This window comes from Crinia signifera, chromosome 2 (genome assembly GCF_055691185.1).
Source record: "Crinia signifera chromosome 2, ASM5569118v1, whole genome shotgun sequence".
Classification (NCBI taxonomy): domain Eukaryota; kingdom Metazoa; phylum Chordata; class Amphibia; order Anura; family Myobatrachidae; genus Crinia; species Crinia signifera.
In genome coordinates, this window is record NC_139218.1 from 170,817,106 (window position 1) to 170,885,005 (window position 67,900).

Below are 67,900 nucleotides of genomic sequence, written 5' to 3' on the forward strand. Positions count from 1 at the left end.
AGCGGCACAGAGATCCTATACAAATGGCCATTTCTGCCGATCATGTGGGTTGCGATCTGTCACATGACCGGAGCAGAAGCAGAGACGCCGAGAATAACAAAGTAACTATGGTGATGCGTACCGCGATGACGCACCACACCCGGAAGCAAGTCGGGTCTTGGCTGCGTCACGTGATTGACGCGATGACGCGATGGAGCCGCGACGCACCCGGAAGAGGGATGCGCAACGGCAGCGTCACAAGGTGGACTCATTACAAAGACACTATAAATATGGACTTCTTCACACACAGCAGACAGCCTTGAAAAAGGATCCAGATCCGGATCCGAAACGCGTCGGCGGCCTCCAGCAGGTGGATCTTTGGTGCGGGATCGTGGGACCGGCAGCAGTATTCTTCTGATCCAGGTTGTGCCCGGGCGACCCAGGTCTCAGTACATGCGCATTTTGAACTGTATATCTTACGGTTCACTTAACATCTGGTAACTAGATTCTAAGCACCTTATCCAGCATTGCACTTGGCACTTTATTATTGGATTTTATGTGTGTGACTTTTATTACCCTCATTGTGAATTGTTTACCCTGATTGTGAATTGTTTACCCTGATATATATGTTCCCCCTTTCTGTGATCATTAAATGGTATGCACTATGAAATGTATGTGCTCTCTTTACATGTCATTATGAGTGGAAGGAGCTGAAAGGGGATACCGTTTCCTAAAAAGGACATAGGAAAAAGAAGGGAAGTAACAGTTGTTGTTATTATATCTAGCGCTGGTGGTGGACATTCCCTACTCTTTTTGTATAAACCAAAAATGATTAGAATCATCGATGGTTGATGGCCATCCATACCCAGCACCCCACCCCAGGAAACATATATGCACAAACAGCCAGCCATCCAGCATGCCCACTGTGCAAACCCAGCACCCCACCCCAGGAAACATATATGCACAAACAGCCATCCATCCAGCATGCCCACTGTGCAAACCCAGCACCCCACCCCAGGAAACATATATGCACAAACAGACATCCATCCAGCATGCCCACTGTGCAAACCCAGCACCCCACCCCAGGAAACATATATGCACAAACAGCCATCCATCCAGCATGCCCACTTTGCAAACCCAGCACCCCACCCCAGGAAACATATATGCACAAACAGCCAGCCATCCAGCATGCCCACTGTGCAAACCCAGCACCCCACCCCAGGAAACATATATGCACAAACAGCCAGCCATCCAGCATGCCCACTGTGCAAACCCAGCACCCCACCCCAGGAAACATATATGCACAAACAGCCATCCATCCAGAATGCCCACTGTGCAAACCCAGCACCCCACCCCAGGAAACATATATGCACAAACAGCCATCCATCCAGCATGCCCACTGTGCAAACCCAGCACCCCACCCCAGGAAACATATATGCACAAAAAGCCATCCATCCAGCATGCCCACTGTGCAAACCCAGCACCCCACCCCAGGAAACATATATGCACAAACAGCCAGCCATCCATCACCCCATTAAAAGCAAGACTCTGCTCTGCACCCGCCGCCACCACCACCCCTGCCCCCCACCCCCGGACAAGCCGTTCAACTCACCACAATAAAATATGGAAACTCCCCTGCCGTGTGCTGTGCTTTGCTGTGCTCCACTGTGCCTCCACTGCGTTGTGTGCTCAGGAAATGGCGCCTGGGCGGGTCCTGGGAGTGGCTAGGTCGTCCGCAGTCGATGGTCGATCATCGGTGACCATCGTTCAACATCAGTCGCCCTGCACGATGGTAACGACCATAGCCAAATTGACCTGCATGCATGGACGATGGCTATGGTTGTTAACGACCAACGGGTACGCGCACCATCGGTTGTCGGCCATCGTTGATGGCATACACAGTAGACGATGTATAACGATTCACCTCAAAAACGACTCTGATCGACGTCCTTCATGGTCGTACAGGGAGGTGAATATAATGGAATCGTTTATCGTCGTTTGCCTGGTATCGTCTAGTGTGTACGGGCCTTTAGTCTCAAACACAAAAGTAATTGAACATCTTGGGAACATTGACCATAATATGGTTTCCCTGGAAATCAACTTCAGTAAATTACTTCAGAAAAGCGAACTTTGAATTATTTAGGGAAGCCCTAAAAGGAATAGTGTGGGAAAAGGTCATGGAGGGAAAAAATGCAGAGGAAATGTGGGATACTCTAAAAAAGGTGCTTGATTCATTAACTACCAAATACATTCCTAAAGTAATCAAGGGCAAATTCAATAAAAAAAAGCCACCATGGTTGGACAAAAAAGTAAGGTTAGCTATCAGCAATAAAATAAGAGCATTTAAATTCTATAAAAATAACTCAAATGAAGAAGCGTTCGCCAAATACAAAGAAGCTAACAAAACTAACAAAAGGGGTAATAAAGCGGCTAAAAAATTATATGAAGAGCGCATAGCCACCGAAAGCAAAACCAACCCCAAGAAGTTTTTTAAATACATAAATAGTAAGCGTATAATTAAGGAAAACATAGGCCCACTAACTGATATCAGTGGAAAAAGTGTTACAGAACATAAGGGAAAAGCAAAACTGTTAAATGAGTTCTTCTCATCAGTATTTACTAAAGGAGAGCAGACTGTGGAAAGTACATCTCCAACAAATAAGCCAGATCTCATTGCTGATATCACGCCCAAGGAAATAACACTGAAGCTCAGCAAAATCAAAACAAATAAATCACCGGGGCCAGATGGAATTCATCCGAGGGTACTAATGGAATTAAGGGAGGAACTAGCTACCCCTCTGCATTATATCTTTAGCAATTCACTTTCGTCAGGTAAAGTACCAAAAGATTGGAGAATAGCAGAGGTAGTGCCGATATTCAAAAAAAGGCAAAAAGGAGGATCCTGCTAATTACAGACCCGTGAGTTTAACATCAATTGTGGGTAAACTCTTTGAAGGATTTTTAAGGGATAGTATTCAGGAATATTTAGACCGTCACTGTATTCTCAGTACTAACCAGCATGGGTTTGTGAAAAATCTTTCATGCCAAACTAATCTACTAGGGTTCTATGAGGAGTTTAGTAAAAACCTTGATAATGGAAACGCTGTAGATGTGATTTTCCTAGATTTTGCTAAGGCCTTTGATACTGTCCCACACAAGAGGTTGATAAACAAAATGGAGGACCTAGGATTGGGTGAAAACATCTGCAGATGGGTAGGGAACTGGCTATGTAATAGAGAACAAAGAGTGGTGGTGAATAGTGCCGTATCAGATACAATACCAGTACTAAGTGGAGTGCCTCAGGGTTCGGTTCTAGGCCCATTTTATTTAACATTTTTATAAACGATATTGGGATGGGGTTACTCAGCAATGTATCCATCTTTGCAGATGATACAAAACTAAGCAAAGTTATTAAAACATCAGAAGATGTCACCACGCTTCGAAAGGATCTTGCAAAACTAGAGGAATGGGCTAAAAAGTGGAAGATGAATTTCAACGTGGATAAATGTAAAGTTATGCACCTTGGGAGACACAACCAGTGTGCTAGTTATAACCTTAGCGGAGAGGAATTGGGTACTTCAATACTAGAAAAGGATCTCGGAGTCCAAAAAGACAGCAAACTGGGGTGAAGTGCCCAATGTAATGTAGCAACAAAAAAGGCCAACAAAATTTTAGCATGCATTAAAAGGGGCATGGAAACTAGGGACTCGGGTAATCATGCCACTGTATAAAGCATTGGTAAGACCGCACCTCGAATACGGTGTACAATTCTGGGCCCCGCACTATAAAAAGGACATCATTGAATTAGAAAAAATCCAGAGACGAGCAACAAAGCTTATTAGGGAAATGGAGAATTTAAGCTACGAGGAGAGATTAAGCAATTTGGGACTATTTACATTAGAAAAGAGACGTTTAAGGGGGGACATGCTCAACATGTACAAATACATCAGGGGCCAATATAAGGAACTGTCAAACACCCTTTTCTCTACAAGAAAGGAGTCTAGGACGCGAGGGCATGAGTATAGATTAAAAGAACAAAGATTTTGTTCAGCTAGAAGAAAAAAATTCTTTACAGTCAGAGCAGTCAAACTTTGGAACTCTCTTCCTGGAGAGGTGGTGTCAGCAGACACATTAAATACGTTCAAAATAAGGTTGGACAAGTACTTATTGGTTAAAAACATCCATGGGTACATACTGTATGAGAAATATAATCTGTCAATCTTTTATAAACATCCTAGGTTGAACTAGATGGATGCAAGTCTTTTTTCAGCCTTGCCTACTATGTAACTATGTAATAGTGGGCAGCAGGTTCCATGACTGTCCAAGAAGCGGTGGCCGGGAGTGCCCGGCAAAATGCAGCTACTGTAGCTTGCTGCCACTTCTCGAATGGACCCTGCTGCCCGCCACCCACCACCAGCTGCCCGGACCCCGGCGAGCGGCTGTGGGGACCACATAGCTGCATTTGCCAGGCGGAGCCGGTGGGGTGGGAAATAGCTACTAAATATAAATATTAAAAAAAGACTAGCCGGTTGGTTATTAGCTGAGAGAATTCTCTCAGCCAATCACATGGAAGGCAGCTGAATTCAGTCAATAACCAGCCGTCCATCTTTTAAAAATACTTATTCAAGCTACCAGCAGCCTCCGCCGCTTGGACCCCACGCAGTATTGTCTGTTCGGCTCTCAGGTGGAGGCTACTGTACAAGCCTTTGTTGGACCCGTTGGTGGTAAGTATGTATGAGAGTTCTGTGCGTATGTGTGTATATATACACATTTGACAATAAAGTTTTACTTTGCTCCTTCATCCACTAGGTGTCACTGGAGTAACAGTGGGGATAGAAGGGCGACCACAGGGAGCATGGGCACTTTAAATATAATTAAGTGTGGCCAACTCCTCCCCTTCTACTCCCCCACCTAGGCAGTCGTAGAATGTGCCCTCATGGGAGCTGGTCACACTTCTGGCTTGCTCCAGGGCACAAGTTTTTAAAAGCTTGAAATTTTTTTTTTTATATATATACTACAACAGACAGGCAGTCTGCCGCCTGCCTGTCTGCATCGCGGGAGCTGTCGGTGGGGATCCGGCCGCAGTTGCGTGCGGCTCGTGCCTGTTCCCCGGCTACGGAGACCACCGTCTCCGGAGAGACAGCCACCACTGTATGCGGTGCGTGTCCCGTCCTCCCTCAGCCTCTATCGCCGCCGACCAGCAAGGCAGCGGTAATGTATTCCTGACCTCCTGCTTAGCACGGGGGTCAGTGTTAGTAAAACATGGCTGTAGTGCAGGTTATTTAAAACATATTGGGAGAACAGAGCAGCCTAAGGGGCGGAGCTACCGCGTGGTACACTCACAGCAGCCCCAGCTTCTCCCCAGCGTGACTAGCAAGCGCAGCGGCGGCCATCTTTTTAGTGCGCACCGCTGCTGACACGCTGAGGGACTCCACTTTCAGCTGAGACAGTCAGCAGACTCAAGCACATCCTTCCTCCCGGTGTCCAGACCTGCAACAGCTACCCCAAGCACTGCAAGCAGACAGTGGGGTTCGAGCTGGGTGAGACAGTTCTGGGCTGTATGTAAATTGGGCTATAGCGATTCCTGGTACATACCAGAGCGTAGTTGATGGCCTCTGGCAGCTTCTTCATCTGATACTGTCTCTCCTGTCCAGTCTTTTCTATCTGGCTTCTGACTGTACTATCCCCTGGTGTGTGTGTACAGTTAATTAACCTGTTGATTGCTGCATATATATTTATATATATATTGTGTATAGTTTAATCACTGTTAAAATGGTTGCAAGAAGTGTAATTCTAAGCTTACACAATCTGCTGAGGGTGTTCTGGTGTGCGGAAAATGCACCCCTGAGCCCACCCCTTCCACTTCCCAGCAGCCCTCCCCTGCATGAGCTTTACAGCTCACAGAGGTGATGTCACATCTGTCCTCTGAAATCTCAGATTCCCAGAGGGACAGAGAATCCTCTAGCTGTGGAGGGTTTTGTCAGCTCTGGAGTTTTTTGGGTACTTGTGGAGTATCACGGCTCCCACGTTGTCCATCGCATGCTAAAAAATCGCATCACATCGCATGCGATTTTGCACTGAAATGCATCCAAATGCATTGAAATGTGTAGCAAACATGTTAAATGCCCCCAAATGTCATTTTTTAGAGTGTACCACCCCCACTATCAACGCCAACCCGAAGCGTGGCGAGCATAGCGAGCTCGCGAGGGGCGGCGGTACGCGTCCTACGACCTTTTCATACCCCCACTATCCACGTCGGCGTGGAGTTGAGAATAGAAAGTGTGGCTACACATTTCAATGCATTTGGATGCATTTCAGTGCAAAATCGCATGCGATCGCCTCGCATGCCATTTGATCGCATGCGATGCGATTTGATCGCATGCGATGCGATTTTTGCTAAAAATAGCTAAAAACTGTAAAAATCGCATCTCATCGCATGCCATCTCATGCCACTACATATGGCATGCGATGGGAGCCGTGATACTCCACAAGTACCATTTTTTGTGTTCCCGGCTGTGACCGTGGTGGACCAGTGGAGGGCGCTGTGTAGCAGAATTCTGGGGGTTTAATATATGACATGCACAGGAGGACGAGAGCACAACGTACCAGAGTGTTGGTGGAGACCAGGAACAGGGGCGCGGAGTCTAACCTGCCAGCGGTGTTTACCAGGGAGTCCCGCAAGGGACTTTAGACTTAGCTGCGTCTGACAGGCAGGTCGCGGCCCCCTGCCCTGGTCCTCTGGACGCAGGCTGGGACTAGGATACGGAACCCTGGAATGGCCTTGAGAGACCAGGGTAAGGGATGAGCAGGACTGACGACTTGGGATGTCGACGGAGATGTTGACGTACTGTATACTCAGGTGTATTGACTGGATAGGACGGAAGTGTAATAGTCTCTATGGAGCACAATAACTGTGAGTCAACCCAGGTGTTGACGGGGACTGTCGACAGGATCAGAACAAGATGTTGTTTGTCACTGATAGTGGTAAATGACTTAGGAGCCAGCAAGGTGCTCAGCGAGACACCTGATACTCGACTGCAGGGATGGTATCGCAGGAGTCTTCTGGAGATGGTATGAACCAGGTAAGTATAGTAGCTTGAGAAAACGCTGGAAGCAAGGACACAGGGGAGCCTGGAATCCTGGAGTCTTGGAAACTTTCACTGAACGCAGGAGAACTCTGGAGCAGGTAAGGCAATTGTACAAGACAACGAGGTAATGCTCAGGCCTGAGCTATATCCCCCTTGCTTGTCTGTGATTGGCTGCCGGGCGTGGCACCAATCAATGCTGGGGAAAGGACAGACACACCTTGATTACTGCACAGGTGTGTGGGTCAGGGGTCAGACTGTTGGTCAGCGAGATTGGCCAGACTGGTCAGGTGAGCAGAAGTGTCATGGTGGCGCCCATGCCGCCCGGAGCCGGCATGTCAGCGTGTCGGCGACAAGGCACAACACCGGCTACCCGCGGGCATGCAATGGACATCACCCCAAGCAGCAGTGCCAGCCAAAGACCTCAACCGTAGTGCGGACCACCGGGAAGGTAAAGACCGTGGTCTTAAACGGGGATGCTTACTGGGGTTTGTGACAGTACCCCCCCCCCCCGCCATTAAGGGTGGGCACCGAACACCCTTTTGGCTTGGAAAGATGTTCCCGATGGAATTTTTCCATCAAACGAGGGACGTGAGCATCTTCAGCATTGATCCAACTTCTCTCCTCAGGACCATATCCCTTCCAGTCAATGAGGTACTGGAGGCATCCAAATCTGTGACGGGAGTCTACGATTTTGTTAACTTCAAATTCTACTCCTCAGTCAGTTCGGACTTTGGGTAACACTGGAGGAGATGCTTGGAATCGGTTCAGAATAAGAGGACGCAGGAGAGAGATATGGAAGGAGTTGGGAATACGTAAAGACTTGGGTAGTTTTAATTTGTACGCCACAGGGTTGATTCTTTGTTTGACAGAATATGGACCGATGAACCTGGGTGCAAACTTCATAGAAGGAACTCTCAAACGAAGATTTCGTGTGGAGAGCCATACTCTGTCTCCAGGGCGTAGTTCAGGAGCATTACGCCATTTACGGTCGGCAAAGAATTTGTATCGCACAGAGGCCTTCTTGAGGTTGGAATGAACCCCCTTTAAAATCTGGGAGAAATGTTTTAAAGCGGCAGTAGCTGCGGGGACTTCTGTTGCTGGTAATGCTTTGAAGCTGGGTGGTCTGGGATGTTGACCATAAACTACGTAAAAGGGAGAATGTCCTGTTGAAGAATGGTACCTGAAATTATGGGCAAACTCCACCCATGAGAGGAGTTTGGACCAATCATCCTGGGAAGATGAGACATACAGGCGTAAAAAGGTTTCTAGGTCCTGGTTAACCCTCTCTGTCTGGCCGTTGGACTGTGGATGATAAGCCGATGAGAACTTCAATTTAATTTGAAGGGCTGCAGACAATACTTTCCAGAAATGGGCCACAAACTGCACCCCCCAGTCAGAGACAATTTCTGTTGGTAAACCATGGCTTTTGAAAACATGTTGAATGAAGAGTTGTGCCAGACTGGGAGCAGATGGTAACCCAGAGAGGGGTATAAACCGAGCCATTTTTGAGAACAGGTCGACTACCACCAAAATTGTATTGTAGTCTAGGGATTTGGGTAACTCAGAGATGAAGTCCATTGAAATGTGTGTCCATGGACGCGTCGGAATGGACAAGGGGTGAAGCTTGCCAGCTGGGGCTTGACGTGGATACAGGACAGGATGCCACAAACTCTTTGACATCTTTTCTGATTTGTGGCCAGCAGTAAGATCGTTGAAAAATCTCGAGAGTACTCTGGACACCGGGATGTCCAGAAAATAATGACTTGTGGGCCCGCGACAGTAACTTCGGGCGGAGCTCAGGGGGCACCAGGGTTTTGCCAGGAGGAGGCACAGGGGTACTTCATGGAGAGGACACTGGGGACACTTGTGTAGGAGTGAACGCGATGGGGTCAATGATGGGATGACACTCTTGTGTCTACTGATCTTCCTCCATGGATCGTGACAAGGCATCAGCCTTCACATTTTGTGTACCTGGGCGGTACAGGATCTTGAAAGAGAATCTGGAAAAGAATAAAGACCAACGAGCCTATTGAGGATTCATACACTGGGCTGATTGAAGATACAACAGATTTTTATGATCAGTGAATATTGTCACTGGGAATTTAGCTACTTCCAGGAGATACCTCCATTCTTCGAGAGCTAATTTTATGGCAAGCAACTCCTGGTCACCTATGGAATAATTTCTTTCTGCAGGCAGAAATTTGCGGGAGAAGAATCCACAGGGGTGCTGTTTTCCATCACTGGACATCTGGGACAGTACAGCTTCTACCCCGATGTTGGAAGCGTCTACCTCTAAGACGAATGGTAGATCCATATCAGGTTGAAGTAAGATAGGAGCGGTGATGAAAGCCTGCTTGTCACACCAGGGGTCTGAGTCGACGAGACTGAGACCTCTGGTGGGGACCTGGACCGGTACCTGAACCGGGGAGGTTGGAGAGGACCCTTACGCATAGAATGCGTGACAGTGCACCCGAAGCCAATGAACAGTCAGTAGTAAAATACAACCGAGTTTTATTAGCAGATGGTTGTAACAGACAGGCAGTAAAGTATGCAGATGATATGGTACAGTCTATGCAGATAGCGATACTTTACAGCTGGATGATGATGGTATGGTATCGATGGTGGAACATCGGATCCGGAATATCGGATATGGAGTGGAGACTGTGGGTCCGGAATGACGGACGGAAACTGGAAGTAGGAGATCCGGAATATCGGACTTTACTGACGATGATGGAACATCGATGGTGAGCGATGATGGAACATCGGAAGGACCAGAGTCCCGGAGCAAGACTTGAGTGCTGGGCTGTAGAAGCAGGATCACAGGAGATGGAATAACCTGGAACTTCACAGGAGATGGAATGCCTGGAGTACACTGCAGCATAGGAGAAACAACACCAGCAGGAATACACTTGCACGGAGACAAGGACAGCTGAACACACACTGGAGACAACTGAAGCACTAGCAATGGTTCTGAGAGCTCCCAGCATACTTATACCCACTGGGTGGCCAGGATTGGCCAGGCAGGTATGACTGGGAGATCAGAACCATCAGGATTGCACAGTGCAAACATGTGACTGGGAAAAACATGGCAGCCCCTATGTCTGCTATGGCGGGAAAGAGTGTTTGTGCACGCCATGCTTGTGACTGGGAGCAATGGCGGCGGACAGGCGGATTGCCGTGCACTGGGTACTGTCACTGGGAGTCAGGAGAGCGGTGCGCCGCGCAGCCGCGGACTCAGCAGCGCTGAGAGGACTGGAGGATGGCAGCGGCGATGGCGCACGGCAGACAGGACACCGGCAGGGATGACATCCGAACCGCAAGCTGAGCCCGCGGAGGCACCTAGCCGGTAAGATAGTCTGTCTGAGAGCTCGGATCGTGACAGCACCCCCCCCCCCCTTTAAGGGTGGCTTGCGGGGAAACTTGGAGTGGAACGCCCGGATGATTCTGGGAGCATGGACATCGATGGCATTGGTCCATGATCGTTCTTCGGGGCCGTAGCCCTTCCAATCGATCAAATACTGCAGACGACCATATCGGATGCGAGAGTCCAAGATTTTACTGACCTCATATTCTGTTCCACGCTGGGTGCAAACCTTAGGAGCCTTGGGGAGCTTGGAATGAAAGCGATTCAGAACCAGCGGCTTGAGCAGCGAAATATGGAATGTAGCTGGCACTTTCAAATAAGGCGGCAACTTGAGCTTGTAAGCCACAGGATTGAGGACTCGCTCAACTGGAAATGGGCCAATATATCGGGGAGCGAACTTCATAGATGGCACTCTCAAACGAAGATTCTTGGTTGACAACCAGACACGATCTCCTGGACGGAGGGCTGGCACAGCTCTGCGTTTCCTGTCGGCAAATTTTTTGTACCTGCTTGAAGCTTTCAGGAGTGAAGAACGAATGAGCTTCCAGGATTTGATGAATTTCCGGATGGTCGTGTCGAATGGAGTGACATTTGATGAAGAGTGATATTGGTTGTTATGGCAGAATTCTGCCCACGGAAGAAGTTGAGCCCAGTCATCTTGGGAGGAAGAGACATATGTGCGGAGAAATGCTTCAAGATCCTGATTCACCCTCTCCGTTTGGCCATTTGTTTGAGGGTGATAGGCTGTGGAAAACTTTAGCTTGATTTGAAGCAGGGAGCACAGGCTTCGCCAGAATTTGGCTACGAATTGGACCCCTCTATCGGAGATACTGTCACTGGGAGTCAGGAGAGCGGTGCGCCGCGCAGCCGCGGACTCAGCAGCGCTGAGAGGACTGGAGGATGGCAGCGGCGATGGCGCACGGCAGACAGGACGCCGGCAGGGATGACATCCGAACCGCAAGCTGAGCCCGCGGAGGCACCTAGCCGGTAAGATAGTCTGTCTGAGAGCTCGGATAGTGACAGCACCCCCCTCTTTAAGGGTGGCCCCAGGACACCTTTTAGGCTTGCGGGGAAACTTGGAGTGGAACGCCCGGATGAGTCTGGGAGCATGGACATCGATGGCATTGGTCCATGATCATGACCGTAGCCCTTCCAATCGATCAAATACTGCAGACGACCATATCGGATGCGAGATTCCAAGATTTTACTGACCTCATATTCTGTTCCACGCTGGGTGCAAACCTTAGGAGCCTTGGGGAGCTTGGAATGAAAGCGATTCAGAACCAGCGGCTTGAGCAGCGAAATATGGAATGTAGCTGGCACTTTCAAATAAGGCGGCAACTTGAGCTTGTAAGCCACAGGATTGACGACTCGCTCAACTGGAAATGGGCCAATATATCGGGGAGAGAACTTCATAGATGGCACTCTCAAACGAAGATTCTTGGTTGACAACCAGAAACGATCTCCTGAACGGAGGGCTGGCACAGCTCTGCGTTTCCTGTCGGCAAATTTTTTGTACCTGCTTGAAGCTTTCAGGAGTGAAGAACGAATGAGCTTCCAGGATTTGATGAATTGCCGGATGGTCGTGTCGACCTCTGGAACAGAGGACACAGGTTGCAGAGTGAAGTCAGGAACTCGAGGATGAAACCCATAGTTGGCAAGGAATGGAGTGACATTTGATGAAGAGTGATATTGGTTGTTATGGCAGAATTCTGCCCTCGGAAGAAGTTGAGCCCAGTCATCTTGGGAGGAAGAGACATATGTGCGGAGAAATGCTTCAAGATCCTGATTCACCCTCTCCGTTTGGCCATTTGTTTGAGGGTGATAGGCTGTGGAAAACTTTAGCTTGATTTGAAGCAGGGAGCACAGGCTTCGCCAGAATTTGGCTACGAATTGGACCCCTCTATCGGAGATGATTTCAAGAGGCAGACCATGAAGCTTGAATATCTCTTTAATGAAGAGCTGGGACAGCTTGGAAGCTGACGGAAGACCGGTGAGGGGAACGAAGTGAGCCATCTTGGTGACCCGGTCAACAATCACCCAGATGGTAGTGAACTTGTCAGACTCTGGAAGATCAGTTACAAAGTCCATAATATCTATGGAGGCCGTAGCCCTTCCAGTCCAAGGACGATGTGGCACTGACAGTGGCATCAATTGCCCAGGAGGAGACTGACGACTGGTCTTGTGCTGGGCACATTTAGCACAAGAGGAGACAAAGTCCTGTACATCCTGTTTGAGGGACGGCCACCAGTAGGACCTGGTGATAAACTCGTAAGTTTTCTGAATGTCTGCATGGCCAGCGAATTTTGAAGAATGCGCCCAACAAAGCAGCTTCTTCCTTAGAGCTGGCTTTACATATCTTTTCCCTGTAGGGGGCATGAGATTTGAAACTCCCGTTGCGGAGAAGGCCACTGGATCAATAATAAAATGTTGATTTGTGGACTTTGACTCACTATCTTGCTCCCATGAGCGGGAAAGGGCATCAGCTTTTCGATTTTGTGTCCCTGGACAGAATGACAGCTTGAAACGGAACCTGGAAAAGAAAAGTGTCCATCTGGCTTGACGGGGATTTAAACATTGAGCAGACTTGAGATACAGAAGATTCTTGTGGTCTGTGATAATTGTGATCTCATGGACAGCGCCATCTAGAAGATATCTCCATTCTTCTAATGCCAATTTGATGGCGAGGAGCTCTTGATCGCCGATGGCATAGTTACGCTCTGCAGGCAGGAACTTACGAGAGTAAAACCCACAGGGATGAAGACGTCCATCGGGCGCTTTCTGCGAGAGAACTGCCCCAACACCCACGGAGGAGGCGTCGACCTCGAGAATAAAGGGCAAGGTGGTGTCAGGCTGTCTTAACACAGGAGCTGAAGTGAACCTCTGCTTCAACAGATGGAAGGCTTTGATGGCTTCTACCGGCCACTTCGCTGGATTAGACCCTTTTTTTGTTAGGGCAGTGACGGGTGCCACAATAGAAGAGAAGTTACGGATGAATTTTCTGTAATAATTGGCAAAACCCAGGAAATGTTGAATACCTTTCAGCGAAAAGGGAATTGGCCAATCTTGAATGGCCTGCAGTTTTCCTGGGTCCATTTGTAGACCAGAACCAGAGACAATGTACCCTAGGAAGGGTATAGACTTCACCTCGAAGACACACTTCTCCAGTTTGCAGTAGAGATGATTAGCTCGCAGCCGGGACAGGACCTCTTTGACCCAATAACGATGTTCTTCGATGTTATTGGCGTAGATTAAAATGTCATCGAGATATACGACTACATGTCGATACAGAATGTCCCGAAAAATCTCATTGACATAGTGCTGGAACACGGCTGGGGCATTGCTGAGCCCGAAGGGCATGACGAGGTACTCATAGTGGCCGTCTCTGGTATTAAATGCCGTCTTCCACTCGTCGCCCTCTCGTATGCGGATGAGATTATATGCGCCCCTCAGGTTGAGTTTCGTGAAGATGGTTGCACCGCTGACACGGTCAAACAGCTCGGTAATGAGGGGCAACGGATATCTGTTCTTTACTGTGATGTCATTGAGGCCGCGATAATCAATGCAGGGACGTAGGCATCCATCCTTCTTCTTTACGAAGAAGAATCCTGTGCCCATAGGAGAAGTTGAAGGACGGATGAATCCCTTTGCCAGATTTTCCTTGATGTAATCGGTCATGGCCTGAGTCTCTGGAAGAGAGAGGATAGGTTCTACCTCTCGGTGGTTCTTTGCCTGGAATAAGGTCGATAGGGCAATCCCACGGTCTGTGAGGAGGTAGAATATCAGCGCCAGACTTGCTGAATACATCTGAGTACTCTCTGTAGGGAAGAGGCGGAAGGTCTGCTGCATCGGCTAAAGAATGACGAGCTGGAAGTACCTTTTGGAGACAGGTACCGGAGCAGGAAGGATCCCAGGATAGGATCTCGGATGTCTTCCAATCAAGGTGAGGATTGTGAAGACGGAGCCAGGGTAAACCCAGAACCAGAGCATGAGTGGCTCGGGGTAATACCAGAAAGGACAAGAGTTCAGTGTGCAGGACTCCCACTCTCACTGTAAGTGGCAAAGTTCTGCGGGAGACTGTCGCATCAGGAATCCTACTGCCATCCACAGCAGTAAGGAAGACAGTCTTGGAAAGACTTTCAGTGGGCAACCCCCACTTGCGGACCAGTTCAGCAGTGACAAAGTTGCCAGCGGCACCGGAATCAAGAAGTGCGGAGACAGTCTTGAAATGCTGACCAACTTGTAAGGAAACTGGAAGTACACAATCAGTTGCTGATGGAGAGGACTTAATTACTCCTAGCCTACCCTCTCCTTGACGGGCTAGGAGGAGGAATTTTCCTGACGCTTTGGGCATGCAGAAATTTGATGTGCAGGATCGGCACAATACAGACAGAGCTGTGCCAATCGACGACGTCGACATTCTCCTGGAGACAAACAGAAGCGATTTATCTCCGTTGGTTTTTCTTTGGAATGAGCCACTGGAGCAGCAGGTAAAGAAGGCGGAGGAGTTGGCACTTTAACTGGAGCGCTCTTGTGACGTTCTACAGCCCTTTCTCGGAAGCGTAGGTCTACTTTGATGCATAACGATATAAGGTCATCTAGACCTGAGGGTAAGTCTCTGGTAGCGAGTTCATCCTTAATACGGTTGGATAGACCATGCCAGAAAGCTGCGTATAAGGCCCCATCACACCAAGAGAGTTCAGACGCCAGAATCTGGAATTGGACCAGATATTGCCCAACGGAGCGGGATCCCTGTCTAAGACGGAGGAGTTCAGTGGAGGCAGATGCTGATCGCCCAGGCTCATCGAAGATGCCCCGGAATGTTGACACAAAGTCCTTGTAGTTAGACAAGATGGCATCAGATTTTTCCCATAATGGGGACGCCCATTCTAACGCTGCTCCACACAGGAGGGAGATGATGTAGGCGATCTTGACCCTTTCAGTAGGGAAGTTACTGGGTTGCAGCTCAAAGTGAATCTCACACTGATTGAGAAAACCTCAGCAGGTCTTGGGGTTCCCATCATACTTAGTGGGGACAGACAGATGAAGGCGTGGTGCAGCAGCCATTACAGGAGGATGAACTGGACTTGGAAGTTCACTGACAGGCTCAGGGCCACTGAGAGTGGTCTGTAGTTTATCCAGCCGGGAAGACAGATCTTGGAGACAATGAATCACTTGGCTCTGCGCAGCCTCTTGCTGATCCAAGCGAACAGCCAGTTGCTGTACAGGGCTGGATGGTGATGCTTGGCTTGCGGCTGGATCCATTAGGCTAGTGCTTACTGTCACACCAGGGGTCTGAGTCGACGAGACTGAGACCTCTGGTGGGGACCTGGACCGGTACCTGAACCGGGGAGGTTGGAGAGGACCCTTACGCATAGAATGCGTGACAGTGCACCCGAAGCCAATGAACAGTCAGTAGTAAAATACAACCGAGTTTTATTAGCAGATGGTTGTAACAGACAGGCAGTAAAGTATACAGATGATATGGTACAGTCTATGCAGATAGCGATACTTTACAGTTGGATGATGATGGTATGGTATCGATGGTGGAACATCGGATCCGGAATATCGGATATGAAGTGGAGACTGTGGGTCCGGAATGGCGGACGGAAACTGGAAGTAGGAGATCCGGAATATCGGACTTTACTGACGATGATGGAACATCGATGGTGAGCGATGATGGAACATCGGAAGGACCAGAGTCCCAGAGCTAGGCTTGAGTGCTTGGCTGTAGAAGCAGGATCACAGGAGATGGAATAACCTGGAACTTCACAGGAGATGGAATGCCTGGAGTACACTGCAGCATAGGAGATACAACACCAGCAGGAATACACTTGCACGGAGACAAGGACAGCTGAACACACACTGGAGACAACTGAAGCACTAGCAATGGTTCTGAGAGCTCCCAGCATACTTATACCCACTGGGTGGCCAGGATTGGCCGGGCAGGTATGACTGGGAGATCAGAACCATCAGGATTGGACAGTGCAAACATGTGACTGGGAAAAACATGGCAGCCCCCATGTCTGCTATGGCGGGAAAGAGTGTTTGTGCACGCCATGCTTGTGACTGGGAGCAATGGCGGCGGACAGGCGGATTGCCGTGCACTGGGTACTGTCACTGGGAGTCAGGAGAGCGGTGCGCCGCACAGCCGCGGACTCAGCAGCGCTGAGAGGACTGGAGGATGGCAGCGGCGATGGCGCACGGCAGACAGGACGTCGGCAGGGATGACATCCGAACCGCAAGCTGAGCCCGCGGAGGCACCTAGCCGGTAAGATAGTCTGTCTGAGAGCTCGGATCGTGACAGCACCCCCCCTTTAAGGGTGGCCCCAGGACACCTTTTAGGCTTGCGGGGAAACTTGGAGTGGAACGCCCGGATGAGTCTGGGAGCATGGACATCGATGGCATTGGTCCATGATCGTTCTTCGGGACCGTAGCCCTTTCAATCGATCAAATACTGCAGACGACGATATCGGATGCGAGATTCCAAGATTTTACTGACCTCATATTCTGTTCCACGCTGGGTGCAAACCTTAGGAGCCTTGGGGAGCTTGGAATGAAAGCGATTCAGAACCAGCGGCTTGAGCAGCAAAATATGGAATGTAGCTGGCACTTTCAAATAAGGCGGCAACTTGAGCTTGTAAGCCACAGGATTGACGACTCGCTCAACTGGAAATGGGCCAATATATCGGGGAGCGAACTTCATAGATGGCACTCTCAAACGAAGATTCTTGGTTGACAACCAGACACGATCTCCTGGACGGAGGGCTGGCACAGCTCTGCGTTTCCTGTCGGCAAATTTTTTGTACCTGCTTGAAGCTTTCAGGACTGAAGAACGAATGAGCTTCCAGGATTTGATGAATTGCCGGATGGTCGTGTCGACCGCTGGAACAGAGGACACAGGTTTCAGAGTGAAGTCAGGATGAAACCCATAGTTGGCAAGGAATGGAGTGACATTTGATGAAGAGTGATATTGGTTGTTATGGCAGAATTCTGCCCACGGAAGAAGTTGAGCCCAGTCATCTTGGGAGGAAGAGACATATGTGCGGAGAAATGCTTCAAGATCCTGATTCACCCTCTCCGTTTGGCCATTTGTTTGAGGGTGATAGGCTGTGGAAAACTTTAGCTTGATTTGAAGCAGGGAGCACAGGCTTCGCCAGAATTTGGCTACGAATTGGACCCCTCTATCGGAGATGATTTCAAGAGGCAGACCATGAAGCTTGAATATCTCTTTAATGAAGAGCTGGGACAGCTTGGAAGCTGACGGAAGACCGGTGAGGGGAACGAAGTGAGCCATCTTGGTGACCCGGTCAACAATCACCCAGATGGTAGTGAACTTGTCAGACTCTGGAAGATCAGTTACAAAGTCCATAATATCTATGGAGGCCGTAGCCCTTCCAGTCCAAGGACGATGTGGCACTGACAGTGGCATCAATTGCCCAGGAGGAGACTGACGACTGGTCTTGTGCTGGGCACATTTAGCACAAGAGGAGACAAAGTCCTGTACATCCTGTTTGAGGGACGGCCACCAGTAGGACCTGGTGATAAACTCGTAAGTTTTCTGAATGCCTGCATGGCCAGCGAATTTTGAAGAATGCGCCCAACAAAGCAGCTTCTTCCTTAGAGCTGGCTTTACATATCTTTTCCCTGTAGGGGGCGTGAGATTTGAAACTCCCGTTGCGGAGAAGGCCACTGGATCAATAATAAAATGTTGATTTGTGGACTTTGACTCACTATCTTGCTCCCATGAGCGGGAAAGGGCATCAGCTTTTCGATTTTGTGTCCCTGGACAGAATGACAGCTTGAAACGGAACCTGGAAAAGAAAAGTGTCCATCTGGCTTGACGGGGATTTAAACATTGAGCAGACTTGAGATACAGAAGATTCTTGTGGTCTGTGATAATTGTGATCTCATGGACAGCGCCATCTAGAAGATATCTCCATTCTTTTAATGCCAATTTGATGGCGAGAAGCTCTTGATCGCCGATGGCATAGTTACGCTCTGCAGGCAGGAACTTACGAGAGTAAAACCCACAGGGATGAAGACGTCCATCGGGTGCTTTCTGCGAGAGAACTGCCCCAACACCCACGGAGGAGGCGTCGACCGCGAGAATAAAGGGCAAGGTGGTGTCAGGCTGTCTTAACACAGGAGCTGAAGTGAACCTCTGCTTCAACAGATGGAAGGCTTTGATGGCTTCTGCCGGCCACTTCGCTGGATTAGACCCTTTTTTTGTTAGGGCAATGATGGGTGCCACAATAGAAGAGAAGTTACGGATGAATTTTCTGTAATAATTGGCAAAACCCAGGAAACGTTGAATACCTTTCAGCGAAAAGGGAATTGGCCAATCTTGAATGGCCTGCAGTTTTCCTGGGTCCATTTGTAGACCAGAACCAGAGACAATGTACCCTAGGAAGGGTATAGACTTCACCTCGAAGACACACTTCTCCAGTTTGCAGTAGAGATGATTAGCTCACAGCCGGGACAGGACCTCTTTGACCCAATAACGATGTTCTTCGATGTTATTGGCGTAGATTAAAATGTCATCGAGATATACGACTACATGTCGATACAGAATGTCCCGAAAAATCTCATTGACATAGTGCTGGAACACGGCTGGGGCATTGCTGAGCCCGAAGGGCATGACGAGGTACTCATAGTGGCCGTCTCTGGTATTAAACGCTGTCTTCCACTCGTCGCCCTCTCGTATGCGGATGAGATTATATGCGCCCCTCAGGTCGAGTTTCGTGAAGATGGTTGCACCGCTGACACGGTCAAACAGCTCGGTAATGAGGGGCAACGGATATCTGTTCTTTACTGTGATGTCATTGAGGCCGCGATAATCAATGCAGGGACGTAGGCCTCCATCCTTCTTCTTTACGAAGAAGAATCCTGCGCCCGCAGGAGAAGTTGAAGGACGGATGAATCCCTTTGCCAGATTTTCCTTGATGTAATCGGTCATGGCCTGAGTCTCTGGAAGAGAGAGGATAGGTTCTACCTCTCGGTGGTTCTTTGCCTGGAATAAGGTCGATAGGGCAATCCCACGGTCTGTGAGGAGGTAGAATATCAGCGCCAGACTTGCTGAATACATCTGAGTACTCTCTGTAGGGAAGAGGCGGAAGGTCTGCTGCATCGGCTGAAGAATGACGAGCTGGAAGTACCTTTTGGAGACAGGTACCGGAGCAGGAAGGATCCCAGGATAGGATCTCGGATGTCTTCCAATCAAGGCGAGGATTGTGAAGACGGAGCCAGGGTAAACCCAGAACCAGAGCATGAGTGGCTCGGGGTAATACCAGAAAGGACAAGAGTTCAGTGTGCAGGACTCCCACTCTCACTGTAAGTGGCAAAGTTCTGCGGGAGACTGTCGCATCGGGAATCCTACTGCCATCCACAGCAGTAAGGAAGACAGTCTTGGAAAGACTTTCAGTGGGCAACCCCCACTTGCGGACCAGTTCAGCAGTGACGAAGTTGCCAGCGGCACCAGAATCAAGAAGTGCGGAGACAGTCTTGAAATGCTGACCAACTTGTAAGGAAACTGGAAGTACACAATCAGTTGCTGATGGAGAGGACTTAATTACTCCTAGCCTACCCTCTCCTTGACGGGCTAGGAGGAGGAGTTTTCCTGACACTTTGGGCATGCAGAAATTTGATGTGCAGGATCGGCACAATACAGACAGAGCTGTGCCAATCGACGACGTCGACGTTCTCCTGGAGACAAACGGAAGCGATTTATCTCCATTGGTTCTTCTTTGGAATGAGCCACTGGAGCAGCAGGTAAAGAAGGCGGAGGAGTTGGCACTTTTACTGGAGCGCTCTTGTGACGTTCTACAGCCCTTTCTCGGAAGCGTAGGTCTACTTTGATGCATAACGATATAAGGTCATCTAGACCGGAGGGTAAGTCTCTGGTAGTGAGTTCATCCTTAATACGGTCGGATAGACCATGCCAGAAAGCTGCGTAAAAGGCCCCATCACACCAAGAGAGTTCAGATGCCAGAATCTGGAATTGGACCAGATATTGCCCGATGGAGCGGGATCCCTGTCTAAGACAGAGGAGTTCAGTGGAGGCAGATGGTGATCGCCCAGGCTCATCGAAGATGCGCCGGAATGTTGACACAAAGTCCTTGTAGTTAGACAAGATGGCATCAGATTTTTCCCATAATGGGGACGCCCATTCTAACGCTGCTCCACACAGGAGGGAGATGATGTAGGCGATCTTGACCCTTTCAATAGGGAAGTTACTGGGTTGCAGCTCAAAGTGAATCTCACACTGATTGAGAAAACCTCGGCAGGTCTTGGGGTTCCCATCATACTTAGTGGGGACAGACAGATTAAGGCGAGGTGCAGCAGCCATTACAGGAGGATGAACTGGACTTGGAAGTTCACTGACAGGATCAGGGCCACTGAGAGTGGTCTGTAGTTTATCCAGCCGGGAAGACAGATCTTGGAGACAATGAATCACTTGGCTCTGCGCAGCCTCTTGCTGATCCAAGCGAACAGCCAGTTGCTGTACAGGGCTGGATGGTGATGCTTGGCTTGCGGCTGGATCCATTAGGCTAGTGCTTACTGTCACACCAGGGGTCTGAGTCGACGAGACTGAGACCTCTGGTGGGGACCTGGACCGGTACCTGAACCGGGGAGGTTGGAGAGGACCCTTACGCATAGAATGCGTGACAGTGCACCCGAAGCCAATGAACAGTCAGTAGTAAAATACAACCGAGTTTTATTAGCAGATGGTTGTAACAGACAGGCAGTAAAGTATGCAGATGATATGGTACAGTCTATGCAGATAGCGATACTTTACAGCTGGATGATGATGGTATGGTATCGATGGTGGAACATCGGATCCGGAATATCGGATATGGAGTGGAGACTGTGGGACCGGAATGACGGACGGAAACTGGAAGTAGGAGATCCGGAATATCGGACTTTACTGACGATGATGGAACATCGATGGTGAGCGATGATGGAACATCGGAAGGACCAGTCCCGGAGCTAGGCTTGAGTGCTGGGCTGTAGAATCAGGATCACAGGAGATGGAATAACCTGGAACTTCACAGGAGATGGAATGCCTGGAGTACACTGCAGCATAGGAGAAACAACACCAGCAGGAATACACTTGCACGGAGACAAGGACAGCTGAACACACACTGGAGACAACTGAAGCACTAGCAATGGTTCTGAGAGCTCCCAGCATACTTATACCCACTGGGTGGCCAGGATTGGCCGGGCAGGTATGACTGGGAGATCAGAACCATCAGGATTGGACAGTGCAAACATGTGACTGGGAAAAACATGGCAGCCCCCATGTCTGCTATGGCGGGAAAGAGTGTTTGTGCACGCCATGCTTGTGACTGGGAGCAATGGCGGCGGACAGGCGGATTGCCGTGCACTGGGTACTGTCACTGGGAGTCAGGAGAGCGGTGCGCCGTGCAGCCGCGGACTCAGCAGCACTGAGAGGACTGGAGGATGGCAGCGGCGATGGCGCACGGCAGACAGGACGCTGGCAGGGATGACATCCGAACCGCAAGCTGAGCCCGCAGAGGCACCTAGCCGGTAAGATAGTCTGTCTGAGAGCTCGGATCGTGACACTGCTTCAGAAACTGGAAGGCTGATGTAGCCTCTGCAGACCAAATGGATGGATTAGCTCCATTTCGGGTGAGAGCAGTGATTAGAGCAAACAGTGTGGAGAATAGTTGGCGAAGCCAATAAAGCGTTGGACTGCTTTTAGTGTAGTGGGTTGCTACCACCCATTTATGGCTTCTTATTTTTTCAGGATCCATGGCTAACTCGGAGCCAGAGATTATGTAACCCAGAAAGGGAACTGAGGGTACCTCGAATGTACACTTGGAAATTTTGCCGTAAAGTCTATTCTGCCTGAGGCGGGACAGGACCTCCTTAACTTGAGAAGGATGAGAATGCAAATCTTTGGAGAAGATTAAAATGTCGTCTAGATAGACCACGAGACAAACGTACAGCATATCTCTGAAGATCTCATTCACGAATTGTTGAAACACAGCTGGAGCATTGCATAGGCCGAATGGCATTACTAAATACTCGTAGTGGCCATCTCGTGTATTGAATGCTGTCTTCCACTTCTTATCAGGTTGTATGCCCCACGGAGATCCAATTTAGAAAAGACTTTGGCACCTTTTACCCGATCAAACAACTCAGTGATTAACGGGAGTTGATAGCTGTTTTTGACTGTGATGTTATTCAAGCCTCTGTAATCAATACATGGGCGCAGGCCTCCATCTTTTTTCTTCACAAAAAAGAAACCTGCGCCAGCTGGAGATTTTTAGGGTCGAATGAATCCCTTTTGCAGATTTTCCTGAATATAAGCAGACATGGCTTGAGTCTCGGGGACTTATAATGGATAAGTTCGACCTTTAGGGGGGATCTTCCCCGGGAGCAGATCAATAGGGCAATCCCATTTACGATGGGGCGGCAGGGTATCCGCAAATTGTTCACAGAACACATCCATAAACTCTTTGTAGACCTCCGGCAAGCCGGGCAAGGACGTAGCATTGGCTGAGCGCATGGGTAGAACAGGACTGATACAATGCTGATGACAACTGGGACTCCATTGCTCCAGTTGCAGAACTGTCCAGTTGATGCTGGGGTTATAGAGCTTAAGCCAGGGGAGACCTAGTATAATGTCATAGGATGCCTTGGGAATGACAAGGAATTCAATCAGCTCCTGATGTAATGTACCCACTCTCAGGTGAAAGGATTTAGTGCGGAAATTAACTTCACTGCCTGGAATCTTGCTGCCATCCACTGCTGTGACAGAAAGATGAGGATTAATGGAGGTCACTGGAATTTGCAGTTTGGTAACAAGACATTGGCCCTTATTCTGATTGACGCGGACTTTACCGCATACTTTCGGATCGCGTCTTTTCGGCGTCTGCGCATGCGTGGAGAACGCAACGCGCATGTGCCACGCCTTGACTCCGTACCAGTTCGGTCAAATCCCGTACAAAACTGTTCCCCGCAATCAGTCGGGAAATATGGGCGTATTATGGGCGTCATGCGGAATGTCACATGGGCGTAGTTTCAAAGTGGGCAAAACGGGGCGGAAACATGGGCGGACACGGGGGAGTACACTTATGTTGGGGGGCGTACATTCGGATAGCACTCCGAATGCACGCGATCAAAAAGGGAAGAAATGTGCGGTGTCCACAAGTGTACTATTGCTTTGCGGACACCACTCGTTCATGCGGTAGGCGAACGTACGCCTAATGACTACAAGCATTAACACCTGAACCCAATAGAATCGACTCCTTTACTCATTACTCACTAATAGGACGCTTGTCAGTGCTTTAATTGAAACCATTGCTGCTTCAATTGCTGTAAGGGTTAATGTGTGCAATGCATGTGTTAGGCATGCTTGTAAGGATATATTGGCATCTAATTGATTCCAATTCCAAATAAGCAGTTTTTTATGAGGATAGGTAATTGAATAAGTGGGTCATGTGATGTATTGCAGAAGATACTTAATAGTGGGTTGTTTGGCGTAAATACTCCGCTTACGGGCGGTAGCACCGCTTGGCTCCCGGTCGGATGCGGTATTTCCGAGCATACTCTGTAATACTCTGTAATACCGTGCAGAATCGGAGTGTTTCTCCCGCACACGCATGGTTTGTATGTCGTCCGTAAACACGCCCTGTTCTTAAAGAGTGAGTCCGTCCGAATGCGGAGGACACGTGGGCGTTTCTACGGACGATGGCCGCATGCGGCAAAACACCGTGGCGTGCGGACCGCTCCGTAAGAATGCGGGAATATCCGCACCGATCAGAATAAGGGCCATTGAGAGATGAAGTTCCCTGCTGACCCGGAATCCACCAGGGCCGAACTTGAGTTAGACCCACCTGAGGTCTCCAGGGATACTGGGAGGACAAAATCGGTACTGGGAGGAGACTTTGCTACATGACCTAACTCCTCCGTTACAGGTTAGGCCTTGAAGTTTCCCGACCGCTCGGGACATTCATTAATGAAATGACTGGAAGCAGCACAGTAAAGACACAGTCGATTGCGCTGCCGACGGGTGCGTTCCTCAGGAGTCAGTCGTGATCTACCGACTTGCATTGGTTCTTCACGAGCAGGAGACTCTGAACGTACTCTGGGAGTAACCTTGGGAATGAACTTCTTTTGTTTCTCTAGACCTCGCTCACGGAGGCGTAAATCAATCTTGACACACAGGGAGATCAGGTCTTCTGGACCATCTGGGAGATCACGGGTTGGCAATTCATCTTTTATGCGATCTGAGATGCCTAGCCAGAACGCAGCTGTCAGGGCTTAATTGTTCCACTGTAGCTCAGAGGCTAGAGTTTGAAAGTGGATCACGTACTGTCCCATGGAGCGGGACCCTTGCTTGATCCGTAATATATCTGTGAAAGCTGAAGCTGAGCGTCCTGGTGCATCAAATATGCGGCGAAAGGTTTGAATGAATTTGTCATAGTCTGCCAGTAGGGGGTCAGATTTCTCCCACAGAGGGGATACCCAATTGAGGGCGGAGCAAGTCACTAAAGATATGATGTAGGCTATCTTGATTCTGGCGGTGGGGAAATTATGAGGTAAAAGTTCAAACTGTATCTGGCACTGATTGACGAATCCACTACAATTCTTAGGATCACCATATTTGCTGGGCACCGGCAGTTGGAGACGGGAAGGGGAAGCCGGCGGTGAAGTGTTCCTTTAAGTAGTTGACACAGATGTCGACAAGGATTGCTGCAAGGTATCCAATCGATTGGACACATCTTGGAGAAACTTGATCACCTGCTGCTGGGTGGCTTCTTGGTTCTCCATCCTGGCGATGACATTCTGGATGACCGCTGGTCCCACACTGAGGTCTTGAGCCGAGTCCATCGGTCTTGTACAAACTGTCAGCTCTGGGGTTTTTTGTGTTCCCGGCTGTAACCGTGGTGGACCAGTGGGGGGCGCTGTGTAGCAGAATGCCTGGGGTTTAATATATAACATGCACAGGAGGACGAGAGCACAACGTACCAGAGTGTTGGCGGAGACCAGGAACAGGGGCGCGGAGTCTAACCTGTGAGCGGTGTTCACCAGGGAGTCCCGCAAGGACTTTGGACTTAGCTGCGTCTGACAGGCAGGTCAGTGACTTAGGAGCCAGCAAGGTGCTCAGCGAGACACCTGATACTCGACTGCAGGGATGGTATCGCAGGAGTCTTCTGGTGATGGTATGAACCAGGTAAGTATAGTAGCTTGAGAAAACGCTGGAAGCAAGGACACAGGGGATCATGGAATCATGGAGTCTTGGAAACTTTCACTGAACGCAGGAGAACTCTGGAGCAGGTAAAGCAATTGTACAAGACAACGAGGTAATACTCAGGCCTGAGCTATATCCCCCTTGCTTGTCTGTGATTGGCTGCTGGGCGTGGCACCAATCAATGCTGGGGAAAGGACAGACACACCTTGATTACTGCACAGGTGTGTGGGTCAGGGGTCAGACTGATGGTCAGCGAGATTGGCCAGACTGGTCAGGTGAGCAGAAGTGTCATGGCGGCGCCCATGCCGCCCGGAGCCGGCATGTCAGCGTGTCGGCGACAAGGCACAACACCGGCTACCCGCGGGCATGCAATAGACATCACGCCAAGCAGCAGCGCCAGCCAAAGACCTCAACCGCAGTGCGGACCACCGGGAAGGTAAAGACCGTGGTCTTAAATGGGGATGCTTACTGGGGTTTGTGACAGGTTTTACTAAGGCCTTGGCCCCAGAGCCCATACGGCCCTCTACCCATGACGCACAACCCCCAGTGTTAAAATGACCGCTTACACAGGTCTTAGACACTGACACAGGTGACGATATGCCTGACCTTGAAGAAGGGGAATACACTGCCTCTGAGGTGGATGTGCAACAGGATTTGCTGCCACAGCAACCGGAACTGGTTGCGCAAGGTTTAGATGACCTTATTGATATGGTCAAGCTGGCATTAGATGTTGAAGATGGGGCATCTGCCCCCAGTTGCCCCTCCCTGTTTGGTAAAAAAACAAAACAGGCAGCTTCCTTTCCTCCCGCAGAGGAATTGGATGAATACGTGATACAGGCCTGGAAAAACCCTAATAGGAAATTCCAGATTTCCAGGAGACTCTTGTCTTCATACCCCTTGTCTGCTGCAGGAAGAAAGCTGGTAGAACCCCCCCCCCCCCCCCCCCGTAGTTGACCCTTCGGTCACACGTCTTTCCAAAAAGACGGTTCTCCCAGTACCGGTGACCACTACTCTCAGGGATGCCTCTGATCGTAAGCTTGAACTTACTCTTAAATCTATTTACACAGCAGCAGCGGTTGTCCAGCGTCCAGCTCAGGTTGGATGCTGGGTAAATAAAGCTATCAGGGTTTCGACCTCCCAGATGGTTCAGCACCTAAAACAGGGAGGTGAGGGCAATGTTCTAGTGCAATTGGCAGAACACATTTCTGAGGCATCATCTTATATGGTAGAGGCCTCTAATGATGTTTGCATCATCGGTGCTCGCATCTCTGCTCTCTCCATATCAGCACGCGATCGCTCTGGCGCCGCCAGTGGCAAGCTGATGCAGAGTCCAAGCGGGCGGTAGAAGCCCTCCCTTTCACTGGCGAGGTTCTCTTTGGACCCGAGCTAGATAAGTGGATATCACAAGCCACCGGAGGAAAATCCACATTCCTTCCGTCCACGGCCCCCCCTCCTTCTATACGTAGAACTTTTCAGGGGACTTCTTTTCAGTCCTTTCGCCCACAGGCTAAGTTCCGGGGTCGTTCTAGAGGGGGCGCTGCCTCACAAAGAGGCTCCCGAGGTCATGGCAGAGGTGCTTCCTCATCCACCCAAGAGGCCAAGGCCTCCACTAAGCCCTCAGCATGACGGGCTTCAGGCCCACTTGGGGGACCCCAAGTGGGAGCCCATCTTCAAGACTACAGGCACGTTTGGCTGCAGTCTTGCCAAGATGCTTGGGTGCGAGATCTTGTAGCCTTCGGTTACAAGATACATTTTCACCGGTTTTTCAAAATTGGTTTACCAGTTTCGGCAGAAAAGAGCCGGCTACTAACCGGGGCCATCTCAAAGTTGGTCTCGGCGGGGGTGGTGATCCTGGTCCCAGAGGATCAAAGGACCTTGGGGTTTTACTCTTGCCTCTTTCTGGTCCCGAAGCCAGACAGTTCGGCGCGCCCTATTCTGAACTTGAAGGATCTCAATCCTTACCTCCAACCATTCAAGTTCAAGATGGAGTCCCTGCAATCTGTGATAGCTGGGTTGGAGGAGGGTTCTTGGTGTCACTCGACATCAAGGACGCCTACCTCCATATACCAATTTGGCCTCCACATCAGGCCTCCCTTCGGTTCGCAGTCCGCAGCCAACATTGGCAATTTCAGGCCCTTCCATTTGGCCTCTCCTCTGCCCCCCGGGTCTTCACCAAGGTCATGGCGGTGATGATGGAGATTCTGCGGAACCAAGGAGTGACGGTCATACCGTATATGGATAATCTTCTGCTGAAGGCTCTGTCCAGGGAGGCTCTGCTGGGCAACATAGCCCTGACTCAGAGTACGCTCATCCGTCATGGATGGATACTCAATTTTCAGAAGTCCCAGCTCCAGCCGTCTCAACGGTTACAGTTTCTGGGAATGGTCCTGGATACCACTCTTCTGAGGGTGTTTCTTCCAGAGGAAAAGATACTCTCTCTCCAGGCCTTAATCCACACGGTCCTTCTGACCAGTCAGTTGTCGGTCCTCACTTGTACCAGGCTTCTGGGGAAGATGGTCGCTTCCTTCGAGGTTCTCCAGTATGGTCGATTCCGATCGAGACCCTTCCAGCGTTGCCTACTACGTCAATGGTCAGGCTCTCACCTGCATCTTCACCACAGGATACGGTTGTCAGTGCGGGCACGGCACTCTCTCCTGTGGTGGCTGAACCCTACCAATCTCAGAGAGGGAAAGAGGTTCGCCATCTGGAACTGGGTGCTGATCACCACAGACGCGAGTCTCCGCGGTTGGGGAGCAGTCATCCTGGATCATCAGTTCCAGGGCCATTGGACACAGCAGGAGGCCCTTCTCTACATCAATATCTTGGAGCTCAGAGCAGTTTACAATGCTCTCCTGCAGGGCCGTCATCTCCTTCAGGGTCAGGCTATCAGAGTACAGTCAGACAACTCCACTACGGAGAGCTTACATCAACAAGCAGGGAGACACGCGCAGTCGTGGAGCCATGAAGGAGGTGAGTCGAATCCTGCTGTGGGCTCAAGATCACGCCCTGGCCATCTCCGCCATATTCATTCCTGGCGTAGAAAATTGGGAGGCCGACTTCTTAAGTCGGCAGGACGTACACCAGGGAGTGGTGCCTCAATCCCCAGGTTTTTCAACACCTGGTCCACAGGTGGGGGGTGTCCCCAGGCAGATATTATGGCATCTTGCCACATCTATCAGCTACCCCAGTTCTTTGCTTGCACAAGGGATCCTCAAGCGGTGGGAGTGGATGCTCTGGTGGCCCCATCGCCATTCCACTTTGTGTACATTTTCCCTCCGTTTCCGCTAATAGCTCGGGTGCTGCAGAGAATCAGGAGGGAGGAGGTCACTGTCCGCCTGATAGCTCCAGACTGGCTGCGCAGGTCGTGGTACACCAGCCTCATGTCTCTTCTGATAGACGAACCCTGGCCCCTGCATATTCAGGAAGATCTGCTCAGCCAAGGGCCTTTCGTCTTTCCAGACTTAAGTCGGCTTCATTTGACGGCGTGGCTGCTGAAAGGTCCATCCTGAGACAGGCGGGCATCCCGCAGGCGGTGATACCTACCATGATGAAGGCCAGGAAAGACGTCACCTCCTGGGCTGGTGTGAGCATCGGGGTGTGTCCACCACTCTTTTCAAAAAGGCCAGACTTCTTCTTTTTCTGCAGGCCGGCTTAGCTGCAGGATTGTGTCTGTCTACCTTGAAGGTACAGGTATCGGCGTTGTCGATCTTTTTTCAAAAGAAATTGGCGCTTTTACCTGAGGTACATACTTTTTTTCAGGGAGTGTTGCGGCTGCAACCTCCTTTTCGTCCACCAACGGCTCCTTGGGACTTGGATCTTGTTCTAGGTATCTTGCAGTCTGCGGTGTTTGAACCACTAGAAGAGGTGGACCTAAAATACCTTACATGGAAGACAGTGCTCCCCCTGGCATCGGCCAGGCGAGTCTCGGATCTGGGTGCTCTGTCATGCAAGCCTCCGTTTTTGGTCTTCCACGCTGACAGGGCAGAACTTCGCACAAGTGTCTCTTTTTTGCCAAAGGTGGTATCGGCCTTCCACATAAATCAGCCGATTGTGGTACCGGCCTTCCAAGACGTCTCTCCTGAGGACAGTACTCTTGACGTGGTCAGGGCTCTGAAGATCTATGTGTCTAGAACAGCATCGCTGAGGAAGTCGGATGCTCTTTTTTTTACGTATGATCCGGTCAGGCTGGGCTGGCCAGCCTCAAAACAGACTTTGCCTCGATGGATCCACCTGATTATTCGAGAGGCCTATGTGGCAAGTGCTCAACGCTCTCCTGCCTCCATTACAGCGCATTCTACGCGCTCGGTGGGCCCCTCTTGGGCGGCTGCCAGAGGGCTTTCCATTCAGCAGCTCTGTAGGGCTGCCACCTGGTCTGGTCTTCAGACTTTTGCTTGGTTCTACCGATTTTTTTTTTTTAAATTGAGTCTTTATTTAGTTTTTTAAACATTAAAAAGAAGACACAGAACAAACATAAATACAGTACATTAGATTTTGCTTCACAGGCAGTAATGCACAAAGTCATTTCACATGAATTGACAATTATGTCTACCCACGTCAACGCACTTATAAAAACAGAGAAAAGAAGAAGAAAGAAGAATGAGAAAACAGAAGTTAAGAAGAGACACGCATTTCCAAGACAATATACAATATGGAGACAAGTAATGCATATTTCCACTGCAACATTTCATATATATGCCCAGCCTATTAACTGTACTATTTCTGCTGACCTTATTGGGGGAGACCATAAAGTTGGTCTATCGGGCCTGTAGGGAAAGGAGACCTCCTGAGATTTCAGGGAGCCATAGGGGGATATATTGGGCACCATGTAGCAGTCTAAATAACGTTGCGCTTTGGAGGCTAGGTCTAGGGATAATAGTCCTTGCCTGTTCATTAATCCGATTTATATAATCTTGCATATATATTTCTACTTCGCTCATAGCGTAGTATAGCCCACAAACATACTAACATATTTGGTTAGCTACCACATAGAGAAGATGAATTGACTAATGATGAGAAAAAAGAAAGAAAAACAAAAGGAGAAATACACTCTTGTTTAAAAGAGTGGGCTCTGAATAGGGCCCAAATTTAGGGCCTTATTTTGGTTCATTCTTTCTGACAAAATCCTTCTTAGATGGGCAAAACCATGTGCATTGCAGGTGGGGCAGATGTAACATGTGCAGAGAGAATTAGATTTGGGTGGGGTTTTACTTCAAAGTGAGATCTATATTGCAGTGTAAAAATAAAGCAGTCAGTATTTTCCCTGCACAGAAACAAAATTACTCACCCAAATCTAATTCTCTCTGCACATGTTACATCTGCCCCCCCTGCAGTGCACATGGTTTTGTCCATCTAAGAAGGATTTTGTCAGAAAGAATGAACCAAAATAAGGCCCTTAGTGATCTAGTTGTCCTACTAGATAGACCTATAAGTGCAAATTACTATGTTCGTTAATCAGTGAAGATATATCGTTCTAGGTGACCTTTATTCGTTCTTTGGCCGACTATTTGTGAACCAATTCGAGTGGATAAATAAGGATTATGTGCGTACAAAGTAAATCTCAATTAAATACATACTTAACTCATGCGTGAGGACAAAAAAAAAAAAAGTGTACACAGACCCACTTCGTAGTCTATCCTTTAAATTGATAAAGTGGAGATTGGTACCAAGGATCCCATATTGAATAAAATATAGTGCTACAACCATTTGATGCATAAAAAAAATTCTCATGTTCATATGTGGTGTGTACAAGATTTATCCATTCAGACAGGGTCGGGCCCTCTTGAACCATCCAGTGTCGCGCTATGACCACCTTGGCCAAGGCCACAAGGTATGTTAATAACAGACGCGACTCTCTAGACATATTCTCCCTTTGACAAATCCCCATTATAAGACTAATATCTGTCGGTGCCTCCCTTATTACTCCTGTGTCCATGATCACCTGGCTTATCCTACCCCAGAAATGGTTTACAGGGTTGCAGGCTCTGATAAGGTGCCAAAAAGTGGCTCCATCCTCCCCACACTTTGGGCAGTCGTCTGTGCCCGAGTCTCTTATCTTTTTTAGTTTGACGGGGGTCATATAGGTCCGATGTAGTATGTTAAATTGGACTTGTTGGACTCGGGTAGAGTTTGTTGCCTTCTTTGGGAGTGCAAGTGCTAGCTGCCAGTTACTTTCTTTTATTTTAGGGATATCTACAGCCCATTTCTGCCTTAACTGACTGAGCCCGTCATCGGGGATGATAGCGGATAGGTACTTATATAATTTCGAGACCCCTTTTCGGGGTGTGATTTTACTTAACTGTACCTTAATCGGGGTCTCCGTTAACCACCCGTCCCTCCCACTACCATAGTTATTTATGGCACTTCTGAGCTGTAGGTATCTGTAAAACATTGATTGGGGCAATGCAAATTCAACCTGGAGTTGAGTAAAGGATTTGAATGTTTTCACGTGGAATAGTTGGCCCAATGAGCCTATTCCGTATTGGGGCCATAGTCTCCCACCTTGATGTCTGGTTATCTCCCTGGCTGTTGGGAGTAGGAGAAAAGATTAATCCGGATCCACCCCCTGATACTTTTCTATGTTGCAAACCGCTCTCCAGATTCTAACAGCCTGGGATACAATGGGAGGGTAGTTTCTAACACTTGAGCTGGACAACAGTATTTGTAGGGGCGTATTGCTAGAGTCTATGCACCTGATCAGCCTGGTTAGTTCCAGAGACTGCTCTTCCGGCTTAACCCAGGACCTGAGATGTAGTAGTTGGGCCGCAAAGTAATACCGCTTAAAATTCGGGAGGGCCATACCGCCGTTGTCACGGTTTCTCCAAAGGTTCGCTAATTTGACCCTAGGGCGCCTGCTACCCCATATGAACGAAGAAATAATACTATCCAGATTTCTAAAGTGCTCATCCTTGATGTAGATTGGGGAATGTTGAAGAAGATACAGGATTTTAGGGAGAACTACCATTTTAATCAGGTTTACCCGCCCCTGTACCGTTAGGGGGAGCTTGGCCCAGCACCTAAATTTGATCCTTACTTCCTGAATTGCCATAGTAATATTATCTTTCAGAAAGTCTTCTGTTACCCTTGAGACCCTTACCCCTAAATATTTAAAGCCTGCTACTTTTAACAGTGGTACATCGAGCCCTCTATAGCACCCGTTTTCGTCGCCTAACGCCATAAGGTGCGACTGGCTCCAGTTGACCGTGAGCCCCGACACTGATCCGAATTGACTCAGTGAGTTCATGACTATGGAGAGATCTGCATTTGGGTCCGCCAACCCGACCAGCAGGTCGTCAGCATAGAGAGATATCAGGTTATATCTCGTGTCCCTCCCCGGGTCATACTGGTGAAGCTTAGATCTCAAGAGACAAGCTAGGGGTTCAAACGCCACCGCAAATATCAGCGGGGACAGAGGACAACCCTGTCGGGTGCCTCTGAATAGAGGAAACGACTGCAAAGTATACCCGTTGATGGATACTCTTGCCCTGGGATTTTTGTAAAGCAGTCTCAACCATCTGACGAATCCTGGTCCAAACCCGAATGCTCTAAGAGTATGCCAGAGGTAGCCCCACTCGACGGAATCGAACGCCTTGTTCGCGTCGAATGAGGCTACCGCCGCCTTCAGGCCTCTCACTTTCATGTGTTGTATATAGGAAAAGACCCTTCTTACATTGACCACTGTAGATTTCCCGCGCATAAAACCTGATTTGTCGGGATGTACAATATCCTGTATCACGGTGCTTAATTTGTTAGCCAATACCTTAGCTATTATTTTTGCATCGGTAGGAATTAGCGAGATTGGTCTGTATGAGTCGACGCTAGAAGGGTCCTTGCCTTTCTTGGGGATAAACACTATGGACGATTCGACCATAGAGGAGGGCAGGTCATTCTGCAACAATACGGGGGACCAGGATCTTGTCAAATTTTTGATATGCCTCTCCAGGCAGGCCATCTAGACCGGGAGCTTTGCCTAGGGGTAGTGATTTAATAACGTTTTCCACTTCTACAGAAGTAATTGGAGTGTCTAATAAGCTCTGGGCATCTATATCCAGTAAAGAGAGGTCCAATTCTGCAAAAAATTCCCTCAGTTCCTCTTTGCTTGAGCTCTGGGCAGTTTGGTATACTTTGCTAACATGGGCGACAAACTCATCTACTATATCGGGGGTAGAGGTCAAGATTTCGCCTTGTTCTGTTCTAATATTCGCTATAACGTTAGATGGTCTGTCCAATTTTAAGAGAAGGGCCAAAAACTTGCCCACTTTATCTGACCCGGCATACCAGTGGTGGGATTGAACAAGCAATCTACGATAATTTATTTCCTGTACCATACCACCCTGTCTGGTTCGAGTTTGCTAACCTGGTAAGCCCTCTCTAATGCTAGGGTCTGCGCCTCGAGAACGCGCACTCTCTCACGGTGCGCCCCCTTGAGGCGTGAGATCCTCTTAATGAGCACGCCCCTCCAATAGGCCTTGAAGGCATCCCATACATAGGCGTTTGATGACGAGCCTTCATTGGACTCGAAGAATGATATTATTTCGCCCTCAATTTCTGCCTGATTGAGCTGGGAGAGCCAGTATGGCTGGAGCTTCCAGTACCTGAACCCCGCCGGCTCTGCCAGATCCAAGTGCATGATTAATGGGGAATGGTCTGATATCCCACGAGCCTTGTAATCAATGCAGGTGATCTTATTTGTTAGGGTTTCAGAAACAAAAATCAGATCTATCCTGGAGAAGGCCTTGTAAGTTGCTGAGTAACAGGAGTATTGACGGGTCTCTGGGTGTCTCATTCTCCATGGCTCTTTCCACCCCACACCATCGATAAACTCTGCAAATCTATTTCTCCCTTTACTCGCAACTCTACCAGGCCCACTCCATCTATCGAGATCAGGGGACATAATCTTATTATAGTCTCCCAAGCAAATCATGTGGTTTGCAGGAAAAGACGCGGTAAAATTGACTGCCGCCCTCAACACTTCATATGAAAATGGGGGAGGAATATATACAGCCATAAGATTTATTCCCACGTGGTTGATGCTAGAGTCTATAAAGATGTATCTACCCCCTGGATCTATCCTTACTGTACGTTTCTCTACTACTGATTTTTTAACCAGAATGGAAACTCCTCTAGAGGAGGATGAGTACGGTGCATGAAATACTGACCCCACCCATGGTCGCTTTAGGGTAGACAGTTTATCCCCACATAGATATGTTTCTTGCAAGCAGATGATATCAGCCTCTAGGGATTTACAATAATTTTAAACTAGCGATCTTTTCACCTTGTCATTTAGGCCTCTTACGTTCCATGTTACAACTTTAACCATCCCCACGTTTTCTTATCATTCTCTCCAGCGGTCTCTCTTTTAAGTACAACTTCCCCCCTTTTTCCTCTCTGCCTGCTCCACAAGTGCGTTCTGTCTTGGAATATACTTTACACATAACACAACATAGACCAACATACATTACATAGACCCCTCCCTCCCACCCCCACCCTGTACTACCTAAGTTCCCTGGCGTACCTGGATCCCTACTATCCCCTCTTCTCTAGTGCCCTGATCTTAGATTGCTGGGGACAGTTAGTTAATGGCCACCATGCGTGTAACCAGCTCTCCCCTATCTTTAGAACCGGATTTTAAATATACAATATTTCACCCACCCTCCCCCCCCCACCATGCATATATAGAAACAAAAACAAATAATCAAAGAATGGCTCTCGATATTGTGTCAAAGTACAGTACCTGAGTCAAACACAAACATTGATCCTATAGGAACCATTAGTTGGCTAGCGATTTCCTGCCAGGATAGGACCTGTCCAGCCAGCTTGCCACATCACCTGGAGAGAAAAAAAATTTGGTCGTCCCGTTAACTTCAATCCTCAGTTTAGAGGGATAAAGCATAGAGTATTTTAACTCAAGTTCTCTGAGCCTTGCTTTGACATCTCTATATTTTGCTCTCTCGCGCTGAATTTCTACTGGGAAGTCCATATTTGCCCATATACCCAAAGTCCACCTTATTTCTTGCTAAACGCAAGACACAGTCACGGTCTCTGAAGTTTAATATTTTAACAATTAACGTGTGCGGGGGGCCCCCGGGAGGAGCAGGACGGGCCGGTACCCGATGGGCTCTTTCAATAACAAATTGTGTGGAGAATGCTTCGCTCCCAAATTCTTGAACAAGCCAGTCCTCAATGAATTTCTCTGGGAGACTGCCCTCCACTCTTTCCTCGAAGCCAATGAATCTTATATTATTACGGCGTAGCCTCCCCTCGAAGTCTGAGATTTTAATTCTCATGTCTGCCATCTGCCCTGACAAAGCTTTGACTTGCTCTTGTAGGGGGGACACAACATCCTCCAAGGAGGAGACCCGGTTCTCCACTTCCGTGACCCTCTCTCTAATTATTTGGGCATCATTCCGAAGCAGAGTAATGTCCGATTGAACTTTATTGATCTGCTCGAGCAGATGTGACTCGCAGGTATTAACAGCATCCAGTACCTGCTGCAGTGTAACCTCCGCAGGGCGAGGATCCTGTATACCCTTTGATGGAGTAGTCTGCGGGGTATTGGGCTGGGAGCTGCTCCCCGTCTGGGTCTGTGAGCGTGCATATTTCTCGAGGCGGGCAGCCGTTGCACTCTGGCCTGTTTTACCCATTTTGGTTTGTGCCACGCTACTACGAGTTTCCCTGCACGCAATTTTTACTAGATATCGGGTATAGCTCCACTTGCCACTAAATGGCCTGAGGGGTTCACTTGTATGCCGGAGGCGAAAGGGACAACGTCTGATATAAATGCCACCTAATAAGCAGTAGTCACCAGTGTGAGCAAGACCCGGAGCTATAACCTAGCAGATACTCTGATTATAGACCGCAAGGTCTGAAGTCATATGGTCTCAAAATCCCGTTCTGGGGCTGCGGGCCAACAGGCCCTGGCACTCTACTTTATAGGTTAAGAGTATTATAAGTACCTTGACCCAGTGAGTGGGTGTAGAAGCACTGGCTTGAGCAGGCAAGTGGAGGTTTTTCTTGCACGTGCTAGATCTCACCGGCTCTTTGGAATTAAGGCAGGGGTGACCCGAGTCTCCGGACAGCAGCCGTCTTGTAGATAGTCTTGCTGCCCCTGCAGCTTCACTCAGCGTCGCGCCGCACACGTAGGACTGTCCGGTATTTGCAGGACGGACGACTTGCAGGCTCTTGCGGCGCAGCTTCCCGCTGTGGGGGCTGGGGATGAAATGGCGGGCGAAGATCAAGCAGGGATCGGCAGCGGTGGCTTGACACAGGGGAACCGGGAGATGCACAGACTCGTGTGCCGCAGCTGCACGCCGCGTTCGGCTGACGTCACGAGCTCCCGCGAGGTGGTCAGGCGGGAGTCACAGGCTGATCTCTGTATGCTGGAGTTTCTGGAGCCCAGCTTTGGCCCGACGGATAGCGCTCGCCTCGACCTCGCCGGAACCAGGATTTCCACAGCGGTATTGCAGGCACAGTTTTAAGCCAGTTTCATTCGACCTTTCCATGCATTTTAGGGGGACGGAGGGTGCAGGGAGCCAGGGGAGAGCCGGGATCAACCTCCCTCACTCACACGCTGCCGTGGCCACGCCCCCCAATGGTTCTACCGATTTGACACTTTTGCGGCATCAGCTTCACAGTTTGGACGCTCAGTGTTACGGGGGTCTCAGCGCCATCCCACCCGTGTTGGGAGCTCTGGGACGTCCCCACTGTTACTCCAGTGACACCTAGTGGATGAAGGAGAAAACAAGGATTTTGTACTTACCCTAAATCCTTTTCTCCGAGTCCACAGGTGTCACTGGACAACCGCCTCAGCGCTGTTCCTTTGTTGTTAGGAATTCCTGCCTTAAAACTTACGGACAAGCAAAGTATTTTTGTGTAGGCTCAGGCTGCCACTGTCCTGCCGCTGCTCTGCTGGGCAGAGACACAGGCGGCTCGTCAAACACCTGCGGCTCTGTGCTAGAGTGGCATGCACTGAGCGGCAGTGGGACAGTTGGAAAAAGCAGCAGCGGCTGTAAGTCACTGGGTGGCAGTGAGAGAGGGCGGCAGTCAGCTGCTCCAGAACCGCAGAATTTCAGCAGATCGGCAGCAGCAGGTGGGAGTGCAGATGCTTAATAGAGGTGCTCTCCCCATTCTCCTGTTTTTTCTCCAAGAGTCCCACAAGCTGCTGGAGTACGGCACAGTGAGTGTACTGTTACTGCTGGACATTAGTATCGAGTGTGTGTGTGGACTTGTCTCCTGTAGTGCACTTTGGGGAATGTAGTTATTTTCTCTGCAGCTGCTAATAGATTATGTCTCCCAGAACTACATTTTCCAGCATCCCCCACATCTGACTGCCCTAAACTTGACCGTGATTAGCTGCTAGTTGCAGAATGAGGGGTAGATTTATTAAGCTCGGTGAAGTGATAAACTGTCTGGTTTTTATCACCGGCCAATCAGTTCCTACCTGGGAAGTTACAGGCTTGGTTAGAAACATAAAACATACAAGAAGCAGCGCTATTGAGTTATTAAACAATACAATTACATGGGATTGCCTGCAAATAATTATCAAATTTATTAAAATTAAACAATGATTAAAAAAACAATTTATGAAACAAGTTGTAATTTGTTAGGAGCAGCCTTTAGAGCACATGAAGGGAGATATCTGGCCTGAATTTTATCCTCTATTGTGGATGTCTGGATGGTTCAAATAGCAGTTTAGAAAATCTCACCAGTATTTTGTAATGGGATTTTTCCGGCTTGGGTCCAATTGTTCAACACAGGGCCTTATTCTAGTTCACTCTTTCTGACAAAATCTTTTTTAGATGGACAAAACCATATGCACTGCAGGGGTCAGATGTAAAATGTGCAGAGAGAATTAGATTTGGGTGAGTTATTTTGTTTCTGTGCAGGGTAAATACTGGCTGCTTTATTTTTACACTGCAATATAGATCTCACTTTGAAGTAAAACTCCACCAAATCTAATTCTCTCTGCACAAGTAACATCTGCCCCACCTGCAGTGCACATGGTTTTGTCCATATAAGAAGGATATAAGAAGGATTTTGTCAGAAAGAGTGAACTAGAATACGGCCCACAGTCGCAAGGTATTTCCGTGCACAGCCTGAATCTCCTGGCTGGCAGTGCAACACCCCGGATCCAGCTACATTAGGCGGTATTCAATGTGAATACCGGCGACGTGCAGCGAATCCTGTTTAGGATTCGCTGCACATTCGCCACTGGTCGCCGCGTTCCGGAGCCTCGCCGGCCCTGGTATTCAACGAGTCAGGGGCTCGCTGCCCCTGACCGGCGAATATGAGCTCCTGCGGTGAACGCCGCAGGGAGCCTGAGGACGTTGGCAGGCAGGGAGATGGAAGTCTCCCTGCCTGCCCCAGAGCATATAAGTGGGCTCCCCGGGTGCCAGGCAGCACAGGCTGCCCCCCGGGGGTGCCAGCAGGGGACCGGGTATATTCACTACACCCGATCATGCATATGTAACGATCGGGTGCAGTGAATATATGAATATCTAATGAGCGGCTCGGCTCCGGCGCCCCCTGCTGGCTGGTCAGTGTAAAAAATATATATTCATGTGCTTACAGCACATGAATGAAAATAGCATGCCCCTCAGAATAAAATTCCTGATTTTTTGACACCAAATGTAAAAAACAAAACACTTTATTTGAAAAGTTCACATTCCACTTCACCATAAAAAGATAGCGATTGCTACTCGGCGAATCATGGCGAAAAAAACCTTGAAATGTATTCGCCATCTGGTCATTGAATAGGGTGATTCACCGTTTTTGTCAAAAATTTGCCTTACAGCACAAAATCGCCATAAAAACCTGCCGAATCAGCCTCATTGAATACCGCCCATTGTGTTCCTGCTCTAGAAGGCTCTCTTCAGTCTGCTCCTGCACTGTGCTCTCCGGTTACTAAATCCTCCCGCCTGTACATGCTGGTGCACGCTGGTGCACAGAAGCTGGACAAGCTGAACACTGAAAAGTTAACCATTCATTCCCTGGATTTCAACACTGAGGTGTAAGTGTAGTGTGTGTGTGTTTCCAATGTATAAATATATATTTTTTTGAATCATGCACAGTATGTATATATATATATATATATATATATATATATATATATACATATATATATATATATATATATATATATATACATATATATATATATTTTTTGACAAGGTCATATATATATAAATAAATAAAAGGCTAGTCCATCTTACTTTTAGGGTTAGGGTTAAGTTATATGTGTTTTCCCTTAACAGCCATTAGGGGTAGTACAAAAGGCCTGCAACTCAGCACAGGCAGAAGCAGACTCAAGCTGTGTACACACAGAGCAATATGATCGCTGGCAATATATGCTCAGCAATCATATTGCTCAGTGTACTATTTTCATCAGCGACCAGAGGCAATGGCTAATTGAAATAAAAATTGCACTTTTTTGAACCTTTACCGTTGGAGTGCCGCCTATCTTATTGGAGCTTCACCAGCTACAGTGGGACTATCTGATATTATTAGCATCATCCAGGAAGACACCACGGACTATCATTATTTTCAGCTGCAGTGCCGATCTCCAATATGTGTGTGTGTATGTATATATATATATATATATATATATATATATATATATATATATATATATACATAGCTCAAAGGGGGATAGCCAGCACTCCCAGGTAACAAGTATAAACGATCAGCGCGGTGCCTTCCTCGGTAGGGAAAATATAATCAGAGTTGTATCGGCGGCACTCGCTCCAAAAAATCACACTGACAACCAAACGTTCAGTGGTATGACATGTTTCGGTTATTTATTCAACCGTCCTCAGATACAAGTGATAACATAAACAACGCTTACCTTTATAGAAGTGCATAGAAAGACCTCCACCCCCATCACCACGTTAAAACCGGAAGTATTCAGTGTTTCATCTGATACATTCCGTACACCAAAGTGAAACAGATACAAAGTTGCCAAGGTTCCAGCAGACTGAATTGAAAGAGAAACAGTCATATTAAATAAACTTGTCAGATAGTGAAATTAAGCATATATGAACAGGTATTATATTATGCACATAAAGAACTTTATAAGAAGCAATTATAGCTCAGAAATTCATTAAGTCCATGAGGTGCCATCGTTTTTAATCGATGGATCCACCGAACCTCCTTTTGTAAAAGGAGTCTGTCACGATCTCCTCCCCGTCTGCTCTCTGCCACTTGGTCTATCATTAAGTAGCGGAGATTGGATAAATTGTGTTTACAGGCCAGAAAATGCTTGGCCACAGGTTGGTCGACCAACTTGCCCTCCAGGGCAATAAAGCATCGTTTGACCTAATATTATTAATCATTGAGGAGTCCACTAAGGAGCTGGCAGTGACACATACTAAAATCACTGCGTTTGAAAACCAGCATTTGGACAATCTTGTGACAGACAAGTCTTGCGACTGGCTTGAAAAATTGAAGACAGATGTGGATAAATATAAAAATGATCTCATCGCCTTCAAAACAAAAAAGTTTACAGCTGTCTCCAAGGATTATGAAGACAACCGTGTCTACAATTGGGCAAACTATCCAACGAACAAACCTAGACAACAGCGACAAAGGTATGGAAGACGCCCACAGAGATCTACCTTGGACACAGGCACTTCTAGCGCCACATCAAACAGCAAATCTGAGGCACCACGTTCCAATAGGGCTAAAGATCTCCCTTTAGGGGTATTAACCAGAGTGAGAAGAGACCCGAAGAGGAGGCCAGTGCGAGAGGCAGAGGAAAAAGGAACACAAAGAAAAGCACGCGATAGTAAATCTCTCATCAAGAGTTTTGACTGATGTGGAGATGAAGGTCCTCTCAAAAGGACTTAGCTTTGTTCCCACAAACCCTCATGATAGCCTCCGCAGTAAAGTTGATTTAGCACGTCTCAATAGACAACTCCATTTAAAAGAATTCTTTGACAGATGTCCATCGGAGCAGAGTGAAATTCCATCTTGTCCGGTTAAAATAAAATCTAGCTTTGACCCTGTCTCCACTAACCCTGCTATTCGCACCTTCACTAGGACTATCACTAGTACCATAGATAATTGTGATATGCAACCACATCCTACCATCCAGAATCTGACCAAAAATGAAAGATTGGCCTTGTCCAAATTATCATCATATACTGATATCACTATTTGCCCAGCGGATAAGGGGGTGCAATAGTGGTTCAGAATGTGGTCGATTACAAAAATGAAATCTATCGCCAGTTGAATGACCCGCACATTTATGTAAAGCTGGACAGTGACCCTACAACACAGTTCTCATTAGAACTGACTTCAGTCTTACAAAGTGCTGTATTAAACAACGTGATCACAGAACGGGTTAAAATGGCCCTATTGGAAAAACATCCTAAAGTTCCTATTTTGTATAGCTTGCCCAAATTGCACAAAAATAATGTTAACCCCCCGGGCAGACCCATTGTGTCTGCAAGGGACTCATTGTTTTACAAAATCGCCAAGTATTTGGATTTCTATCTGCAAGCTCCTGTCCAACACAAACCATCATACCTCAAGGACACCAGGGACCCTACAGAAATTGAGATTGCATGGCCCAGTGACACCAGGGACCCTACTGTGTACGGTTGATGTGATCAGCCTTTACACCAACATACCGCACAGTAGAGGCATCCAAGCAGTCAAAGTGCTGCTTGAAGATAATCAGGTATGAAGGCCCTGAATTACCATTTTTCTTAACCCTGCTACGCCTGGTATTAGAAAGAAACTTCTCCATCTTTGACAAATCATTTTATTTACAAGCACTGGGGTGTGCTATGGGCGCGGCGATGGCACCGACCTATGCCAATGCTTTTATGTTCATTGTGGAAGAAGAACTGTTCTTTAAGCATAAATATCATGAGAACATCGAACTATCTACAAGATTTATCGATGACATCTTCTTTCTATGGCGAGGGTCTAAAGAACATCTGATAGAAATGATGGACACCATTAATGCGGCAGATACTGATATCAAATTTACATTCAATATACAAGATGAGTGTATCCAATTCTTGGATGTACAAGTTGCGATTCTGAATGGGCATTTCACCACAACATTATACAGCAAGTTGACAGATTGTAACAGTTTACTCTCATACTCCAGTCATCACCCAATAGCTCTAAAGAAAGGATTGCCATACTCGCAATTTCTACGGGTGCATCGCATCTGTAGTGATCCTATTGAAAAAGAGAGGCAATTAGACCTGATGGAGAAGAAATTCCTGGAGAAGGGGTACACCAAGAAATTGCTAACCATGCAAGAACTAAAGCCAAGTTACAACCTAAACATGGGGTCAGAAAAGAGTCTGATAAAAATAAGGACTCAATCATCTGGATTAACAACTTTTCATCAGAAACACCAGTAATTACCTCTATGGCCAAACAGATCTGGCCGGTTATCTTAGCCGACCCAGATCTTAAGGGATTTAAAGAACGTCGTCTACTTCCCTGTTATACTAGAGGAAGGAATCTGAGGGACATATTGGTCCATACGGATGTGTCTGACTTTGGACTTACAACACCTGTGCACTTTCTGTCCCGTAAACCGGGTAACTACAAGTGCCTTGGCTGCACTACATGCAGTCATCTGCTTGCTCAGAATTACATTACACACCCCCATTCGGGACAAAAGATTAAAATCAAACAAGCTTTAACATGCACAAGCAGATATGTTATCTATTGCATTATCTGCCCGTGCAGTATGTATTACATAGGCAAAACGATCTGCCAATTTCTGCACAACACAGGAGTGCGATTAAACTTACCCTGGAGGGCAAGTTGGTCGACCAACCTGTGGCCAAGCATTTTCTGGCCTGTAAACACAATTTATCTAATCTCCGCTACTTAATGATAGACCAAGTGGCAGAGAGCAGACGGGGAGGAGATCGTGACAGGCTCCTTTTACAAAAGGAGGTTCGGTGGATCCATCGATTAAAAACGATGGCACCTCATGGACTTAATGAATTTCTGAGCTATAATTGCTTCTTATAAAGTTCTTTATGTGCATAATATAATACCTGTTCATATATGCTTAATTTCACTATCTGACAAGTTTATTTAATATGACTGTTTCTCTTTCAATTCAGTCTGCTGGAACCTTGGCAACTTTGTATCTGTTTCACTTTGGTGTACGGAATGTATCAGATGAAACACTGAATACTTCCGGTTTTAACGTGGTGATGGGGGTGGAGGTCTTTCTATGCACTTCTATAAAGGTAAGCGTTGTTTATGTTATCACTTGTATCTGAGGACGGTTGAATAAATAACCGAAACATGTCATACCACTGAACGTTTGGTTGTCAGTGTGATTTTTTGGAGCGAGTGCCGCCGATACAACTCTGATTATATTTTCCCTACCGAGGAAGGCACCGCGCTGATCGTTTATACTTGTTACCTGGGAGTGCTGGCTATCCCCCTTTGAGCTATGTATATATATATATATATATATATATATATATATATATATATATACACACACACATATTGGAGATCGGCACTGCAGCTGAAAATAATGATAGTCCGTGGTGTCTTCCTGGATGATGCTAATAATATCAGATAGTCCCACTGTAGCTGGTGAAGCTCCAATAAGATAGGCGGCACTCCAACGGTAAAGGTTCAAAAAAGTGCAATTTTTATTTCAATTAGCCATTGCCTCTGGTCGCTGATGAAAATAGTACACTGAGCAATATGATTGCTGAGCATATATTGCCAGCGATCATATTGCTCTGTGTGTACACAGCTTGAGTCTGCTTCTGCCTGTGCTGAGTTGCAGGCCTTTTGTACTACCCCTAATGGCTGTTAAGGGAAAACACATATAACTTAACCCTAACCCTAAAAGTAAGATGGACTAGCCTTTTATTTATTTATATATATATATATGACCTTGTCAAAAAAGATCTCTGTGATCTAGAACAGGCACCAGTCAAAACGAAGAACATGACAAACTCTGAAAGAGAGGCCATGAAGAAACTGCAAAAGGACCAAAACTTGGTTTTAAAACCAGCTGATAAAGGGGGGGGACTGGTTATTATGGATCGGGAATCTTACGTCAAAGAAGCAGAAAGGCTTCTGAATGACAAGAAGTCATATAGCAAGCTACCCAATGATCCGAAAGACACATACATCGAGGAACTACGTACTCTATTATTACAAGGCCTCAGGAACAATATTTTAACAAAAGATGAATACCAATTTTTATTAAGATCAGACCCCATCACCCCTATCTTTTACTTTTTACCAAAAGTCCATAAATGCCAAAAAAACCCGCCCGGAAGACCTATCGTGGCAGGCATAGATTCACTAACTTCAAACCTGTCACAATATGTGGACCTTTTTCTTAACAAATATGTAAAATGCTTACCCTCCTATCTAAAGGATACAACATCCGTACTTAACACAATGGAACCCTTCGAATGGAAAGACACATATAAATGGGTAACCATAATCGTGCAATCGTTGTACACCTGCATCGAACACAAAAAAGGAGTGGAAGCCAGCAGGAGTTACTTAGAAAAAGATGCACAGAGATTTTATTTGCGATGTCATGTTTTTTATTCTACACCATAACTATTTTAAATTTCAGGATCAATTTTATCTACCGCAGTGCGGAACAGCTATGGGGACTATCTTTGCGCCGAGTTTCGCAAATCTTTTTATGGGACACTGGGAGAATCTACATATTTATAATAACCCAAACTTCACAAGTGAAATTATTTTATACAAACGCTATATAGACGACATTTTAATTGTATGGGATGGAACAGAATTACGCTTCCAAGAATTTTTTAAAAGCTTGGACATTAATGATATGAATCTAAAGTTCACATCAAATGTACAGAAAGATTCCATTGAGTTTCTGGACTTGATCTTGACACACAAAAATAACAAAGTAATAACTAAAAATTATGTCAAAAGCGTGGACAAGAACAGCTACTTGCACCATAAGAGCAATCATTTAAAACGATGGAAAGATAATATACCGTTCTCGCAATTTCACAGGATCAAGCGGAATTGCAGCAAGCAAGAAGACATGGAGGAACAATTGACCCTCTATGGACAAAGATTCACAGAGAAGGAGTATCCATCTAGTCTAATTGAGAAAGCAGTAGAAAAAACACAAAACACAGACCGAACCTCATTACTCACATATAAAAAGAAGAAGGAAGAAGAAGAAAAAGAGTCAGTAGCTTTTATCACAACGTACAATAGGCATGAAGACATCATCAAGAAGTCACTAACAAGTCACTGGGGGATCCTGCTGATGGATCCAGTATTAAAGGGTATCCTACCACCCAAACCGAATATTGTATACAGAAAATAAAAAAATCTGAAAGACATCTTAGCACCCAGCATGCTAAAAACGCCTACAGCATCCACTAGATTACCTAAGTGCAAAGGATCGTACAAATGTGGCAAATGCATCTTATGCAAGTACCTCCACCCTAATAGGAAGAGTTTTACAGATACAGGAAATAACAATGAATTCCAAATAAAGGACTTTACCAACTGCAACTCTACCTCAGTAATCTACTTATTAGAATGCACCTGTGGGAAGAAATATGTCGGCAAGACGAAACGCCCCCTAAAAATCAGAATCCAGGAACACGTTAGAAGCATAAAGAACAAAATGGACAATCATGCAGTTCCTAGACATTTCACCACAACCCATGCTTCTAACCCTGAAGATTTGACGTTCAAAGCAATCGAACATGTCCAGTTGGGGGACAGAGGAGGCGACCTGGCTAAGAAATTGTCCCAAAGGGAGATGTACTGGATCTTCCAGCTCCAGACGCTGTATCCAAGCGGTTTAAACGAAGGATACGAGATTGCACCTTTCCTGTGAAGGTTTTGTAAACCCCCTCTAAACCTCACTATCCTATCACAAACTGGATCACTTTCTTCCTCCTTTCCCTTTTTTCCTTTCTTCCCAAACCCTCACTCAGGTTTCACTATACGAGCAATAAGGTACCAAAGTCTGAGAGGCAATGGAACATGGAATAAACATTACAGTCATACCACGCTGGGAATGCCCAACCCCGTTGGATCTTGGCAGCCAAGCAGTGTTCGGGCCCGTACAGTATCAGGACAGGTGACTACCTGAGAAGAACGGGTACTGTAATGTACAGAAAAAACGTATACCTCGTGATAAGGACAATATAGAGATACCATGGCTCAATCACCTTCACAATCTAACTCACTATGTTATTCACAAATATACCATTATGTTCTTATTTATAGTAATCACTGTAATATATATTCTTTAATAAAAAGCTAAAAACACCAAAATCACTTTACTCTTGTATGATTCACCTATATATTTATAGTTATTACTCCTACCTCATAAATCACTGTTGAAAATTGCTGAAAATCTGCTTACTTCACTAAGGCTCTTCATTTTCTGTATTCTCACTAAAAAATTATGAATACATAATACCTGCTCCTAACTCACTAAAATTGCTGCTATTTTATATCTATTCATCTCATACTGCATATTAATTTGTCTCATCCTGCACATATTTATATATTTTAATTATTTATTCATGTGGCAAATTTTTTTTTATATATATATAAATATTTTATATATAGGTATATATATACTTTTGACTGGGGTTATTGTAAATGAATGCACATAAGACAGTATTTTACGCTGCTGTAACCAAGTTAACCTGTCATCTATAGTTAATATAAGCTATGATAGGGTTTATTAAACGATATGAACTTAGTATGTACATGTAAATACAAGCACTAACGTTCTGTATATCTCATCCATATATTTCTCTCCATATGTCCCATGGAAAATTGAGTATTATCATCTCAAGTCCGCGCATCTGTATTCAGAAAGATGGCCGATTTTCTAAGTAAAAGATGAAGAAATCTCTAACAAAATGGCCGCTGAAACGGAGACATCTACCATGAATGAACTCCGTCCTAACAGAGCTGATGAAACAGACCAATCAGACGCAACCCTAAAAAGGAAGTGGGGCGCTCCTGAACGTCCGCCGAAGAGAGGCGGAAGTCACTGCATTACAAAGCACGGCCTGACACAGGAAGCGGGGCGGAAGTGACGTGCGCCCGCCGGAAGTGGGCGCACGCATCCCCGCAACTATAAACGATGTTTTTCCACTGTTTCCACTATGAATATGCTTTATTTACTGATAGCGCTGGCTGCATAGAGCCCGTTCTATAACGCCCATAGGAGTGTTTTTAAATTTTGATGATTTTTGTTGATTTTAGAAACGATAGCCACACCCTACAGGATGTGACATCATAATTAAGATCACTAAACATATAGGGTGAGATTCTATGGTTTGCGCTAAATGCGCATGTTTTATTCGCGCACCACATCGCCGCAAATCGCACTTTAAAAAATCGCACTTTTCAGTCAAAATGCGCATATTTAATGTGATGCGCATTGGAGGCTGAAAAGTGCGAAGAGGGGCGATTTTCGGCGAAGTGGTGCGCTCTATTTAGTCCTGAAAATGTGCAATTTTCATGTCTGAAAATCGCACATTTGCAGGACAGTGCAAAGTGTAAAAAAAACACCGAGCGCGGGGTCCCCCGTCCGAGTATAACCAGCCCCGGGCTCACTGAGCCGGTGCTGGTGACATAAAATCAGGGTCCCCGACAAATCGGGGTCCCCTTGATTTCATGAAACCAGCACCAGGCTCAAGGTCCGGCGCTGGTTCCCAAAATATGGGGGACAAAGTGACTAGGGGTCCCCCGTATTTTAAGAACCAGCACCGGACACAACCAGCCAGCAGGGTAATGCCACAGCCGGGGGAAACTTATTATATAAGCTCCCGCGGCCAAAGCATTAACCCCCTGGCTGGTCAGCATGGGCAGGGGTTCTGGGGAAGTGGGGACCCCCCCAATGAAGGGGTCCCCCCCCTCCAGGACTTACCAGCCCATGCTGATAGTCCGGGGCTGTCCCCGATGCCCCTGGGCGGTGGGCATCGGGCTGATGGCTTGTGTAAAAAAAGAAGTAAAACTATTGTTTTATACTGGCGAACTATGAGTCCCAGCAAGCCTACCCCGCATGCTGGGACTTGGAGAACCACAAGTCCCAGCATGCGGGGCATTAAAGGGCCCGCTGGCACTTGTAGTTCAGCAGTACAAAAAATAGTTAACAAAAACACACTGACACACTGTAAAATAAAAGTTTAATACATACAAAACACACACACACACTGATACTTACCTACCTTGAGCCCGTAGGTCGGTCCCTGGGTCCTGGGTCCGTCCTCCGGGGCTCCAGGGCAGAAGAGTCCGGTTCCGGGGCCTTGGTCCTGGTTCCGGGGCTGGTCCTGGGGTTCCGGGGCTCCTGGGCTGCAGAATCCGGGGTCCGGGATCCGAGGTAGTCCCCAGGGGTACCTAAGGAAGCAAATCCAACTCACCTGGTCCCTGGCGACGACCTCGGAATCCTCCCCGGTGACAGCGCTGGTCCCATCTGCTACCCGGATCGCAGGACTTTGACAGGCGCTGAGATGTTTCCTCCTCGGCGTCTCTGCACAGAATGATTTCTTTGCCAATCAGGAGCTGAGAAAGTCGGCTCCTGATTGGCCAGAAATCATTCTAACTAGAGACGCCGAGGAGAAAACATCTCTGCTCTAGATGCGCTGAGATGTTACTTCCTCGGCATCTGTATTAAGAATTATTTCTGGCCAATCAGGAGCCGACTTTCTCGGCTCCTGATTGGCCAAGAAATCATTCTGTGCAGAGACGCCGAGGAGGAAACATCTCAGCGCCTGTCAAAGTCCTGCGAGCCGGGTAGCAGATGGGACCAGCGCTGTCACCGGGGAGGATTCCGAGGTCGTCGCCGGGGACCAGGTGAGTTGGATTTGCTTCCTTAGGTACCCCTGGGGACTACCTCGGATCCCGGACCCCGGATTCTGCAGCCCAGGAGCCCCGGAACCCCAGGACCAGCCCCGGAACCAGGACCAAGGCCCCGGAACCGGACTCTTCTGCCCTGGAGCCCCGGAGAACGGACCCAGGACCCAGGGACCGACCTACAGGCTCAAGGTAGGTAAGTATCAGTGTGTGTGTGTTTTGTATGTATTAAACTTTTATTTTACAGTGTGTCAGTGTGTTTTTGTTAACTATTTTTTGTACTGCTGAACTACAAGTGCCAGCGGGCCCTTTAATGCCCCGCATGCTGGGACTTGTGGTTCTCCAAGTCCCAGCATGCAGGGTAGGCTTGCTGGGACTCATAGTTCGCCAGTATAAAACTTTTTTTACACAAGCCATCAGCCCGATGCCCACCGCCCAGGGGCATCGGGGACAGCCCCGGACTATCAGCATGGGCTGGTAAGTCCTGGAGGGGGGGACCCCTTCATTGGGGGAGGTCCCCACTTCCCCAGGACCCCTGCCCATGCTGACCAGCCAGGGGGTTAATGCTTTGGCCGCGGGAGCTTATATAATAAGTTTCCCCCGGCTGTGGCATTACCCTGCTGGCTGGTTGTGTGCGGTGCTGGTTCTTAAAATACGGGGGACCCCTAGTCATTTTGTCCCCGGTATTTTGGGAACCAGCGCCGGACCTTGAGCCTGGTGCTGGTTTCATGAAATCAAGGGGACCCCGATTTGTCGGGGACCCTGATTTTATGGCACCAGCACCGGCTCAGTGAGCCCGGGGCTGGTTATACTTGGGCGGGGGACCCCGCGCTAGTTTTTTTTTTATTTTAACCCTTTATTTTATTTTTTACAGCAGAACCCTGCACATAACATTGCGATCTGTGCAGGGTTCTGGCTAATTCGCCAAACAGACCCTGGTCTGAAATAAGTGCGAAAATTAGGCACCTAATTAATGCGATGTGCAAATGCGCATTGCATTAAATAAGCGACTTGTATACTTTTCTATACGAAAACATCTGGATGCGATAAAAATGCGAATTAATCTCGCAATTTTTATCAGCATACCTTAACGCACATAATATGCGATTTCAGTCCCTTAGCGCATCCCATTAAATTTGTGATTTCTATGAAAAATGCGATATCGCCATTTTGTAGTCTAATTACCGCAAAATAAGCAAAATCGCATCCCATAGAATGTCACCCACTGAGTATAAATAGGGCACCAGGCACATATCCCTCTCACCCCTTGATGAAGTCTCAGATGACGAAACGCGTTGGGTACTGCCTGCTGACTCCTCCATAGAAAGATAAGTTTGATACCTCTGTATCTTTTATCTATAACGTATATAGCTCCCATTTTTTAGTGATATTTTTGATAGGCATTTTGTACTTAGCTTCGCTATTTTTACCATTGTGTTTTTTTTTTATGACATTTCTTGTATTTGTTTGTTCTTATTAAATACTCCTGTGCTTTTTATATATATATATATATATACACACTTTTTTACAAATAAAACTTTTATGTGTTTTAAAAGTAAAACGTCTCTGACACAGATATTTGTAGTCGCTTAGACCTCTTTTCAAACCATTGTATTTTTGTGCCACACCCCTTCCCAAGGTGTTTCTCTTAGAGGTCAGCTGACACCCTTTTTTCTAAAAAGGTATATCTGTTTTTTGATACAAACAAACTCAGTTGTTCAGGACACAAGTGGCGCCCTACAATACCCCTCTCTTCTATATATATATATATATATATAAATATATATATATAGATATATATCTATATATATCTATATATATATATATATATATATATTCCATAGACAAAAAACCTTACGGTTTCACATGTCCCATTAAGGCTTCTTACACATGATCTGGCATTTCAGAAACCTGTTGTAACTCTTCCACTCAAACGCCAAAAAGCAATGAAATTCCGATCATTAAGGCTGACGCCTTAATGGACGTGTTCCTTGCGCAATACAGATATGGTACGCCATCACAGCCTGTGTGTAAGTGCAGATTCAGCACTCTCACAGAGTGAGATTGCTGTCACTCACACAATGGTGGAGCTGCTAATTCACAGATTTGTGTGCTCATTGGAATACACACATGCAGTCTATGCAACTGAAGGTCTGAGCAGTAAACAGAGCTGAGAGGATGGGGTAAAAGTGGTGTTGATTGGGGTAGGAGGCAGTGTGGTGCAGATGGGGAGGAATACAAATGTGTAGATGGTAGGAAGGCTAAGCAGCACTGATGGGGGACTAATGAAGCAGATGGGTGGAAAACAGTGGCACAGATTGGGGAAGGTAAGACAGAGTGATGCGATTGGGTGGGAAACAGAGGAGCAGTTGGAGGAAAGACAGCACTGATGGGGGAGGGGGTTCGGAGCAAAGGGGATAAAGGGAAAACAGAGCAGTACAGATGGAGAGGGGAGACAGCAGTACAGATGGAAGGAAACTGTCATGGATGAGGCAGGCAGAGCAGCATGGATGGAGGGGGAGACAGAGTATCACTAATGGAGGGGAAGCCAGTGTCACAGATAGAAGGAAACAGTGGCATCTGTGTGGAAAGACAGAGCAGCACAGATGGGGAAAGACACATTGGTTCAGATGAGGGAATACACACAGCAGTAGGTATCAGGGAAGACAGAGCAGCATAAAGGTGTATAGGAGAAGAAAGTGTAGATGCATAGTAGTTGGGAGTATTATAGTTTTTGCAATTATGAAAGATGTTTCTGGTAACTGTACGTGAATACTAAATGAAATGGATATAGGTAGTGAGTGTGAAAGATGTTGGACCCTCAGTGGGATAGTTCTAGTAATTTTGTTTATTCTAGCACCCGCTATCTTTGAAAACCCATGAAGTTCCTCCACCCTGTCCGGGGTGTTGCTGTCTGATGTAGTGTTTCTAGCACAGGTCTGGTTTTCAGTGCTGATATACAGATCACACTGTGCTAGAAGCACTACAGCAGACAGATACACCCCAGGCAGGGAAGCAGAACTGCATGGGTTTTCAAAAATGGTGGGTGCTAGAATGAACACTATAGTAACTCAGTGGGCTAGACAGTTTTAGATGATTGCAGGTACTTATTAGGATGAGTGCGCCACATAACTGCTCAGACCTTCAGTTGCATAGACTGCATGTGTGTATTCCAATGAGCACACAAATCTGTGAATTAGCAGCTCCACCATTGTGTGAGTGACAGCAATCTCACTCTGTGAGAGTGCTGAATCTGCACTTACACACAGGCTGTGATGGCGTACCATATCTGTATTGCGCAAGGAACACGTCCATTAAGGCGTCAGCCTTAATGATCGGAATTTCATTGCTTTTTGGCGTTTGAGTGGAAGAGTTACAACAGGTTTCTGAAATGCCAGATCATGTGTAAGAAGCCTTAATGGGACATGTGAAACCGTAAGGTTTTTTGTCTATGGAATTTCATTGCTTTTTTTCAATTTATTTTTTGAACTCAGAAATGTAAATTGTACTGTAAGAATAAACACTGGATTTTTAAAAATGTTTAACAATAACACACCCTTGTCAACGAGCATTACCACTGGCTACAAGCATTTCAAACCCCTGACAATGAGTATGACACCCATCCCAGAGCATGAAAGCCCTGGCAATGAAGACACCCATCCCATGAAACCCCTGGCAGCGATAATGACAGTCAGTGTGTAGAAGCTATACTGTAGAGGGCATAATGTATCACGGGCATTGCAGTGTGGGGCATATGGTGCAGGGGACATTACTGTATGGGCTTAATATGGTAAAAAAAAATTCCTGTGGTGGCAAAGGTCTGTAAGTGCAGGGCCAAAAACTGGGGTGTAAGGTAGTCTTCTCTGGTGATGCCATGTCCATTTTAATGAGACTACGCCTGGGGCAGAGAACAAATTATAAATGTATGGATAGGGTTAGGCTGCGAGTGTGTGTGTGTGTGTGTATGGACAGGGTTAGGCTATGGGTGTATGAATTGATAGGGTTAGGCTGCAGGTGTGTTTGTGTATGTATAGATTGTGTGGATGGGCGTGTGTGCAGATAGGGTAGGCTACATGTGTGTGTAGATGGTGTTAGGCTATGTGTGTGTGGGTGTATGGATAGGGTTAGGCTACATGTGTGTGTGTGCATATATGGATAGGCTATGGGTGTGTGGCAACTGTGTTATAACCCTGCCCACACGCACACACACAGAGCCAATGATGCCTATCCCTAGATATACATGACACGCTGACCCTACCAGGTCATGGATCAGTTGCGGGTGTGAGTATGTATGTATGTATAGGGTTAGGATATATATATGTGTGTGTGTGTGTGTGTGTGTATGTATAGGGTTAGGCTTTGTGTGTGTGTGTGTGTGTGTGTGTGTGAGAGAGTATGTATAGGGTTAGGCTATATATATATATATATATATATATATATATATATATATATATATATATATATATATATATATATATATATATATGTGTGTATATAGGGTTAGGCTGTGTGTGTGTGTGTGTGTGTGTGTGTGTGTGTGTATATATATGAATGTATGGATAGGCTATGTGTGTGTGTGTGTGTGTGTGTGTGTGTGTGTGTCTGTGTACAGGGTTAGGATACAGGTGCCAGAGTCAATGATGCCTACCTATACATGACACGCTGACCCTACCAGGTCATGGAACACCACCAGGCTGAGGGTTCCTCCCGGGGATGGCGATCAATCTGTTCCTTCTGTCTGACTTGATGTTTCCCCTCCAGCAGCGAGTTCCAGGCAGCCGCTCCCATTTTTCCTGGTGTCCGCAGATGCTGAGCAGGAACACAGAGCCAGGCCTCCTCCTTCTGGCATGGCAGTGGTGCGGTCTCCAGACTGGATTGACGGAGTTAAAGGGAGTGTCGATGGGGGGCTGCTGCGCATGTGCCTCCTCCCATGGTACTCCCTGCAAAGGACCGTGGGAGGAGCTACACACGACTGTGCTTGCGCAGCAGCCCTCAAGGGGCCATTTTGGTTTTGTGCAATGATCAAATTTGTTTTTTGGTAACGATCAAATTCTAATAAGAGACTATTTTAGTCTAAAAAAAAAGTGAGGGAGGTAGTGAGTCACACCATACCTCTGGTGCTATAGTCAATAAAATAATAATAGCCAAGGAAAGCCGCATATGACAACAAGCAGATCAGCTTGTAAGAAATAAAAGAAAACAATTGGAAAGCACACACAGCATTAGCAATTATACCTTTGATTAAAGTAAATGTAATATAGGACCCCCTTTCCAATAATGGCACAAGACTCAGTTCAATTCAAATAACAAAAATATTTTATAAACACATAATAAAGTCATACACAAAAATATACATAAATCACATGTAATTAATGGTAAAACAATGTAATTTAAGGTGCTGGCGCCCCAATTAATTAAAATAAATGAACATAGGAGCAGCAGACCTCACTTGAAGCTCAGGCATGATGGTGATGGAGCCGTCGGAAAAGAGCTGGGTGTGTGTATGGTTAGGGTTATAGGCTGCGGGGTTTGTATGGTTAGGGTTATAGGCTGTGGTGTGTGTATGGTTAGGGTTATAGGCTGCAGGATGTGTATGGTTAGGGTTATAGGCTGTGGTGTGTGTGTATGGTTAGGGTTATAGGCTGTGGTGTGTGTGTGTGTGTGGTTAGGGTTATAGGCTGCGGGGTGTGTGTATGGTTAGGGTTATAGGCTGCGGGGTGTGTGTATGGTTAGGGTGATAGGCTGCGGTGTGTGTGTATGGTTAGGGTGATAGGCTGCGGGGTGTGTGTATGGTTAGGGTGATAGGCTCCGGGGTGTGTGTGTATGGTTAGGGTGATAGGCTGCGGGGTGTGTGTATGGTTAGGGTGATAGGCTCCGGGGTGTGTGTATGGTTAGGGTTATAGGCTGCGGGGTGTGTGTATGGTTAGGGTTATAGGCTGCGGGGTGTGTGTATGGTTAGGGTTATAGGCTGCGGGGTGTGTGTATGGTTAGGGTTATAGGCTGCGGGGTGTGTGTATGGTTAGGGTTATAGGCTGCGGGGTGTGTGTATGGTTAGGGTTATAGGCTGCGGGATGTGTATGGTTAGGGTTATAGGCTGCGGGATGTGTATGGTTAGGGTTATAGGCTGCGGGATGTGTATGGTTAGGGTTATAGGCTGCGGGATGTGTATGGTTAGGGTTATAGGCTGCGGGGTGTGTGTGTTTAGGGTTATAGGCTGCGGGGTGTGTGTGTTTAGGGTTATAGGCTGCGGGGTGTGTGTGTTTAGGGTTATAGGCTGCGGGGTGTGTGTATGGTTGGGGTTATAGGCTGCGGGATATGTATGGTTAGGGTTATAGGCTGCGGGATGTGTATGGTTAGGGTTATAGGCTGCGGGGTGTGTATGGTTAGGGTTATAGGCTGCGGGGTGTGTGTGGTTAGGGTTATAGGCTGCGGGGTGTGTGTGTATGGTTAGGGTTATAGGCTGAGGGGGGTGTGTATGGTTAGGGTTATAGGCTGCAGGATGTGTGTGTTTAGGGTTATAGGCTGCGGGGTGTGTGTATGGTTAGGGTTATAGGCTGCGGGGTGTGTGTATGGTTAGGGTTATAGGCTGCGGGATGTGTATGGTTAGGGTTATAGGCTGCGGGATGTGTATGGTTAGGGTTATAGGCTGCGGGATGTGTATGGTTAGGGTTATAGGCTGCGGGATGTGTGTGTGTATGGTTAGGGTTATAGGCTGAGGGGGGTGTGTATGGTTAGGGTTATAGGCTGTAGTGGGGTTGTGTATGGTTAGGGTTATAGGCTGCGGGGTGTGTGTGTATGGTTAGGGTTATAGGCTCCGGTGTGTGTATGGTTAGGGTTATAGGCTGCGGGGGGTGTATAGGGTTAGGGTTATAGGCTGCGGGGGGGGGAAGGGGGTGATGGTTAGTGTTATAGGCTGCGGGGTGTGTGTGTGGTTAGGGTTATAGGTTGCGGTGTGTGTATGGCTAAGGTTATGGGCTGGGGTGTGTATGTATGGTTAGTGTTATAGGCTGCAGGGAGTGTGTGCATGGGTAGGGTTTTAGGCTGCGGGGGGTGTATGTGTGGTTAGTGTTATAGGCTGCGGGATGTGTATGGTTAGGGTTATAGGCTGCAGGGAGTGTGTGCATGGGTAGGGTTTTAGGCTGAGGGGGGTGTATATGGTTAGGGTTATAGGCTGCAGGGTGTGTGTGCGCATGGGTAGGGTTTTAGGCTGCGGGGGGTGTATATGGTTAGGGTTATAGGCTGCGGGTGTGTGTATGGTTAGGATTATAGGCTGCAGGGTGTGTGTATGGTTAGGGTTATAGGCTGCGGGGTGTGTGTGGTTAGGGTTATAGGCTGCGGGGTGTGTGTGTTTCGTTAGGGTTATAGGCTGAGAGGGGTGTGTATGGTTAGGGTTATAGGCTGCAGGATGTGTGTGTTTAGGGTTATAGGCTGCGGGGTGTGTGTATGTTTAGGGTTATAGGCTGCGGGGTGTGTGTATGTTTAGGGTTATAGGCTGCGGGGTGTGTGTATGGTTAGGGTTATAGGCTGCGGGATGTGTATGGTTAGGGTTATAGGCTGCGGGATGTGTATGGTTAGGGTTATAGGCTGCGGGATGTGTATGGTTAGGGTTATAGGCTGCGGGATGTGTGTGTGTATGGTTAGGGTTATAGGCTGAGGGGGTGTGTATGGTTAGGGTTATAGGCTGCAGTGGGCTTGTGTATGGTTAGGGTTATAGGCTGCGGGGTGTGTGTGTATGGTTAGGGTTATAGGCTGAGGGGGGGTGTGAAGGTTAGGGTTATAGGCTGCGGGGTGTGTGTATGGTTAGGGTTATAGGCTCCGGGGTGTGTGTATGGTTAGGGTTATAGGCTGCGGGGGGTGATGGTTAGTGTTATAGGCTGCGGGGTGTGTGTGGTTAGGGTTATAGGTTGCGGTGTGTGTATGGCTAAGGTTATGGGCTGGGGTGTGTATGTATGGTTAGTGTTATAGGCTGCAGGGAGTGTGTGCATGGGTAGGGTTTTAGGCTGCGGGGTGTGTATGTGTGGTTAGTGTTATAGGCTGCGGGATGTGTATGGTTAGGGTTATAGGCTGCAGGGAGTGTGTGCATGGGTAGGGTTTTAGGCTGCAGGGGGTGTATATGGTTAGGGTTATAGGCTGCAGGGTGTGTGTGCGCATGGGTAGGGTTTTAGGCTGCGGGGGGTGTATATGGTTAGGGTTATAGGCTGCGGGTGTGTGTATGGTTAGGATTATAGGCTGCAGGGTGTGTGTGTATGGTTAGGGTGATAGGCTGCGGGGTATGTGTATGGTTAGTGTTATATGCTGTGGGGTGTGTGTGTGTATGGTTAGGGTTATAGGCTGCGGGGTGTGTGTATGGTTAGGGTTATAGGCTGCGGGGTGTGTGTATGGTTAGGGTTATAGGCTGCGGGGTGTGTGTATGGTTAGGGTTATAGGCTGCGGGATGTGTGTATGGTTAGGGTTATAGGCTGCGGGATGTGTATGGTTAGGGTTATAGGCTGCGGTGTGTGTGTGGTTAGGGTTATAGGCTGCGGGGTGTGTGTGTATGGTTAGGGTTATAGGCTAAGGGGGGTGTGATGGTTAGGGTTATAGGCTGCGGTGTGTGTGTGGTTAGGGTTATAGGCTGCGGGGTGTGTGTGTATGGTTAGGGTTATAGGCTAAGGGGGGTGTGATGGTTAGGGTTATAGGCTGCGGGGTGTGTGTATGGTTAGGGTTATAGGCTGCAGGGTGTGTGTATGGTTAGGGTTATAGGCTGCGGTGTGTGTGGTTAGGGTTATAGGCTGCGGGGTGTGTGTGTATGGTTAGTGTTATAGGCTGAGGGGGGTGTGATGGTTAGGGTTATAGGCTGCGGGGTGTGTGTGTGTATGTGTTTAGGGTTATAGGCTGCGGGGTGTTTGTATGGTTAGGGTTATAGGCTGCGGGGTGTGTGTATGGTTAGGGTTATAGGCTGCGGGGTGTGTATGGTTAGGGTTATAGGCTGCGGGGTGTGTGTGTATGGTTAGGGTTATAGGCTGAGGGGGGTGTGTATGGTTAGGGTTATAGGCTGCAGGGGGGTTGTGTATGGTTAGGGTAATAATAATAATAATAATAATAATAATAATAATTTATTGTCACTACAACATTAAAAATGCATAAGTGAAATTCAAAATGAAAAGAGAAGAGAGATAAGGAAAATACTCATCATATCACATACTACAAATCAAACACAAAACAACAGATGGGAAAAAACTATTCCGCAACCGACTAGTACGGCTGCAGGGGTGTGTGTATGGTTAGGGTTATAGGCTGCGGGGTGTGTGTATGGTTAGGGTTATAGGCTGCGGGGTGTGTGTGTATGGTTAGGGTTATAGGCTGCGGGGTGGGTGTGTATGGTTAGGGTTATAGGCTGCTGTGTGGGTGTGTATGGTTAGGGTTATAGGCTGCGGGGTGTGTGTATGGTTAGGGTTATAGGCTGCGGGGTGTGTGTATGGTTAGGGTTATAGGCTGCGGGGTGTGTGTATGGTTAGGGTTATAGGCTACGGGGTGTGTGTAGGGTTAGGGTTATAGGCTACGGGGTGTGTATAGGGTAAGGGTTATAGGCTGCGGGGGGGGGGGGGTGAAGGTTAGTGTTATAGGCTCCGGGGTGTGTGTATGGTTAAGGTTATAGGCTGCGGGGTGTGTGTATGGTTAGGGTTATAGGCTGCGGGGGGTGTATAGGGTTATAGGCTGCGGGGGGTGTATGGTTAGGGTTATAGGCTGCAGGGGGGGGGGGGTGATGGTTAGGGTTATAGGCTGCGGGGTGTGTGTGGTTAGGGTTATAGGTTGCGGGGTGTGTATGGTTAGGGTTATAGGCTGCGGGGGGTGCGTATGGTTAGGGTTATAGGCTGCAGGATGTGTGTGTGTTTAGGGTTATAGGCTGCGGGGTGTGTGTGTATGGTTAGGGTTATAGGCTGCGGGGTGTGTGTATGGTTAGGGTTATAGGCTGCGGGATGTGTATGGTTAGGGTTATAGGCTGCGGGGTGTGTGTGTATGGTTAGGGTTATAGGCTGCGGGGTGTGTATGGTTAGGGTTATAGGCTGCGGGGGGTGCGTATGGTTAGGGTTATAGGCTGCAGGATGTGTGTGTGTGTTTAGGGTTATAGGTTGCGGGGTATGTGTATGGTTAGGGTTATAGGCTGCGGGGTGTGTGTATGGTTAGGGTTATAGGCTGCGGGGTGTGTGTGTATGGTTAGTGTTATAGGCTGCGGGGTGTATATTGTTAGTGTTATAGGCTGCGGGGTGTGTGTATGGTTAGGGTTATAGGCTGCGGGGGGTATGCATGGTTAGGGTTGTAGGCTGCGGGGGGGAGTGTATTGTTAGGGTTATAGACTGCAGGGTGTGCATGGTTAGGGTTATAGGCTGCGGGGGAGGTGTATTGTTAGGGTTATCGGCTGCAGGGTGGGTATGGTTAGGGTTGTAGGCTGCGGGGGGAGGTGTATTGTTAGGGTTATAGACTGCAGGGTCTGTATGGTTAGGGTTATAGGCTGTGCGGGGGGGGGGGGGGGGGGTTCATGGTTAGTGTTATAGGCTGCAGGGTTTTTATAGTTAAGTTAATAGGCTGCGGGGGTGGGTGTGTATGGTTAGGGTTACAGGCTGCTGGGTGTGTGTATGCTTAGGGTTATAGGCTGCGCGGTGTGTATGGTTAGGGTTATAGGCTGCGGGGGTGTGTGTGTGTGTGGGTAGGGTTATAGGCTGTGGAATGTGTATGTAGTAGCTACTAACCTGGCCCACTGTGCTTCAAAGGAGGCTGCTTCTGGGGGACACTCTGGATGATTCACCTCTCTGCAACTCTTCATTCATCCTGTCCGGTCCTCTGGTTCCAGGTTCCCTGCAGCCTTCTTCCCCCTCAGCTCTTCAGTGCACTCTCCTGAGCTTTCTAACCTTCTGCTGCTGGCACCGCGCGGTTCTCCTCTTCTGCTCCCCTCCAGCAGCCAGGACTGGAACGGCACAGAGCAGGGTGAAATGTGTCCTGTGCAGGAGTAGAGACATTGAAGAAATCATGATGACTTACGCTGTGAATGCAAATCCTGGGAATCCCGAGGCTGGCTTGCAGGGGGGGGGGGGTGTCCGCGTACTTCCCCACTATGTACACAGGGGGAGGGGCACAGCGTACACATGTGGGGGGCAAGTCGGGCACAGAAAACACACGATGGGCACAGCGTACACACGGGGGCACTGGGAGGGGGACAGCGCAAAAACGGGGGGCAGCATACACACGAGGGGCACAGCGTACACACGGGGGGCACTGGGGAGGGTCAACGTACATACGGGGGCATAGGGTACATAAAGGGACAGTGGGGGGACAGGGTACACATGAATTCTATCATGATCTCCATATCTAAATTAAGTCTGCAATATATAAAAAAATGGACATAAATATGATTAGTTGGTAATTATACAGATGAGAATCAAAGGGTGAGAAAAAAATGGCGTGGGGTTCCCCCTCCTGAGCATAACCAGCCCCGGGCTCATTGAGCCTGACATGGTTCCAAAAATACAGGGGACAAAAAGTTTAGGGTTCTCCCCCGTATTTCTGAAACCAGCTCCGGACTCTTGGGCCGGTTCTGGTTCCAAAAATACGGGGGACTAAAAAACTGGGGGTCCCCCATATTTTGGAACCAGCACCGGGCTCCAACAGCCTGTGGTGTCATGCCACAGCCGGGGGACACTTTTTACGTAAGGTCCCCCGGCCGTATCATGCTCATTGTGGCTGGTCAGCCCTGGATGGGGTCACTGGGGGAGATGGGACCCCCCCAATAAAGGAGTCACCCCCCCCATTATAGGCTTCACCCTTCCAGGGCTGAAGCCCGGGGCTGTCCCCGGCGTCCCTGGGCGGTGGACGCCGGGCTGATATGGTACAATCACGCAAACAAAACATTGCTTTTTGCAGGTGAACTACAAGTCCCAGCAGGCATCCCCCCGCATGCTTGGACCTGGCGAACCACAAATCCCAGCATGCGGCGGGCCATTAATGGGAACCCTTGGACTTGTAGTCCACCTGTAAAAAGAATGTTGAAATAAAACACAGACACAGTGAAAAGTAAAAGTTTATTGTACACACACTAATTTTACACCTCTACTTATAAATTCCAGGTTCCAGCGTTGCCTCTCATGTCCTGCAGCAGCTCACCCCACACTGACTGGGGGGGGGGGGGGGGGGTGTGCTTTGGGAGCATTCAGCCCTGATTGGCTTTTGGCGTCTCCATGGAGATGCCAACAGCCAATCTGGCTCAAGGGCCGGTCAGCATGGGCAGGAATCCTGGGAAAGTGGGGACTCCCTCTCTAGAGACTCCCTCTCTAGAACTTAACTGCCCATGCTGAAGCCCAGGGCTGTACCAGATGGCCGTGGGCTGTGGCCATCGGGCTGATGTAAAATGTAAAAAAAGAACAAACTATTGTGTATTGCTGTGGAACTATAAGACCCGGCAAGCCTGCACCGCATGGTGGGACTTGGAGAACCACAAGTCCCACCATGCAGGGCAATAAAGGGCCTGCTGGGACCTGTAGTCCCACATCAGTACAAATAGTTAAATAAAAACACACACACACCTGAAAAATAAAACTTTAATGCATACAGAGCCCATTCATATAGACATACCTCCCAACAGTCCCGATTTTAGCGGGACAGTCCCGATTATTAGGGCCAGTCCCGCTGTCCCACCCGCGGGCGGCAGTGTCCCGCGTTGAGGGGGGGCTGTTGGGAGTCCCCCCTGTCGGCTGCTAAGCAGCGGGAATAAACGCTGTGCACATGCCAGGGGACTGGGGGCATGGCTAGAGGCTCACAGAGCCTCTGGGTCATGCCCCATAGTCCCGGGTCCGGCGCACAGAAAGTTGGGAGACATGATTTAGATACTTACCTATGTTGCTAGTAGTTTGGTCCCCTTGTCCAGTAGTATCCAGGTGATGTTCCTGTTGAAAGAAATCCTACTCACCAGCCATCTTCCTTAAATAACAAGTGTGTAACTGGAGATGGGGGTGGTGCAGGGTGAGAGAATATGCAGGGTGAGAGTAGGACGTGGGGTGGCAGAGGGTGCAGGGAGGGGGACGCAGAGTGGTGTAGGATGCGTGATGGCGGAGGATGCTGGGAGGGGGAATACAGAGTGGCGTAGGATGCAGGTAGGTGGAGGATGCGGGGTGGTGGAGGATGCAGGGAGGGAAAATACAGAGTGGTGTAGGATTGCAGAGAGGTGTAGGATGTGAGGTGGTGGAGGATGTGGAGGATGCAGGGAGGGGGGATGCAGAGTGGCATAGGATGCGGGGTGGTGGAGGATGCAGGGAGGGGAATACAGAGTGGCGTAGAATGCAGGGAGGGGGGACGCAGGGTGGTGTAGGATGCGGGGTGGTGGAGGATTCAGGGAGGGGGAATACAGAGTGGCGTAGGATGCAGTGAGGGGATGCAGGGTGGTGTAGGATGCAGGGTGGTGGAGGATGCAGGGAGGGGGGATGCAGAGTGGCATAGGATGCAGGGAGGGGGGACGAAGAGTGCCGTAGGATGCTGGGTGGCATAGGATGCAGGGAGGGGGATACAGAGTGGCGTAGGATGCAGAGAGGGGGGACGCAGGGTGGTGTAGGATGCAGGGAGGGGGAATACAGAATCGCGTAGGATGCAGTGAGGGGATGCAGGGTGGTGTAGGATGCAGGGTGGTGGAGGATGCAGGGAGGGGGGATGCAGAGTGGCGTAGGATGCAGGGAGGGGGGACGAAGAGTGCCGTAGGATGCTGGGTGGCATAGGATGCAGGGAGGGGGATACAGAGTGGCGTGAGATGCAGAGAGGGGGGACGCAGGGTGGTGTAGGATGCGGGGTGGTGGAGGATGCAGGAAGGGGGAATACAGAGTGGCGTAGGATGCAGGGAGGGTGGACGCAGGGTGGTGTAGGTTGAGGGATGCAGGGAGGGGGATGCAGAGTGGCGTAGGATGCATGCAGGGAGAGGGGACGCAGGGTGGTGTAGGATGAGGGATGGCAGAGGATGCAGGGAGGAGGAATACAGAGTGGCGTAGGATGCAGAGATGGGGGACGCAGGGTGGTGTAGGATGCGGGGTGGTGGAGGATGCAGGGAGGGGGAATACAGAGTGGCGTAGGATGCAGTGAGGGGATGCAGGGTGGTGTAGGATGCAGGGTGGTGGAGGATGCAGGGAGGGGAATACAGAGTGGCGTAGGATGCAGTGAGGGGTTGCAGGGTGGTGTAGGATGCGGGGTGGTGGAGGAAGCAGAGTGGCGTAGGATGCAGGGAGGGGGGACGAAGAGTGCCGTAGGATGCTGGGTGGTGTAGGATGCAGGGAGGGGGATACAGAGTGGCGTAGGATGCAGAGAGGGGGATGCAGGGTGGTGTAGGATGCGGGGTGTGGAGGATGCAGGGAGGGGGAATACAGAGTGGCGTAGGATGCAGGGAGGGTGGACGCAGGGTGGTGTAGGATGAGGGATGTAGGATGCAGGTAGGGGGATGCAGAGTGGCGTAGGATGCATGCAGGGAGAGGGGACGCAGGGTGGTGTAGGATGCGGGGTGGTGGAGGATGCATGGAGGGGGAATACAGAGTGGTGTAGGATGCAGAGAGGATGGACGCAGGGTGGTGTAGGATGCGGGGTGGTGGAGGATGCAGGGAGGGGGAATACAGAGTGGCGTAGGATGCAGGGAGGGGGGACGCAGGGTGGTGTAGGATGTGCGGTGGTGGCGGATGCAGGCAGGGGAGATGCAGAGTGGCGTAGGATGCAGGGAGGGGGGACGCAGAGTGGCGTAGGATGCTGGGTGGCGTAGGATGCAGGGAGGGAGAATACAGAGTGGCGTAGGATGCAGGGAGGGTGGACGCAGGGTGGTGTAGGATGAGGGATGGCAGAGGATGCAGGGAGGGGGAATACAGAGTGGCGTAGGATGCAGAGAGGTGTAGGATGTGAGGTGGTGGAGGATGTGGAGGATGCAGGGAGGGGGGATGCAGAGTGGCATAGGATGCGGGGTGGTGGAGGATGCAGGGAGGGGGAATACAGAGTGGCGTAGAATGCAGGGAGGGGGGACGCAGGGTGGTGTAGGATGCGGGGTGGTGGAGGATTCAGGGAGGGGGAATACAGAGTGGCGTAGGATGCAGTGAGAGGATGCAGGGTGGTGTAGGATGCTGGGTGGTGGATGCAGGGAGTGGGGATGCAGAGTGGCGTAGGATGCATGCAGGGAGAGGGGACGCAGGGTGGTGTAGGATGAGGGATGTAGGATGCAGGGAGGGGGGTGCAGAGTGGCGTAGGATGCATGCAGGGAGAGGGGACGCAGGGTGGTGAAGGATGAGGGATGTAGGATGCAGGGAGGGGGATGCAGAGTGGCGTAGGATGCATGCAGGGAGAGGGGACGCAGGGTGGTGTAGGATGAGGGATGGCAGAGGATGCAGGGAGGGGGAATACAGAGTGGTGTAGGATGCAGAGATGGGGGACGCAGGGTGGTGTAGGATGCGGGGTGGTGGAGGATGCAGGGAGGGGGAATACAGAGTGGTGTAGGATGCAGAGAGGATAGACGCAGGGTGGTGTAGGATGCGGGGTGGTGGAGGATGCAGGGAGGGGGAATACAGAGTGGCATAGGATGCAGGGAGGGGGGACGAAGAGTCCCATAGGATGCTGGGTGGCTTAGGATGCAGGGAGGGGGTTACAGAGTGGCGTGGGATGCAGATAGGGGGGACGCAGGGTGGTGTAGGATGCGGGGTGGTGGAGGATGCAGAGAGGGAGAGGGGACGCAGGGTGGTGTAGGATGAGGGATGGCAGAGGATGCAGGGAGGGGGAATACAGAGTGGCGTAGGATGCAGAGATGGGGGACGCAGGGTGGTGTAGGATGCGGGGTGGTGGAGGATGCAGGGAGGGGGAATACAAAGTGGCGTAGGATGCATTGAGGGGTTGCAGAGTTGTGTAGGATGCGGGGTGGTTGAGGATGCAGGGAGGGGGGATGCATAGGATGAGGGATGGCAGAGGATGAAGGGAGGGGGAATACAGAGTGGAGTAGGATGCAGAGAGGGGGGACGCAGGGTGGTGTAGGATGCGGGGTGGTGGAGGATTCAGGGAGGGGGAATACAGAGTGGCGTGGGATGCAGTGAGGGGTTGCAGGGTGGTGTAGGATGCGGGGTGGTGGAGGATGCAGGGAGGGGGGATGCAGAGTGGCGTAGGATGCAGGGAGGCGGGACGAAGAGTGCCGTAGAATGCTGGGTGGCGTAGAATGCAGGGAAGGGGATACAGAGTGGAGTAGGATGCAGAGAGGGGTGACGCAGGGTGGTGTAGGATGCGGGGTGGTGGAGGATGCAGGGAGGGGGAATACAGAGTGGCGTAGGATGCAGGGAGGGTGGACGCAGGGTGGTGTAGGATGCAGGGAGGGGGATGCAGAGTGGCGTAGGATACATGCAGGGAGAGGGGAAGCAGGGTGGTGTAGGATGAGGGATGGCAGAGGATGCAGGGAGGGGGAATACAGAGTGGCGTAGGATGCAGAGATGGGGGACGCAGGGTGGTGTAGGATGCGGGGTGGTGGAGGATGCAGGGAGGGGGAATACAGAGTGGGGTAGGATGCAGAGAGGATGGACGCAGGGTGGTGTAGGATGCGGGGTGGTGGAGGATGCAGGGAGAGGGAATACAGAGTGGCGTAGGATGCAGGGAGGGGGGACGCAGGGTGGTGTAGGATGCAGGGTGGTGGAGGATGCAGACAGGGGAGATGCAGAGTGGCGTAGAATGCAGGGAGGGGGACGCAGAGTGGCGTAGGATGCTGGGTGGCGTAGGATGCAGGGAAGGGGAATACAGAGTGGCGTAGGATGCAGGGAGGGTGGACGCAGGGTGGTGTAGGATGAGGGATGGCAGAGGATGCAGGGAGGGGGAATACAGAGTGGCGTAGGATGCAGAGAAATGTAGGATGTGAGGTGGTGGAGGATGTGGAGGATGCAGGGAGGGGGGATGCAGAGTGGCATAGGATGCGGGGTGGTGGAGGATGCAGGGAGGGGGAATACAGAGTGGCGTAGAATGCAGGGAGGGGGGACGCAGGGTGGTGTAGGATGCGGGGTGGTGGAGGATTCAGGGAGGGGGGATACAGAGTGGCGTAGGATGCAGTGAGGGGATGCAGGGTGGTGTAGGATGCGGGGTGGTGGAGGATGCAGGGAGGGGGGATACAGAGTGGCGTAGGATGCAGGGAGGGGGGACGAAGAGTGCCGTAGGATGCTGGGTGGCGTAGGATGCAGGGAGGGGGATACAGAGTGGCGTAGGATGCAGAGAGAGGGGGACGCAGGGTGGTGTAGGATGCGGGGTGGTGGAGGATGCAGGGAGGGGGAATACAGAGTGGCGTAGAATGCAGAGAGGGGGGACGCAGGGTGGTGTAGGATGTGGGGTGGTGGAGGATGCAGGGAGGGGGGATGCAGAGTGGCGTAGGATGCAGGGAGGGGGGATGAAGAGTGCCGTAGGATGCTGGGAGGGTGGACGCAGGGTGGTGTAGGATGAGGGATGTAGGATGCAGGGAGGGGGATGCAGAGTGGCGTAGGATGCATGCAGGGAGAGGGGACGCAGGGTGGTGTAGGATGAGGGATGGCAGAGGATGCAGGGAGGGGGAATACAGAGTGGCGTAGGATGCAGAGATGGGGGACGCAGGGTGGTGTAGGATGCGGGGTGGTGGAAGATGCTGGGAGGGGGAATACAGAGTGGTGTAGGATGCAGAGAGGATGGACGCAGGGTGGTGTAGGATGCGGGGTGGTGGAGGATGCAGGGAGGGGGAATACAGAGTGGCGTAGGATGCAGTGAGGGGATGCAGGGTGGTGGAGGATGCAGGGTGGTGGAGGATGCAGGGAGGGGGGATGCAGAGTGGCGTAGGATGCAGGGAGGGGGGACGAAGAGTGCCGTAGGATGCTGGGTGGCGTAGGATGCAGGGAGGGGGATACAGAGTGGCGTAGGATGCAGAGAGGGGGGACGCAGGGTGGTGTAGGATGCAGGGAGGTGGAATACAGAGTGGCGTAGAATGCAGGGAGGGGGGACGCAGGGTGGTGTAGGACGCAGGGTGGTGTAGGATGCGGGGTGGTGGAGGATGCAGGGAGGGGGGACGCAGGGTCGTGTAGGATGCGGGGTGGTGTAGGATGCAGGGAGGGGGCATACAGAGTGGCGTAGGATGCAGTGAGGGGATGCAGGGTGGTGTAGGATGCGGGGTGGTGGAGGATGCAGGGAGGGTGGATGCAGAGTGGCGTAGGATGCAGGGAGGGGGGACGAAGAGTGCCGTAGGATGCTGGGTGGCGTAGGATGCAGGGAGGGGGATACAGAGTGGCGTGGGATGCAGAGAGGGGGGAAGCAGGGTGGTGTAGGATTCGGGGTGGTGGAGGATGCAGGGAGGGGGAATACAGAGTGGCGTAGGATGCAGGGAGGGTGGACGCAGGGTGGTGTAGGATGAGGGATGTAGGATGCAGGGAGGGGGATGCA

The 67,900-nt window shown here is 49.0% G+C and overlaps 1 pseudogene; it reads left to right on the forward strand.

Moving 5' to 3' along the window:
• Positions 1-46,664: 46,664 nt before the first annotated feature.
• Positions 46,665-46,784, forward strand: LOC146060965 (5S ribosomal RNA; annotated as a pseudogene).
• Positions 46,785-67,900: the final 21,116 nt, after the last annotated feature.